The sequence below is a fragment of the Eucalyptus grandis genome, chromosome 3 (genome assembly GCF_016545825.1).
Source record: "Eucalyptus grandis isolate ANBG69807.140 chromosome 3, ASM1654582v1, whole genome shotgun sequence".
Lineage (NCBI taxonomy): Eukaryota > Viridiplantae > Streptophyta > Magnoliopsida > Myrtales > Myrtaceae > Eucalyptus > Eucalyptus grandis.
The window spans coordinates 53,205,379-53,276,789 of NC_052614.1; the positions used below are offsets into that span (position 1 = coordinate 53,205,379).

General features: G+C 38.6%; 4 protein-coding genes and 1 pseudogene across 23 annotated transcripts; 4 read left to right on the plus strand and 1 right to left on the minus strand.

Annotated features, from left to right (window-relative positions):
- Positions 1-10,460: 10,460 nt before the first annotated feature.
- LOC104437715 (coiled-coil domain-containing protein 93) lies at positions 10,461-18,947 on the plus strand. 7 transcript variants are annotated; one of them, XM_018871168.2, is made up of 11 exons: positions 10,461-10,715; positions 10,887-11,068; positions 11,241-11,324; positions 11,491-11,604; positions 11,855-12,034; positions 13,122-13,201; positions 15,849-15,888; positions 16,003-16,110; positions 16,530-16,610; positions 17,457-17,579; positions 18,474-18,947. In XM_018871168.2, the coding sequence occupies exons 2-11, from the start codon at positions 11,057-11,059 to the stop codon at positions 18,564-18,566; spliced, it is 915 nt and encodes a 304-aa protein (XP_018726713.2). In that variant the 5' UTR covers positions 10,461-10,715; positions 10,887-11,056; the 3' UTR covers positions 18,567-18,947. The 7 variants fall into 7 exon arrangements, with proteins under 7 accessions (XP_018726713.2, XP_018726714.2, XP_039166161.1 ...); XM_018871169.2 differs by having other exon boundaries at positions 10,462-10,715; positions 11,259-11,324; XM_039310227.1 differs by having other exon boundaries at positions 10,469-10,715; positions 11,236-11,324; positions 11,516-11,604.
- A 4,036-nt stretch (positions 18,948-22,983) lies between these two features.
- Positions 22,984-24,866, minus strand: LOC104439898 (gibberellin 3-beta-dioxygenase 1). The gene is made up of 2 exons (XM_010052901.3): positions 24,342-24,866; positions 22,984-23,589 (listed from the first exon to the last, which is right to left on the minus strand). The coding sequence occupies exons 1-2, from the start codon at positions 24,827-24,829 to the stop codon at positions 23,010-23,012; spliced, it is 1,068 nt and encodes a 355-aa protein (XP_010051203.2). The 5' UTR covers positions 24,830-24,866; the 3' UTR covers positions 22,984-23,009.
- A 10,158-nt stretch (positions 24,867-35,024) lies between these two features.
- On the plus strand, positions 35,025-37,307 carry LOC104430345 (photosynthetic NDH subunit of subcomplex B 3, chloroplastic). 2 transcript variants are annotated; one of them, XM_010043085.3, is made up of 6 exons: positions 35,025-35,352; positions 35,520-35,633; positions 35,832-35,885; positions 36,349-36,411; positions 36,505-36,567; positions 36,998-37,307. In XM_010043085.3, the coding sequence occupies exons 1-6, from the start codon at positions 35,155-35,157 to the stop codon at positions 37,031-37,033; spliced, it is 528 nt and encodes a 175-aa protein (XP_010041387.2). In that variant the 5' UTR covers positions 35,025-35,154; the 3' UTR covers positions 37,034-37,307. The 2 variants fall into 2 exon arrangements, with proteins under 2 accessions (XP_010041387.2, XP_039166165.1); XM_039310231.1 differs by lacking the exon at positions 36,349-36,411.
- A 10,239-nt stretch (positions 37,308-47,546) lies between these two features.
- On the plus strand, positions 47,547-52,827 carry LOC104439902 (annotated as a pseudogene).
- Positions 52,828-60,962: 8,135 nt separating this feature from the next.
- On the plus strand, positions 60,963-69,684 carry LOC104437716 (coiled-coil domain-containing protein 93). Of its 13 annotated transcripts, XM_039310233.1 has the most exons (10): positions 60,963-61,893; positions 62,066-62,150; positions 62,320-62,430; positions 62,683-62,862; positions 63,979-64,058; positions 66,586-66,625; positions 66,740-66,847; positions 67,262-67,342; positions 68,193-68,315; positions 69,212-69,684. In XM_039310233.1, exons 1-10 carry the CDS (start codon positions 61,859-61,861, stop codon positions 69,302-69,304), a joined length of 936 nt encoding a protein of 311 aa, XP_039166167.1. In that variant the 5' UTR covers positions 60,963-61,858; the 3' UTR covers positions 69,305-69,684. The 13 variants fall into 13 exon arrangements, 1 of the variants encoding a protein (XP_039166167.1); XR_005549908.1 differs by lacking the exon at positions 66,586-66,625 and having other exon boundaries at positions 62,061-62,150; positions 62,342-62,430; XR_005549910.1 differs by lacking the exon at positions 66,586-66,625 and having other exon boundaries at positions 62,061-62,150; positions 62,345-62,430.
- The last annotated feature ends 1,727 nt before the right edge of the window (positions 69,685-71,411 follow it).

Below are 71,411 nucleotides of genomic sequence, written 5' to 3' on the forward strand. Positions count from 1 at the left end.
CAATAAAAATCCTTGACTTATATAATTGGTGTCTCTCTTATAGAGTTTTGACAGGTTCCGATAATGCTTCCTTAGGTTCCTTTTCTTATACAAATCTATTTTTCAGCAGCATGCCCTATCCTACCTTAGTTCCATAATAGTCCATGATGATGCCCACGGTTTTAAAACTATACCAAACGAATAATAGCGAATTAATCTTTCTTTAGTTTTTGTCTCCATAACTTCAACCAGCTTGCAACATTACTAAGTGATATTGATGATATGATCTCCTACGGTTTTGACAAACTAGATTGACTTCGCTTTGCAAGAAAGAGTTGACGCTTTGAAAGAGAGCAGAGCATCGTCGAAGAAGGTTTTAGAGAGAGAAAGATGGAGAAGGAGAGATAAGCGGCGATTTGGTGATGGCGGAAGCAACAGAGGCGGAGGCGACGGCGTGGTTTGTCGGACAAGAGAGAGCAGAGCTCGGCCGTAAGTCGGGAGGAAACGAAAGAGCAGATAATAGAGAGGGGTGAGAGAGTCTTTCAGGGGGACTTTTAGATTTCTGACATTGAGCCTGCGGATGACATGTGTACAATAGTCACATCGAATTTAGATCTAAATATTTGTTAGCTTTGGTAGATTAGATTCTTCCTACATTGACAAAGATTTGTGTTCACTTTTCTCAATGGACCAACTCTACAACCATATATTCTCAACATATTATTTTGACAAATTTTATTACATTCATTTTCACAAGCAAAGCGTTAGCTCTAGAGCTAGCAATAAATAAAGGTCATACAAGTGAGTAATGAGTGCTCCGAAAGTACATTTTGAGGATCCTTAATGAAGATATGTTTAACCAATGATTACATATGAGGCAAAAAAGGCATTGCATTTGATAAAACCTACAAAGCTTCTTTGGAATGACTACATATAAAGCAAAAAAGTCATTGCATCTGATAAAACCTACAAAGCTTCTCTGGTTTCTTAATAAGTGTCCTATGACACTCATCAATAAAATTCTAAGAATTAAATGAAGAAATGAGGTTGGTTGCAAAACATTTTACAAAAAAAGAAAGAGGATTCTAGATCTGCATCAACGTGACTTATATGTAAATCTCTTTCAAATAGGTAGATAAGGCTTAAAATCAATCGGTCATATGGTAACTTTGAGAGTAGATGCCATTATGCGCTATATATATTTCATATCAACATTATACCAGCTTTAATTTGTTGCAACTCATTCATTCCAAGTCTAGGTTCTTTGCACGTCTTCTATATCTCACAGGCACATTCCAGCTCAATATTACAAGCTCTCTTTTGATTGCGGTTTTACTAGATTGTGAGACATAAAACCTTAAAAGTCTCTTGAGGAGTCTTTTCCTCTACGGTACTTATGTGGCGTGTTCTATTCTATATGCTTTAGATTTTCTAGGGAAACATTGTCATATAAATTGCAACATATATATTTGTTCACATTGTTGTTTTCTGCTCCAAATTTAGATCTATTGTGTGTATAGCAGGGAAAGAAATCTGTTAGTCTCATATATCTTGTAGACTTCAATAATCTATTGATTCCTATAGATGTTATTGGGATTTTCTTTTGTCCTTCAGTCTGAACGACTATTGCCAATTCATGCACTCTGGTGCGTCTCGAGCCTTTTTTTTTTTCCTTTATGAGGATATGTAAGATTTCGTCCACCATGAGCTCAGAGTTTGACTGGTCGAAACAGAAGGGAACCTTACAGAAAGAACTACTTAAGAGTTTCAGAAGGACTAACCTTTGAGCGACAACGGAGAAACGTAAGTGGTATGAGCAGAAAAAGGACCAAAACTCAATAATCTAAGTTACAACGAAGGACAAGACTTTCACGACAAGCCTTTGACTAATGAACAGACAAGATAATTTTGTCATTTCTCACTATCACTCCTATCTATTAAGAAGCAAATGAACCCGATGTCACCAGTTATCGCATGATGATAACTAGCCCACCGTTGGAATCAAGTGTGACTTTCCTCGAGGTAAATTTTATCAACCATAAAAGCCTGATAAATATTTTTAGTTAATTAATGGAAGAACTTTGCCTTTAGATGGTCTTCTTCGTTATTAATTTAGACTACCATTCTCAGGTCCTTCTAATTGAGGTTTGATTCAGAATCATTTCCCTAGTAGGCTGAATGATGAAGTGTCTTTCACAGGTTTCACTCGTAGTGTTCAAATTGGGTGCTACAGAATTCTCGTTTACTGAAGTGAGCACTATTCGAGCAAGCACCGGCAAGGTTGTCTGTTGCCACTTTTCATCAGATGGGAAACTGCTTGCTACTGGTGGACATGATAAGAAGGTAAGTGCGGGCATATACGTAGACATGATGATATGTTGTTGTCTGCCATAGTCTGATTTGGGATGGTTAAATTTCTGGATTATGCAGGCTGTACTCTGGACCTCTGGTATGCAGATACTTTAAAGCCAAAAACAAGTCTGGAAGAACATTCTTCTTTGATCACAGATGTTCGATTTAGTCCAACCAGGCATCGCGTGGCAACGTCTTCTTTTGACAAAACCGTCAGATTCTGGGATGCTGATCATGTTGGTGAATATAATATCTCATCGACACTGGTGTTTTCTAGATTTTTCAATTACTTTTGTTTTTGAAGTGTCTGACTATAGGTACTGATGTATTTCAAAACTTTTTGCCACTTTGATAAAAGAAGTTTTTTTTTTTTTTTTTTTTTTCGGAAAGAACAATCTAATGAAAGATATTTTTACTCGTACCCTGGAAAGTTAACGTAGAACATGATCTCCACTTGTAGCTCCAAGCAAGCTGATGTACTGGCATGGGTTAATTGACAGGACTCTGAATTTATAGTTACTGCATGATGGTGAAGGGTGAAGAAGTAGGTAATCTGTCCCTTAGAGCTGACCACAGAAGATTTTGGTCTTTTAGAGGAATGGAGCAAGACTTTAAATTAAAGCTGGTCACCTGTTTTTTTTTTTTTTTTTTTTTTTTTTTTTTTTTTTTTTGTGAACGGTATTAAATATATTGAGCTGAGACCAAATGTACAAAATATCATGGTATCAAAACTTACACTCAATACGACATATCATAATGAGTGGAAGGATGCCGGGATATAAAAGCCACCGCCGTGGCAACCAAAATAGAATAACACAAAGGAAAAGCATGGCATGAACAACCGGCGTCCAGAGCAAAACACCCACAGTTAGGGAAGAGAACAACCACAGCAACCATCAAACGCCGCTGCTCCCAAGTCCAAAGCCAACAAGCACCAGCTGAATGGAAGGCAACTAGGGATCCTCAGAGGAGATGACTGGGTCAATGCCCCAGCTTTGCTATAGTCTTCTATTCAGTTATCTTCAACGTTTCTAAAAGTGATCGCCTTGTCTCTGATCACTTTAAGAAGATGGTTCTTCATAGCCGGGACAGCAAGAGGCTATTCTCTAAAAAGAATGTTGTTCATGTTTTTCCAAATAATATGACATAGTGCTCCAAAGGAAAAACGAGCTATGCACTTATAAAATTCCTTTCCCATCAGCAAGGTGGTGACCCAACGAAGTTCTCCTCTCAAGACCTGTTATGTCAAGGAAGATTGCATTTAGCCGCCCAAAAGAAGGCAACCCCAGCCACAACACGACGACCAAAAAATAAATGGTCGATAGAATCCGGCACATCATTGCAGAAGGCACAAGCACCACTATCAATTCTTCCATGAGACAATAAAAGCGTCTGGGTGGGTAGCCCGCGCTTGGCCATAAGCCAAAGGTTTACTTGATACCGTGGTGTAATTGCATTTTTCCAGACAAACGCATGCCAATGGACTTGAGTCCTCTTCCACCTGAAGGTCTCCCAAGCCAATGCAACAGTGAACCGGCCTGATGAACTCTCCCTCTAACAAAAGCAATCTGAGTTCTAAGAGAGGCTCGGGAGTGGGTGATCCCACGATTGAAGCACCAACCTGAGAGGCTGCCTAGCAAAAGAGAAAAGATCAACCACTATTGCTTGCCTAGAAAGCCCGGAACTATAGATGATGAAATCTGAAAAGATTAAGTTCAGGGACCCCTAGGGTGCTAGTTGGCAAACCAAAGAGAAGGAGAGAGGCCATCCCCAATCCTTCAATAGAAATGAGTTTGTGATCGCTTTTAGGCTCATAGCCCTAATAGGAGTTGCCATTGTTTTAAAATCTGAACATTGAAAATTTGGGAACATATATTATATTGAGTCGATATTATGAATATATCGCTTAAATGTCCATGTGAAGGGTTATGCAATCCGACTCTTGTTTACAACCTAGAGAGTTGCTTCAAAATGTCAAGTCCTCTGAATTCCAACACTTGCTTACATGAGATGATTGTCTCCTCTTATTACCCTTGAAGCCGGAATTCCAGAGCCTGCTGGTATTGATAAATTCTGCCATGGGCACTCTCTTGTGATAATGATCAAGTGTAGATTTGGCTACTTCCTTCATAGATCATTTTGAAAGCATTCTCTTCGGAGCTCAATGAATTGCTGTTTTTCGAGTGCAGCCTTTTGTGGCATTTGTTGTGTGGCTTTTATATGAAATGATGTCTGTAACTATTAGGATTGTATTTATCCTTCTTGGCTTTTATGCATTCTTTTGGAAGCTCAATGTCGAGGTTCCTTCATTTTACCCTGATAATGTTCATGTTTTAAGAGTTTCCTGTGTCGGTAGTTGTTGGTCAATGTAGAGGGCAAATTCGCATGTGACCTTGCTAAGATTTATTTAACTGTCTCCATTTTGTTCCCTAGTGGTAGTATGCATTTAGCTTCACTTTTGTTGGCTTTATGTTTAATGTCAGTGTGCATGTGGTATCATCAATGGATCATTTGTTCATTTCAGGCTTGTTATTCTCTTTGGACTTTTATGGGGCGTTCTTCTGGTGTTATGTCTCTGGATTTCCACTCAAATAAAGATGATCATATCTGCTCTTGCGATGGGGATGGTGAGATGAGATACTGGAGCATTAATAACAGCAGCTGTTTGAGGGTATTCAGGATACAAATCAATATGAATTACCATGCTAATCGTGTTGTTCCTTGTGGGTTTTAATGAGATGGTGCATCAAGTGCATCTCGGTTCTGTAAAAACATATAACTTATGTTGCTTGTGAATCAGGGTGGCACAGACCATTTGAGATTCCAACCATGCCTCGGAAGGTATCTTGCTGCAGCTGCAGATAATGTTGTATCTATGTTGGATGTAGAGACACAAGCGTGCAGGCAAACTTTGCAGGTTGAATTTTTAGTAACTTCTTCCTTTTTATTCGGTCTAGTCAAAAGGGGATATTGTTGCTGAGTGAATGAGTGTCTTACTCTAGTAGGAATGATTGAATGTTGTCATTCCTCTTGGATCTGCAACTACCTTTCCAGATTTTGTGCCATTGAACAGCTTGCTACTGATGGCTGTAGCTCATGCTCTGTTATTGTGTTGAAATTTGAAATGACAATATGTTTTGTTTCTCTTAGCATTAGAAGAAAAGCTATTATTTCATGTCTCTGCCAAAATCTTACTGTTGCGATGGGAGATATTTTGTTTTTTATGCTAGGGTGTATTGGTGAACCTATTGGCTTGCTGGATATATCTGAGTCAACTTGCCTTAATAAAGTAGCATTTTCCCAGGTCTAGGTTTGAGGCTCAATCCAGTTGACAAATGACATTAGGAAAAAAGTTGGTCATCTAAGCTTGTCATCTTTTTATCTGCTGTGTCTAAGTATATAACATTCATGCGTGTCAACATTTACGGATGCTATTTTAATGAGGCGATTAGTTTCAAGGTGTATGTCATCTTTCAGAGCATTTTATCCTTATTGAAATTGGTACTCATTCAATTGCATGGCCTTTTAATTCAAGTTGGCCTTTCTAGCCTTTGGGATAGTAACAATTAGTACCTTTATTCTTTTTGGTTCCTGCTTTTCGTAACGTGTTGATGGTTCCTGCATGAATCTGAATTTTGATAACAGGGGCATACTAAGTCAATTTATTATGTGTGCTGGGATTCTACCGGCGAGTTACTTGCATCTGTCAGTTGGGTCTGGTAGTGAATGGGACTGTGTACGTGAATTGAGCTGCAATGGAAACAAGTTCTACTCCTGCGTGTTCCACCCAACTTCTCCTTCACTTTTGGTGATTGGCTGCTACGAGGTAAGTGGCATGTTTGAATTATTTATTTTAGCATTTTAATGTGAATTCTAGCTCCATACCTAGGGGAAGTACGATATAAGTCCATGTTTAGATGTTCCCAAATCTTGTGAATTCTTAGGATTATATAAGAAATTTCTAGCAAGCTTCTTGGGATGCTAATCCGGCTCATGAGTTTCTAAAATATTAATTGATTGTCTAATACAAATCAGGCGGCTTTCTCACTATCCTTTGAAGTAGCGAAGGCTGGTTAATTGGCAATTTCAGAACCATAGCTTCTGAAGCAGGCTCTACAAGAGCCATGGAACAGAAAAAGCTATGTGCCATGACTAAAAGTACAAGTCATGTGAATAGACTCTTTAGACTTCTATTGCCCCATAAGATCTTGGGTTAACTGTGCTTTGGTCTAAGCTAATCGAAAATTCTCTGCAGACCCTGGAGGTTTGGAATATGGCCGAGAACAAGACAATGGCTTTACCGGCTCATGAGGGACTAATTTCAGCATTGGCAGTATCAAATGTGACAGGCTTGGTTGCTTCAGCTAGTCTCGACAAGACACTGAAGCTGTGGAAGTGATACTTTGGCATCCCTAGGTATTTGTCCTATGCACTCAGATTGTAAGACTGAATTCGCCGTTCCCATCAAAGTGCATGCATCTTGTCCCGTATCAGTTGCGTCAGTACACCCGGTTGGTGTCGTCTCCCTGATACTAATTTAGAGCTTATCACGAGCGATGGGATTTAACTTTGTGACATTTATTGTTGTTGTACATCGGGTGATGACTTCTTTTGTCAAGTTGAATCTTTGTGCGAATGCTGCAGTGACATGTAATGTTTGGCCTTTCCTTGGAGAAGGAAATGTTCTCAGGTAGGACGCTACATCAATAATTGCCGTCTTCTTTCCTTTGGTACTTATGCCATGTCTCTCTTACTCGAACTTTGATGTCATTTAATTTTTTGGTCAGATTGAAATTCTCATTGTCGGTTTCATTCTCATTCTCATCAACTTAGAGTGCACATGACAATATTTCTATTTCGATATTTCTCTATTCTCCAGAACATGTTTGGAACATAAATCAATTTGATAATACAATTTCATTTTTCTATTTCTGGAACAGATTTCTATTTCAGAAATAGATTTGGAGTAGAAATTAAAAGTTAAAACTTTTAGCTTTTTTATTTCTTGAACAGAAATGAGAAATCAAAAATTTATTCATTGTTTACTCTCATCATCGCTCATCACCCACCCACCGCTCGTGGGATGCCGAACGCCCGCCGCTAGTTGTAGGCCACTCGCCACCGACCTCGGCAATTAGCTGCTCACCACTGACCGCTAGCCATTGAAGGCCGGTTGTTAGCCACCGGACTCCAACCACCCATCGTTGACCATCGGCTGCTGAATGTTGGACACCCATCGGTCGTTGGCCACTCATCGCCAACCATTGGACACCGGAGGCCCACCATTGACCACCAAATGTCCCCCGCCGTCACCATCGGCCATCGGACTTCCGCCGTTGGCCACCCTTCGCTAGCTACCGGTCACTGGCTACTGGACTTCGGCTGTTGGCCACCTGCCGTCGGTCTCCGGACTCCGACTGTTGGCCCCCTGCCGTCAGTTGCCGAACTCCGGCTTGGCCACCCGTCGTTGGTCACCAACCTTTGGCTGTTGGCAACCCACCACTGGTCGCTAGACGCCGAATGCCGAGTGCCAGACTCTAGACGTTAGATGCTGGACGCTGGACTTCGGATGTTGGCCATTGGATGCCGGACTCTGACCACCCGTCGTTGATCACTAAATGCCGGACAATGATCGCCAGATGTCACACTCCGGCCATCAAATGCCAGCCGTCGCCACTCTTAGAAATAGAAATTTTGTTCTTTTATTAAACGAATTTTTCCTCTAGAAATAAAAATTCTAAATCTTATCAAACGTATTTTTTTTGCTGAGAAACTCGTCTATGTAAATCAATTTCTAGCAAGAAATTAATTTCTATTCCAGAAATTTTGTTACGAGCATCCTTAGAGGTAAAAAGAAACATATTTCAAGGAACCCTCCCATTTCTTAGCTATTAAGAGATTGACATGGAATGAAATATGTTTTGGTTAGATCCATAGAAAACAAATGGATCCATCAACTCTAGAATGGGTGAAGGAAAGGAAATTGGTTATGAGGTCTACTAAAAAAGTATTCCCCTGCTGTAGCCCTTATTCAGGTATTACCTTCCTTGGATAGATGAATAACCGCACACGGATAATACGGAATCTGAGATTCAGAGATAGTACCTCTCTCTGGTGATTCCATCTTCTGGGTGATTATGATATGGAGGCTTTCATACGAGAGTTATAGCCTTTGAAGTACAGCAACATTTACCGTGCGAAAAATGTGGTTGACATGTTGAGAGGCAAGAACTCTTTTCTTGTAATAACTGTGTATGCATATGTAGCAATTAAGGCGTACTACTAAATTGCTATAGTAAACATGTTTTGCATGATGCGGTGAATGCACCGTCGGCACGCCTCGTATTCATAGATACATAGTGGTACTATGTATTGTATTGCTGTGGAGTGAAAATGCTAGAAGCTGCTGTAGATGTAACTTGTTTTCAGCGGAACTAATGGCAATTTGCAAGTGTGCGTTGCTCGTCTGAAATGCTGTTCTCATGGTGATATCAAATTCTCCCCCAGTTCTATGCTCTTCATGGGGCCAGGACACAGAAACATGATGAAGATAAACATGCCAACCTGGGCTTGAATCTCTCTGTCTCTCTCATTGCGGGCGCACGCCCGCCTGCCTCTGGTTTGGTCGGAACTGTTTATTTTTGTGACTTTCCTGCCATTACATTGCCTTTCGTTGTATCATTTACGGCAACGATCCTTTGCTGCATTACGGTCCTCATCTTGCAAGTTCCATTCTCGCTCCCGCCTAGCGAAGTGCATAATACATCGACCGTCTCCTCAACCCGCTGTGCTGCCCGGAGGTTCTTGAATCTTTACTAACTGTGCCGACCGAGCAGGTTATGCATGTGGTGGGTTGACCGTAGTACATTATCGGAGAGGTCTGGTCCAATGATGTCAAGTCGATCTGCTGTGTTCCTCTATTATTTGTGACAGAGATCATGCGTTTGTGTTGGGCAATGAAGGGTTTTTCTTTGAAACAAAGAGAACACGGAAAACAAAAGCCGAGAATTTTTATCTATCTAAAATGTTAGAAACATATATGTACGAGTATATAGATAAGTTGATATCATTCTTAAATATAGTTATGAAAATACTTAGATAACTCGATACAATTTGAAATGAGGTTTTACTTTTACCACTATACTTATTGTTGAAAAGATATTTTAAAATCCGAATAATAGTGTAATTTTGAATATATGTGAAAAAGTTTTGAAGAATTGATTTGACTTTGTTATGGAAAGTCGACGACGAGGCTCAATAAATGATGAGTTTTGAGAATTAGATTGTGCATTTCGTTGTTAATTAGGGATCTAATTGAATATTTCACAATCATTCAAGGGCTTGTGGTCACTTTCTCATTGTTTGATGGAATTTGTAATCAAATATTTAGAGATAATTCAAGGACCGAATTAAATGAATTAAAAATTATTACACATCATACTAAATTTCATGAACTATTAAGGAATACAAGATTTGATTATTTTCGATATCTCTAGGACTCATTTATAAATTGAAGTAAATAATGGAAATGACATCGATCTTGATTGAGCTTTGATCAAGTATAAATTATTTGATTTTTAGCTTAACCCAAATTTATTTAAGAAATTTGTAGAGATTCAATTTGGTCGATTAATCTCCGAAAACAGATGCCCAAAAAAAAAACGGGATTCCATTTTTATTTGAAGCTTAAAGCTTCATTAACTCAAAAAAATAAAAATCATTTGCGCCGAATTGTTATATAGATTGAAAAATCAGTAGGAAACTATAGCCCAATTTATCCCTTTTTTTTTTTCAGGAATACAATAAAGAGAAGATCTGACGGCAGAAAAGCGGGTCCGACTCTGAGATGGCCGATCCACCGTCCGATTCCCCGAGTCAGCTGACGCCTGTCATCGGTCTCCTCGAATCGATCGATCTCGGCGCGACACGGCGTCGCCACCCGCCGGACGTCGCCGCGCTCGTCGCCGGACTGTCCCGGTGCATCGGCGACGTCGATCCCGAGCTCAGCCTCCCCTCTCCTGAAACTCTAACTCAAGATAACATCAGGCAATCTCTCTCTCTCTCTCTCTCTCTCTCTCTCTACCGTGGGCGCATTGCTTCTTGCATTTCCAGTTTGATTTACAGCTCCCTCTGTTGACATTCATGGCGAGAGATGGAAGAAAGGACGTTTCTTTGTCTGATCCGTTCGTTCGTTTAGTGGGTTGATCATTGATGGCAGTGACACTACATGGGTTGGTGAACCCTCTTGAGTTTCACGTCATATCACTGCTCAGAATGAAGTTTGCGCCCTGTGTTCTGAGGTTGTTTGATTGTTAGAGAGCATGCATTCCTTTCTTTGATATGAGTTCTGAGGAAAGCTCGAGTCTTGACCAATGGCTGCTTGGGTATTTTGCCAAAAATCCTGTCTTTCTTGCTCAAGTAAATTAGTTTCTTTTCGGGGAGTCGCCTCGATGTAGTTTATGTTGCCCTCCGTTTACAATTATGTCACAGGGTAAATGGGTATTCAGATTGAACTTTTTCCAATTGCATTTATGGCTTCTGTTATTGGTATTCAGGGAAGCTAGCCATGGTGTTGAAGAAGCTTTAAAATGGTGTTGAAGAAGCTTTAAAATTGTTAAACTGCCCGCACCCTCTGCAAGCTTCGGACATTTACAGTCTCGAAGTTGGAAGCGTGTATCCTGTTGCACGGTGGCTTGTCAATCATATTTGTACCTGTGTTGGAGTTATGGGGGATGAGGTGAGTTTTGGCTAATTGGTGCGGTGCCATGGTTCTGAACTAGTTTTGCATCTTTACATGCTAATGTGGCTTCTTTTTGTTGTAAATTGAATCACTCTTGCTACTAAGATCATGCCATCTTTGCTCTAGAGACACCCATAATTCTCACATAGGACTTTTTGCTAAAGATCAGGAAAATACTCTTTGGCAGCTTGATGGTGGATTAGGTGCTGCAAGAACTACTTTTGAATCTAGATACAGCGATCCAGAGGACAAGGTTGGTGAGATGATATAACGGTTGGAGCTCATTAATTCGGATTCTTGCAAGAGATTAACACTTATTTAGGAGTACTTTCTTGAAAAGGCAGAAGCTCTTCTCTCTGTTTCCTATGGTAGCTAGATTCATGTAGTGGTAACTTTAGTTTTCTTCTTCTCCTGGCCAGAAGCTGATGAGAATGTATATTTTAGAAGAGATGCAACTCTTACACGAGAAAATCAGGGCAGCAAAAGTCGATTCTGTGGTTCACCGATTAATGTTGCTCATGAAGTCACTGAAGGTGGATATTCTCCCTCTACTATGTGGACATGTCTCTAAACCATTTTTTGATGCTAATGCATTTGTTCCTGGACCAACTGCTAATTTAGCCTCGAATCAATGTCAATTTTTATTTTCTGGGGTTTGGCCAGCATGTGGATGTCCTTCCATATTCTCTCATCATCTATCATGTGTAGATCCTTATTTTTACCTTTTTTCCCCAATAGTCTTTTGCTCCCATTTTTACATTTATGCAATGGGAATGGCTGCAGGTCTTGGAAAAGAAAGAATTGGATTGCCAATCTGATCACACTGCAAAGAAATCAGATTTGGAAGCCAAGATTATTCACTTGGAGGAGAAAATATCCAACAACTGTGATAGCAAGAGTCTCCATGATGATTTAGACCATTGTATTAGCAAATCACTGGAAAAGTTGCACCTTGCGAAGAAGGTATTGGGTCTTATTACTACCCTTGAGGACTTATGTCATTTGATTGTATATTTTGGTCCACGGCCAGAATGTCACCAATCCATAATTTCTGCATAGATCTGATCAACACAATTTTTTTTTGGGTCGCTGATCAACATGTTTGAGTCATGGTGATTAGTCAATGATTGAGCACAATAGAGGCTAGTCAATGGTAATCCATCATGATGGTCCATATATGAATTGAAATGTACTGCAGGTCCGAATCACAATGATAGCAATATAAGGATCTTGTTGAGAACAGGTAGTTTTTGCTGGGATTCTGATGTCCTTTTTTTCTATGTCAGCCAAGGAGTTGTTATATTACTGTGTGTTCATGTTCATATTTTCTGCGAAAGAATTTTGGCTGATGCTTTCTTCTGCCATCCCTTTGTAACTTGTACGGATTATAATGAGCAGAAACATAATGGAAGTTCTCTTCTCTTGGGGGCCCTTTCTTTAGTTCAATGGATGGGACAAATAGTGTTTGAGATGAATTGCTAATTAGCTAGTGCAATTCACTGCTTATCCTCTCTGCTTGTTGTGAACTCAATTTGGTCTACCTTTGGAATTTGACATTGGATGGCTCTAATTGAATCTCATCCTGTCATAAGATTTTGGTCAAGATCTCTTCTTTGATTTTATGTTCATGTTGTTATAACGGTGCATGCAAATTTTCTTACAAGACTGCAATCTTTATGATTAAAGAAAATAATGGTGTATCAATTGGGTAAAATTTGTCTTGGGATTTTAAATCTTTCATGATTTGATTCTGACGTCTATCCAGTAAACTGCTGCCATTGACCAAGGTGTGGCATTTCTCTCTGTGTGCAGTAGAGCAATTTAATATCCTTCGGCCTTGGGCCCAATTTTGGCTGGCAAGCTTTGAGTGCTGAATTTTTTCAAGTGGATATTATTTTTGTTATGATTTCTTTTGCAGAATGCAATACAAATGACTTGCTGCTGCATGCCTGATTTTATTTGGTCTAAAGATATAGCTTAGCTGTCATACCTTTTGAGCATATTTTGTCCTGCAATTCTCATTTATGGTGCAATGTATTCCTGATGGTAGGACCTAGCGGCTAGACTGAGGATGGTATTGTCTGTAAAGCGGCAACTTGAAGATGTGCCTTCCCAATCGGAACTCATTCAGTATGTTCTCTCTCTCCCTTGCCCTAATTTTGTCTTTTAGATTTCTCTAGAATCTATGATGAGCTGGTCTACTTTTATCACCCAGATTTTTCAATTTTCTTTTGGCTCCTGATTTCATTGTCTTGATTCCATAGACTAGTTTTATCATTTCCTAGTCCTTACTCTGGTGCCCGCAACAGGTATTTTCTTTACTGAGCATTTGTAGTCTGTGTCAAAATCATAATATGGGTTATAAATTGATATAGTGAGTGCTGGTGCTCCAACACATCTAGTCTTTTCTCCTTAGTTGTTCTTTTCCTGTCTAATTGAAGATCCAAACTCTAGTTTTCTTCTTGTTCTTCTTCTTGAGTGTAATTAGTAATGCTCTAACATGAAAATGGGAATTAAGCTATGGGATCCTGCACTGATGAGACATGTAGATCAAACTACTGGCAGTGGTGAGATGAAATACTTAAATTGAATCGTCAACAGGCATGCATTGGATTACCAACTATCTAAAGAAAACATTAATCCCAACAAGTTAACTGATCCTACCAGTAAGGGACCTTAAAATTGTGATTTAGACATAATCTAGGGATGAAACTATAGGAGTGATGTGGGTTACAGGAAGTGCTTCATATATATTCACGTTAAAGGATTCTGGAACTTTTATTGACAAACAGGCTTGCCTTATGTCCAATTATTGTCAAGCTAAAAAACTATTTTGCTGACAAAGTAGAAGATGTGAGAGATTTTGTGGAGAGGTTACTCAAATTTTTGAAAATTGTAATATTAGTATCAACTGTTTTAAAAGTTTAAACTATTAAATGAAAACATGATTGGTTTATTATCATAACTCTAACATTACCACTTTTTCATACTCTTAACATTTATGATTTTTTATGTCTACATCTGCACTACAGATGTAGACATAAAAAATCACATACTTATATTGGGGGACAAAAATGGCCCCACTTTTTTAAATGTCCAAAACAAATATCATGAACCCTTACTTGAGGGTATGAAAGGGCCATCGTTGTATTTTCCGTTCACGCAATCATTCATGGCAGCGATGTGGTTAATGATGCTTATGTGTCATGCTGATTCATCACTTTCTAATTTTTTAAAATTAAAGATTAAATATTTTTTAAGCTAAAAAATAATTTTCACTTAACATTAAAAGAAAAAAAACCAGTTAACATAGAAGAGGAGCGAGGGGAAGGGGGAGTGGCCAGTGGCAGTGGCCGATGCCATCCTTGAGGTCGGCATTGGCTGCAACAACGTCTCTCGTTGACATAATTAGTTGACACCATTGTCATTTGGCCATAGGACAGAGTAGTCAAAGGCGACTGCAGAGAGAGGCGCCATTGGTGCTTGGGGTTGGGTGTAGATGGAGGCTGAATATTTGACAGTTCTGCTTGATAAATTTTACAAACAAATTGTAAGTGTCTGTTAATGGAACATTTGGATCATCGAGCTGAGACCACTCTTGATGGAACACTGGGCACCCTAATTGTCACCTCTTTGCTTGCCCTTGTACCCATGGCAACCATTCTGCTCCATCAATTGACTGCTCTCGCGACCTTTTTGCACTCATCTAGAGCCATTATGAACCTCCCGGATTTAGTTATTCAGTATAAAATTAAGCCAAGACATTTTTGCGTGACATGTTGCGGTTGACACTAGCCTCAAGGGTAGTATCGACCACCGCTGCCGGTCCACCCCCTTCCCTATCTCATTCTACATCCGTTTGCCTTTCTTTTCCTTTAATCTTAAATAAATATCATTTTTTTAGTTTAAAAATCTTTAATCTGAAAAAGTGCCATGTTGGCATGTCTTGTAAATGGCATCTTATGTCAACTGCCTCATAGGATCACTGGTGTGGAAAATACAATGGTGACCCTTTTTGTTCCCTGAGTAAGAGCACGGGATTTGTTTTTGAAACATTCAAATTGGGGCCATTTTTGTCCCCTAGGTACAAATACATTATTTTTTTTAATTTTTTTTTTTTTTTGAGACTTGGTCCTTGTCAACCTGCTGAAATTGCTTTTTTATGCTCAAAATTACCAACTTAATTTTGTCTCTCCTTACAATCTCCCCAGCAATGCCAAACATCATAGGTTGTAAAAGATTTTGTGGAACCACTGTCAATAGTTTTAAATGATTAGATTGTTGGATGAAGGTGTGGTATTAATATTTAAAGAATTCAACGCCCCTACTCGCGCATAGGCTGGATTTTGACACAACATTAAAGCATGTAAATATATAGTATGGGAAGTAAATAAAGGCCTGGAAAGATTTGAACTCAAAACTTGATGTTCCGCTGCCATTAAAGATTTTATGGAACTGTTGCTAACTGTTTTAAAAGTTTAAGCTGTTAAATGACGGCATGGTTTTAATGTTTAAGTTCTTACAGGAGGATTTTGGGCCTTCTCTTCTCCTCTTAAGTATTTCTACTACTTGTTAACTTTAGATAGTTGATCCTGTTCACATGATGATTTGCTTCCTAATTCCCTCCTGAAACAAATTTTCTGTGCTGGGCATTGTTAATGCGGTTTAAGTTTTAACTATCAGAGTGGATCAATCTGGGTATGGTTTAAGGGTAAACTTCTTCCCTCAGTATGAGAGTATGTTCTTTAGGGATTGGTAATCAAAGTGCTCTTTGCAGGTATGAACGCCGCTTTTCTGAGTTGAATATGAATATTGAGGTGAGGAGTTCATTTTTTGAGGCTTTGCTTCTATGTATCTTGTACATTATATTGGTATAACTATTCTTAGTGCTGACACTGCAATTACAATTCCTTTTGTTTGTTAATTTACAGGAAATTCATAGACAAACACGTAAATACTATGCAACATATAATGCACTTTTGGAGCTTAAAGAGCTAATGCTGAAGGAAACATCATTATTGAATTCGCTAAATTCCCAGGTATAACATAATCACTTGAAGATCTTGATTAATATTTGTCAGTTCCCCCTCATCTTCTGAAGTGCTCCCCATGTCCTCTCCTGTAATCATTCTATTTTACCAGCTATCTTCTCTTCTTTCTTTGAGTCTCATGAACGTTGCCTCAAGCGAGAAGTATCTAGGTGCAGTGAAATTCATTTTGAAAGGGCTCATGGGCCCCCACAGATTTCTCTTTTAGCAAAGCCCTTAATTAGTATTAGAATTCTAAAGGAAGTTATGACTGCATATACTGTGTTAGAAACTTCCAGTGAAGTTCCTCTTAAACATGGTTTTACTTACTCTTTCTAATGGTTTATATCACGAACATAAGCTTTTGTTGGTCATCAGCTTTTTAACTGTTTTATCTTCCCTGAAACTATTTTGTTTATAATTCCATTCAGTTTCAAGATGCCATAAGTGATACTGCTGGTCGCCTGAAACTTATTGATTCCATGGAAGGAATTCTGAAGGGCATAAAACAGGTAACATTATATACAAACTTTGTGCCTTCTCCTCCTCCGGCTTGGCTTAGAAATAATTTCACTGCATGAAGTTGTAACACGGATTATACAGTCCCATGTGCAATTTTTACGAACTATTCATCATTGTTGTATCTTCAGCTAAGTGACAATTAAACAATCGGTCTTGTGCTGAACGTTCTATGGTTGTGTTTTCAGAAAATAAAAGAGATTGCTGTTGCCATCTTTCAGTTTCATTTTCTTGCTGGTTCATTCTTGTCACCTCTCTTTGAACATCTCTACACGTCTACGTCTTCTCTGTCTCCTGTATAGGGTTGGATGCCTTATTATTTAAAAGAAGATATTTCGGGATGTCAACATGCATAAATAGACAGTTTCTTGGTAGAACTTTTTCCATCTAATCTTTAGTGGGAAGAAAGATAATTGGTGCTAATATGTTTCTTTTTAGTTTTGGTACTCTGTTCATCAATTGATCTTTATCCTTATGTTCGTGTTTGGGTCTCTTAGAGCACCCAGCTAATTGCGATTGTTTGTCAATTGACTTACACATCTACTAATACAACTTTCTCCAGTTACTACTTTTATATATTTTCTGGTGCCCATTGGGAGAGCTCTACAGGCATGATGAAAATTTTGAGAACATTTTTGATATCTTGGGTGTTGGAAGACTTTTGGGTTGGCTGAGCCTGAGATATGTCAGTCTTAGACGCTTTAACTATGTGTTGTAAAATGAGGCCCATGACAAACTTTCTCAAAAGCATGGAGAAAGCTATAAATCAGTTTTATTTCTTTTTGCCTTTAGCAGTTTTTTTGTATTAGGCAGCACAGACAGATTGTGTTGTTATGCAGAAGCTACAGAAAGTGCAAGAGGGGATCCAGGCTGATCAGAGAGTCTGCAATACACTCAGGGAGAAGTATGCGGCAGCAGCAGCTAGTCAGAGGCGCAGTTCTAGTCTGTTAAGAGCTCTTCAGGTAACCACTTGCGCCAGAACAGTTACTAACTAAAGTACACTGTTCTTCCTCATCTTCGTGCCCACACTGAAATGTGTTCTTAAATATAAGGAAGCCAAATGTGTTCTGTTTTCATATGTATAGAGTCGGATCCCGTAGTCAGTGGTTCTTGTGATGATGTTATGGAAGGTTATTACTGCCTTTTAGTATTTATGAGGTCATTGTTTACAGTGGCAGACACTACAAATGAACAATCTTTCTACAGACGTATCCTTTTTTACCATGGTTTTGCCCTATTTTGGGACCTCTCTGTGAAGTTGACATTATAAAATCACTTAGTCCCTTCCTTGTAGTTAATTCACTTCTTTTTGGTGGGTCCGAGTAATATTGTAGCTCCAAATAAAAGAGGAAAAGGTTCTTGGCCTAGTGGCGTTCAGGGATAATTTGATCTGTATAGAAAGAGGGATGCAGATTACCATTTTCTAGGGAGTCTCTTGAGGAACTAATGGTCAGGGTGCAATCAAGTTATATTGCCACTTGTTTTATAATCTTCTATCGACTGGGTAATTGGCGCTGACTAATTTAATTACAATCTGATCTCTCTTCTTTCTTATTGCTTATTTAGAGAAACCATGGAATAAATGGCATATGTTCGAAAAATTAGTAGATCTTTCTGGATGGAGTGATGACAAATAAGCCTACAGCAAAGAGATTTTCTATTCTCGTACGCATTTTTCTTTTTAAATTATTGTCACCAATCAATACCAATCCATTGTGCGTATCTTGTTTATGTTAGTTGTGTTCTGTTCGAGTTTCCTAATCCTTAGCTATACATTAGCTTAGTCTAGTACATTGCTTCAAGATCTTACGATAGTTGGTTCACCCAAAGCCTAAATTGAGACACCTGATTTCCAGGAGGAAATCACGAGAAACCAGAGACTTAAGAGTGAACTTCGGTCCAGAAATGCTGCTACACCATGTGAAGTCGAGGTGATAGGAAGTTTGTGAAGTTGTGGAACTAATATGAGGGTGCAGCTTTGGTCAAGATGATTCACGTGACCTGTGTACCACATGCCTGCGTACGAAACTAGTAGTCTATGCAATGCAGGATTGAGGCTACGTGCATCTGGTCATCCTGAGAATCTTCAATGTGGGGGCATCATGGATTGAGGGTCCCACTTAGCATGTTCAGGTAAATGATTGCAGATTATGTGGAGCGACATAAGTCTTTAGTTACTTTTGATGTTAGGTCAAGGCCTTAAATTGTCGTGTATGGTTTTCAAAGCCAGCACAAAAGCCATTTATCGGGTTCTGAATGATGTAAAATTATCTGGATACAACCTTTCTTACCTTTGATAATTATAACATGATTATTTTAGGACATTTTTTATTTGCTTCTCCTAATCTTTATGCTATAATCCGTCTAAGATGACTATCTTTGGATCGTCATTTTCCTAGTCATCTCTTCAACCATTGGTCAACATGAATCTTCTGGGTCTTTCTAATAGTCATGTCTTTTATTCCAAACCCAGCTAAATTATAAGAATATCTTTACTTGTGACGTCTTTTAGTTTATGGGTTTTAAATCTTTGTGGATTTGCATTGATCTGATATTATATTACATTTTGAAGAGGGTGCTAGCTAGCAATTGAATTTCTCATGTCAAGATGGGGTGATTTGTCCTATTATGAAAGAAATATCTTATTGCAAAAGGGTTAAAGAGATTGTTGTTCACTTGTCTTTGTACTAGAATATTTTAAGCCTGGTACATCTGTTGCCTTTTGGCATCAGGACAATAGGGGCAACACTAACGACAGTTAGCCTGACATCCCATCATATGCATATGTTTTCTTCTGTAGACACACTGTGAATTGTGTTAGGGGACATGCAAGTGCCATGTTGTGCACCCTACATGACAGATGAAAAGAGAGCTTTTTCATTGCATTTTTAATTTTCCTCTTTTGGCTGCATATTCTTTACCTAATTTAGCTCAGAAGAACCGCAATCCATGCCAAGATTCGTTCCTGTATTGCACATCATCCTTTGAAATGGTCCTTGATTTAAGGAGCAAAGTGTTTTGTCTATCATGCACCAATCAAGACCTAGAGCTTCATAAACAACTGTGCTCAACATAATGGAGTAGTTATTAGAGACAATGAAATCATCCATATCTGAGCAATATGCCAATCATGGATGATAAGATGTGCACCTTCTCTAGATGCTGCTTTTTGATGCTCTTGAAATTCCTTTACAAAGGACAAATTATGGGTGGGCCACAGAATTAGGCAAAAATAAATATTTATAGCATTTTCCCCTGACTCAGGGCTGACACATGGGCAAGTGGAGTCCTTTTAATGACATGTCATTTTTTAAGGTCTCCTTAGTTGTCAATAAGTTAAAAGACTTTGGAAATCCTCAGAAAAGGACAACATAGCATCGCCTTTCCCCCACCACCATAAAATAAAGCAGAATATAATAAAGTAAAAGACATGTAGAAGGGAGTCACAGAGCCAGACACTTCCAAACTCCCCAGAAAAGGACAAGAAAGAGGAGAGTACAAAGAAGAGCAAAACCTCTCTGATCTTGGAAGATGGGTTAGTAAGCAAGAACAATACTAAGAAAGGGAAAATGAGGAGACTCAGTCGTCTTTAATTAATAAAAGTTTATCACATCACTTGGTATACCGATTCATGAACCTATGTTAGTATGCTCGGTGTTATTCTTGTCCCTTAACATCACAAGCTCGATTCCACAGTTTCATGAGATATTATCAATTTCGGTATTACTTAATTCAGGGGAAATCTTAAATTTACTTGCATGAGATAGAGCAAAAGGCTTGTTAGAGAAATAAAAACCGAAGCCTTGCAATCATAAGGTGAAGAGAACAATATTATGACTTTAGATCTTCTTTCATTTCTTATTCCACTCGAAAGGAATGCTGAGTCCATCTCCAAAAGGATTAGTTTAATGCAATGGTATTATTAATTAATTTTCTCCTTCATACTCCATTAAAAAGGGAAAAGTGCCAAAAAAGACCTAAATATTTTGTCTTTGTGCTGATTTAGTCTTAAACTTTTTTTAGTGCCAATTTAATCCTAAACATTTTTACGTTGTGCTAATTTAGTTCTTTCTGGCCAATTTTGGTCAGATTTTGCTGATTAGACGCCGACCGGCTGACGTGACGTGGACCGATTGTAAAAGACTAGTCAACTTTTAATAATATTTTAATCTTTTTCCTTTTTAATTTTTTCTTTTTCCTTTTTTTTTCCTCCGCCCATCGCAGCTTGATGACCGTGACTTCTCCTTTAACTCAGCGTACTAGAAAGGCACTTGTCACGTCACTTTGTACCATGATTATCGCAATGAATTCTTGAACTTGCTTGGAATTCGTCCACGAGATAAGCTTGCCATAGCATGGAATTCAATATTAAAGGGAGAACTTTGTTTTTATCAAGATTCTTTTGGACTGATGCTAAAATTGGCCTGTTTTGGAGGTATTCTACTTTCTGATTCGAGCCTTCTAGATGCTCACAGAACCCTCAATCTGATTACTGGTGTTTAGCTTGCAAGGACATGTCGAGAAAGATAAGGTCATAAAAAAAACAACTATTATTTTTATCATTACATCCTAAAGAAAATTGGACTGCCTTACTGTTTAATGAACTTTATGCAAACCCTCGTACATGAATTTATAGTAAGACTCACTTTCATCCGCTAATTCGATCATTAGAAGAGAGCGTTTAGAATGAAATTGAATCAAATTAATTTGATTTATTTTGTATAATTTTTTGATACTAGAAAGTAAATCGAACATGGATTTGAGATTTATCTTTTTCATTAGCTTTTTACGTTATTAATTGTTATAACCATCAAAGGTTAAATCATATACATTAACTTGAAGTGTATATTTAATCTTTTGTTTGATTACCTAAGTAACTACTTATTAGAATGTTAGGTAGATTTCAAATTGAAATTTTGGTTGTTTATTGCATGCGTAATTTATTTGACGAAAAAAAAAAGTTATAGCTTGCGTAAGTTGACCCATTATCTTCTTTCTTTGCCCCTCGTATATCGTCCCTCTTTTTTAAAAAATAAATAAATTAAAAAGCAGTTTGCCCACAAAATTTGAAGGTTAATAAATAATTTGTTATCATGACATTTGAATTTTGGACCTTAATTAGCCTAGACTAGTTCTAACAAAATATAGGCAAACCATTTAGTCACCATCATTGATTGGGGTTCACTAATAAAAAAAGTGATTATGGATCCAAAATTCCTCCGACTGAGAAATGCTTCAATTTGAATATGGCATTACCGCTTTCAAACAAAATGTAGCCAATCAATTTGTGGAGGCTCTGTTGATGCACCAAGGCTTTTAGTTATTTGCCATTCTTAATGTTAGTTACCTATGGTGTCTTTCTTGCATAAGATCAAGAAAAGATGGCTGTGATAAGGGTGAGAATCAGATCCAATTCAACTCAGGAGCTAGACGAAACTGGCATGAAACCACTGGTTCGAGGCCTAGTATAGGAATAGCTGGTTTGGTTTCCTAGAACCAGTCTAGGACCGGCTCAATCACCAATTCCGAGGTGAGAACCACTAGTTCTACTTGGGAATCAATTCAACTAGTTCAGTTCCTGAATTGGATGAATTCTAAACCAGTTTTTAAGTTTCGTTTAGAAAAAAAAAAATTGGAACGCATCAATAATTGAGTCATGGTTTTTAACATGAGCAAAGATGATAATCACTTGACCAACGAATGCTACTGAAGTAAAATGGTACAACTTGTGTGTGTATGTATATATTTGCCCTTTTAATTAAAATATGACGGTACCAAACCTTAAAAGGCGGTTCAATCTGATTGGAACGAGCACACATCTGTCCGAAAATCTCTTAAAGCGTGGCAATCCCATCTTGTCATCATTCGCTGATGCTTGACAAAATAAAAATGTGCTGACTACGGTGGCGGTGGAGAAATTCCAATCGCTGAACAAGAGGCTCTCTTTTTCTCATCGTCACATGGGTTAAGAAAGATCCGAGCCCCAGCATGATATCAAAACGTGTCCGACTGTTTCTTCTTTGTCCTGATCTTTTCCTTTTGATTTGTAAACATGAGGCGGACGCAGTTGACAAAAAGTTTTCTTGCGGATTGTTTATATAATTAGGATTCCAACCAGCAGGTTCAGGACAATAATTCACACCTCAAATGCTTCATTTAGGTTACAGTGACTTCGATTTCCACCCGCTGAAGCCTCGCAAATTAACTTTCATATGCACAAACGTGGACCTTTTGTCTTTTTCACGAGCGGCTATCCATCGAGAGGCGTGCGCGTTTATATTATTTATGAAATAATCATGCGTCATGCGTCTGACTAGGAACTAATAACAAAGATCATACTTTATAGAGAAAATGATGGGAGGGGCAAAACAAAGACAATAATTGATTCTTCATCATCTAATCCTAATCATAGAGAGTGCCTTGTCAAGATTCTTGGCCTTCATCTGAATGTAATCCTTCACCGTGACGGACCGGAACTGGGCAGCGTCCTCTCGGCCTGAGGCCTGTGTGAGTCGATGAATAGGGCCGACGTGAAAATCCGTCGGGGGTCCGTAAAAGTAACCGACGGTTAGCCGGTGCGTATTCTCACTTGGGATCGCCCGGTGAACGACACTAGGGAACATGGCATTGGACATGATGTGGAGCATGTCACCCACGTTCACCACAAGTGCACCGTTCATGGGAAACACGGGAACCCAGCCTCGGCCTTCCATGTGGACTTGGAGCCCATGTGCGCTGTGGTTTTGGTGAAGAATTGTCAAGAGGAAGGTATCGGTGTGCGGTGCGAGCCCCATGGCCTGGCGCGGATCGGGACACCGCGGGTACGAGTTCAGCTGCAGCGCAGTGCAGGCGTTGCTCCGGAGTCGCGGCCAGTCGACATCGTGCTCGGACATGCCGAGGTACTTCAGGATCATGGCGAGTAGTCTCTCTGAGAGCGCCTTCATTTTGTCCTGATAGTCTTCCATTACTTCACTGTTGTACGTGACCCCAAGAAAACACGAGAGGACAAAAACATAATGATGCCCAGTACAAGTAAGATCAATAATGCTAACGATACCAAGACAAGTCTATTAGATCTGCATAAAACCAAGTTTTGTAAATACATTTTTGTATTTATAGCATTATTCATAATGGAAATCACTCCTTCACTAAAATAAGAAATTAGTGTGGAGCATATTACAAGCTTTCGCTGGAAGTGTCGCTGGAAATGGCTTATTAGATCTGCAAAAGCGATAAAAACCTAAGAATTTTTCAGCATCACTCCGTAGTAAGCTTGAATAACAAGTTCTCTAATCTTTGATAAATATGCAGCTCCCTCCCCTCTTTTAGCTCTTTGATTTTCAGGTTCACTAGAATCACAAAGTCGACTACTTTCTGGAGGAGTATCTGAATATCTAGAAAGAAGGAAAGAAGACTATTCAATTTAGTCATCATGCAAGTAAGTATATAGGGAAAAATAGGTAGCTAATCTTTTTAATTTGCCTTTGGTGCTAGAATGGTATTGAACTAGGTTCAGGAGTGAAGTGAACACCATATTCCTCGCACTCAAAGAGTAATTATCTACTTATTGATTTATAAAGACTTTTTAAATTATCACCAAAATTTAATGAAAGATTTCTCCAGCCAAACCCTGGTTCTTCCTAGTCATGCCTAAATAAACCATCTACCCACTCATCACCTTCTCCACGTGCATGAACTGACCATGCATGGAAGTTACCACTCACCAAAACTTGCGATACCCATGAGGCCAAACCTCCCTAGCATGCTCCAATGGCGATCCCATCATGGTAAACCCTTCATGCCACATGAACTTGTTGAAGAACGGTGCGATCCGAGCGACGCCATAGCCTGTAGCTCCACTGGGGGACCTGAGGGCCTTTACCTTGGCTCTCGCGGGGAGCGTGAAAAACCGCCAGGCTTGCGACTCAACCTCCCTCAGAAGACTTGAAGGGATTCCGTGGTTAGTGACCTGGAATATGCCCATAATTTTGCATGCATGACCGGCCATTTCGATCGCATCCGGGCTATCAAGATCGATGGCTGGAATTGAGAAGTGATCGCCATCTAAATTGAACATCCTCCTTGGAGACTCATCGTCCGATTGAGGCCATGAATGCGATTGCGGCACTTCTTCAACAGAATCAAAGTCTATGGGGATGATGTGCTGAAGATGGAGAGGTGTCTCTGTGTAGGCTTCAGAAAGAGTAGCCATGAAAAGCTGGAATTTGAAAGGAAAATAGAAGCTAACAAGGAATGATAGGGTTATTTGTATGGTCTTCTTTCATAAAATAGAAGGTTATATATATGCACGCCTACTAATGGAGTGAGTATATTAATGTAAACATCTGGTTCAAATGTTAATAGGGTTAAAATGGGGCCGGCTGGTGGACAGAAGTGGTGTCTGGATGTGGTTTTGGAAGGATGTTGGGGAAGGTGGAATAAGACAAAATAGTGGACAGAAAAAATTTGAAGAAATTGTGGCGTCTCAATAAGACTCCAAGCAGTTTTTTCCTTTCCTTCCTTTCTTCTTTCTTTGCACTCTCGTGTGGACAATAAACACATGCTTTGTCCACTAGGGGAAAGAGAAAAATGGACCCACTTAAAGGGACTAATTGGTGAGGAATACAGCGTGAACTTGTTATCTGTATGATATGTAGTGGAAATTGGGCAAAACTAATCATACTACATAAACTAATGTATTGGACCATGCACTTTTTCTAACAAAATCCAACATGGTCTTAATTACTATATATTGGGATTGGAGTTAATTTAGTGAAAGTATTTTGGAATTTTTTTTTTTCATATGTAGTTACATAAAGTTCACATAAGATTATAATCACGACGGGTCGAGAGTGGTGTCGAGGTACTTGTATTAGGGGGATAGTTATCATTTTAGAGGAAATTTCAAGGTGGAATTGGTCGCTATGCCAAACTAGTCAAGAGTTTATGTTGCTTCCCGATGATAGTTATAGTAGGTTGAAACCAGTTATTATGCTTAAGTGATTTGTATATCTTGTTCGAGAAAATGAATACCGAAGCTAAATTGGGCATGGTATGATCAATTATGAGGATGTTATTTGACATGTTGTACTTGAAAAGAATCTATTGAGGGAAGGTTGGTTTGGTAATTTGACTCACCAAGCACTATAGGGCTTGTCCTTGACGAGGAAACTTTGGGCCTGACAAATGGTATGAGAGTGGGTTTCCCAAACTGTATGGTGAGTGTCAAGAAGAGATCTATTGTCATGTTTCCTACAAGAAGAGAAATCTCCATTGGTTTTCTAAGATCAGGAGAAGCCTAGTAGGCGAAAGAAAGTTTTGCTGAGGGAGCATAGTTGGCTTGAGATGCCACACTTTTCAAGGAGAGCACAAGTGACTAAAGATTTAGAAATAACTTTCATCAAGGGAAGCAATTGATGGAGTGGAATAGCCTATTCTATTGCGCAAGCATTTGCCGTTCATGTGAGTTTCAAGGGAGTGGCAGTGATGGTTAAAGAACATAAGGAAGTGATTGAATAGCTTGCAATGAAGGTGTTTTAGAAATTGAGTGGGGAAAAGTGTCATGGCCCGAATTCTCTCATACTGATGTGAGTTGGAAGTGGGTTTAGTGGCATTGGGTTGAAGCATGAGAAATGCAAGAGGTACAACTTGTTTGTGGGAGTAGCATTAAATTGTTTGTGCTATGAATCTAAAGAGAGGATGACCATCATCTTGAAGGATCTTTGCAGATGGGTTGGCCTCTCATTTGCAACTGGTCATGAGCTAATGTCATGCTTCTAATGATGGCCACTACAAGCTAAAATCAATTATTGTACCAAAGTGTTCTATATCTTACTTGAGAGATTGGATGTACAAGTTAAATTGGATGTGGTACTATCAATTGTGAGCTTAGGATTTGCCAAATTGTCTAGGTTGACTTGGTGTTTTGACTCATCAAGTGCTATAGGGGCTTGTGCTCAGCCAAGAAACTTTCGACCCGTGACACAAATGTGAGAAAATGACGACTGGCCATGGATTAGGAGTACTCCCTTGGTCTTATGTGAATGGACCGGTAGCTCAATTAGTTCCTAGAGGCACTACACTAGGGCAACATATTCATGTGCATACAAATTTCATATTAATTCGAGACCAACGTTTAACTTTTACAGTCAATCGTCAACGAAATTGCGTGAGTAGTACTAGGAGTGGTTTGATTATATTTTGTAACGTGCAAAAACAAATTGTAAGTTCTAAAAATATACAAGGCCAATTTTATAGGGTTAATATAAAAAGTACTCTTCAGTTTTCAACTAAATTTTTCAAAATTGTACACTTATTTATTTATTTATTTTCCATTAGTTTCGGCCCACCCAATTTTACTTGTGCTATATTGAAATTAGTGAAATATGGGGAAAGTTTACTAATTTAATGATTTATTCTCTTTGTTGAAGGCACATAAAGTATTTGGGAGAATTTTGATTTTATGACTTTTAGTATCTGAACAAAATTCTTGGATTTGTTACAAAAAAAAAAAAAAAAAATCAAATAGTGTTTGAATAGTTTTTGGTACATTCAAAATCAATTTTTTTTTTTTCTGATGATATAAAATTACAGGAAAAGGAATTTGGGTATTTCATTATATTAAAAAAAACATGGTATATTATGAACAACCCTATGAAACTAATTTTGTAATCATTAAAAACCCCAAATTGGTATACATGTGATAAATTTAATGCTAGTTAGTTTTTGTTAAATTTTAGCATCGGATTACTAAGTTGGATAACACTTGATAACTGACAGGTGTATCAATTTGGGGTTTTACCCTTTGTTTGTCATTTATTTTTATGATTTTTTTTTTTTTTTGTATTTTTTAGTTTAACATATTATTTGTCATAAATTTATCAATTTGAGATTTTTTTTTGTCGAATAAATTAATTTGGAGTAAATTTGTCATAAATGTACAAGTTTATGATTTTTCTTTGTGGTAAAAAAATTAATCTTTGGTAAATTTATTATAGGTGTACCACTTTGGGATTTTTCGTAGTATTAACCCAATTGATACAAAATGTTGATTTTTGTACATTTTGAATGATTTTAGATGTTTCGCCTTAGATTAAAGTCAAATTGCGTGAGTAGTACTAGGAGTTGTTCAATTAAGCAACGTGCATAAAGCGGTAATTTGCACAGTTCTATACGCTGGCTGATTTATGTCGGTATAACAAGTACTCTTCAGTTTTCAACTAAATTTTTCATACTTGTACATATATATTTATTTATTTATTCCATTACCGACCCACCCAATTTTACTTGTGCTATATTGAAATTAGGTGAAATATGGGGAAAGTGTAACTGAAACCAAATGATTCATTCTCTTATGCTGAAGGCACATAGAGTGCGTTTTGGAGAATTTTAGGTTTATGACTTTTAGTATACCAACAAAATTCTTGGATTCAAGGTGTTCCCCAAAAAAAAGAAAAACAAATAGTGTTTGAATAGTTGGCTCTTGGTACATTCTAGTAAATCAGTTTTTTTTTTTCAATGATCTAAAATTACAGGAAAAGGAATAAAAAAAAAAAAAAAAAAAGAGGACAACAATTATTGCAACTTACGAATGTTGTCCAAAGGCCATGAGACCTGGGCAAGGCTCGTTGGGGTTCTGCAACCTCAGCCAAGGAGGCGCCAGGGTCGCTTGAACCATGGTAAGATAGATCTCGTTTAGGTAAAGTTTGTCGGTGTCGAGCAACCCTTGGCAAAGCTTGCTAGTGTTGCTTTTGGTGGCATCATGCAACCCTTGTGCGAGGGGCTAATAAAGGTCGCTAGACCTTGGTAAGGCACGTTGAGGTTGTGCGACTTTAGACAAGGCTGCTATGTTGATCAAATCAAGGTGAGACAGATCTTGCTTGGTGAAGCTTGTTGGCGTTGTGTGTCCATTGGCAAGCTAGATCTGGAGCCCAACAAGCTAGATTAGAGACCGGGAGACCTCGGGATGGCTCGATAGGGGTGGGCAAACCCAGGCAAGGCAGCATTGAGGTCGCTTGACCCAAGGTGAGGCGGATCTCGTCTAAGCGAAGCTTGTCGGCATGAAGCAACCGTTGATGAAGCTATTTGACGAAGCTACGTCAGCATCTCTCTACCTCCTCTAGAAAGCTTCCCAGCTATGATTGTCTTTGTCTCCATCTGAGAAACACGAGTAAAATAAGAATATCAATATATTAGTTAGGGTAAAATTGAAAGAAGAAAAGTCGATTCAACCCATATAGTAGCATTCCAAAAATGATAAAGTCCAAAGCTGGGGAAAGGTGGGCTTTTGCCGTGAGCCTTGAGCATATTCAAAGCTCGACTTTGTACGATTGTGTCACCTAACACAAAAATTTAGATTCGATGGCCTCGAGAGGTCCAAAGTCACACTTGTAAATGCTGCCCCAAATGCGTCCACAAAAATTGACTTTTTATTTCTTGAGGTGTGAATAAAGAAGAAGTGGAATTTTGAGGCTCATTGCCTTCTTTTGAAATTCAGAGATGCCGAAGGCCAAGTATCGAGTCGGCACATCATGATCTGACAAAGCGTTTTCCACTCCCATTTGTAGGGCATTAGAAATTTCGTCAGCTTACCTAGATATTGCCCACGTCGCGGAAGATTTTGCTTTTCTCCAAGCCTTTTTTTTTCCTTTCGTGATACATCGGAAGATTTGATTATTCTATGCAGATTGGGGGATCACCGTCAAGGGTAGAGTTTTGTCTTTTTAGATTACTTAAGAGGTCTCCTAATTATGATGATTATTCGATTGTGGTAGGACGAAGAAACTACCGTGACACAATAAGATTCGTTGGGTGCTCTAAAAGAACTCAACAATTGACGTAAGGAATAAAAAATAGAAAGAAAGGTGGAGAAAATTTTCCTTTCACTGACAGTCATGATAGAATTTGTTTCTCTTTTTATCTCATTTCGAGAGGTCTATAGACTCTAGTAATTATCAAATTTCAATATGACAAAAGAACTTATCGTTCCCAAAAAAGATTAGTCGCAATCTCCAAAAAAAAAAAAAAAAAAAGCCAACAATCAAGGTTATAAAAAACAAAGTAGGGTAATTTTCATTTGCCGACATTAAATCTGATGCAGATCCTCTAGTTGGAGCTTTCCAACCCAAGTTATAGAACTTGAACCACAAAGTTTTGAAGCATAGACCGATCCACATGCTTCCTCCCTACATCAGAAATTCTTTTCCACGCGGGTCGCGATGACCAAGCAATTCCTTTACGCTCACAGTAAGCCCACATTGACCAAATTGCATTATTGTGTATTCATCCCGAGATTCTTTCTTCCCTCATAACTCAATCTAGCATTGTCATTGAATCGATTTTGTAAGATTTGATGGGACCACGTCCTATGATATAATTTAATATATATATATTCCATCACTTCCCTTCACGCTTAGTCTGATGTTTTGCTTAATACTAAGTGAGGAAATATTTTGTTGAGGAGACAAATGAGGCCTTGAAAAGATTCAAACTCGGGACCTCTTGCTTTGATATCATGTAAAATTTTATGAGAGCACTATCAAGTATTCTAAAAAATTTAAGTTATAGTGTGGTTTAATATTTAAATATTCGATCAAATTTTATTAATTCCGAGAAATAGAAAAACTTTGAGTTATAGAGACAATAAATTATTGAAATTTCTAAGACTTCCAATTGCATCAAGTGGATAATAACATTTCATAGGCTCATTTTGATTGACTATATCAATTACACTTGGAGATATAAGACTTCAAGATATAGGTAGGATGATGTGGCCAAAGGCTTTGTATTAAAAATTGGACTTCAAAGTAATAGAGCAAGAAAGGCGCTGAGATAACAGTGCGATATTCGACTTCAATACAGAACTGAATTTGACCTCATTATAGAAGTCGGTAAAGGAGTGGCAAAAGACATCAAGGAAACATTGATAGTTCATGTTGCTTTGTCGGTCAAGTTGCCCATATTCTAACAACCCCATTCAACAAGTGTGAGGAGTGATTGCTGGAATAAGAGAGCTCAGATAAAAGAGCATCTCCTGGCAATCTTTTAGCAAGACTGAATTGAATTTCGTACTGAACATGAGGAGAGCATTCTTGAAATATATATGTGAAATTCAAATTAACTTAAAAAAGACGCATTTTAATGTTATGAAACTTTTAGCATCAAACTCTAATGTTAATAGTGCTGAGGTGAGAATACTATGAGGGGAAAGTACTATTGAGATGGGTAACCTCCTAGAAAAGTGCCTACTGTTAGATTATTAAATCATGCATTTAAAAATAGTATAAGCTTTTTAAATAATTTGTAATGGTTCCACAAAATCAGACATAATACTAGAGTAGAAAATCCCAAGTTCAACGCTACAATACTTCTATTTGTGATGTTTAGGCCAAAATAGAAGCATATGAGTGAGTGTTAGAATATGTAAATATCAAATCTCACATTCATCTAATAGTTTAAGTTTTTAAAATAATTTCTAATGGTTTAACAAAATCTCACACCTACGTACAAAACCATGAGGCTTGATATGGGATGGACTAGAGTGAACAATATCTTAAGTGAGTGAATCTAAAGGTGCCACGCAAATCGATAAAACAGTACACTGATTAAAAGGCATATTGAGCAAATGCAACATAAGCACATGCTCATAAGGTTGTCAGAGGCACCTAGCGGTCAACAACCTATCATAATGGAGTGGTTACGACACTTGGCCCCACTTCCAGCCAATGGCAATCAAACAATTGACTATAAAATTAAATAGAGAAGAACTCGGGTAAATTCTCGAAGCCTCGCATAATCTCACCAACTCAAAATAAAATTATCTCTTTTATTATGGTGGATTGACTTAAGTATCGGAAGGCCTTTAGGTCATTGACAATTCTTTAAATGAGCAAGAAGCTCTAGAGGACCGAAATTTAATCTCCAATATCATCAAATGAAAATTGCGGAATTCACATTGAATTACCAATTAAAGATAGAGGCAACATATTATAGTATAGTAATTAAATTTATATATTACCTCAACAATGAATTTAGCCTAAACAATAGCTTCTATTACTCACTATCAAGGCAGATGATGGTAAAAATGTTCTTGGGTGGCAATTCTCAATTGTCGGCATAAACCCAACTAGTGGAAAAGCCTCAAGGAAAGGCGGGGCGGATGCGCTCTTTAGTCACAAATCAGCTTGACTTTAAGGACAATTGACCTTTGCCCCAGACGAGCTCTAGCATCATAGACCTAATGAGGAGCTAGTCCTTGATTTTTATACGCAAGAGTTGGATCTACATCCCCCCTTTTTTATTCTTTTTTATTTTGGTAAAATTCAAATATTGGACATTTAGTTTCAAATTCTTTCTTGAAAAAGTTGGTCAACGCCACTTCTATCACATCTTCTATTCTTTCATCATTTTACTTAACCCCACCCAGCAAAAGCGAAGGAAGACGAGACTGAGGAATGAGTGGTTCTTGAATGTGCTCGACACTGAGAGATTGATAAAGTTTAAGAATCGGAGAGCCTGGGAAAGCATTCAAGTTGGGCTTCTCTTGCTCTGGCTACTTATTAAATTTTGTTTTTATGCAGATTTCAAGCTGCTTAGATAAATTTAGAGTGCGAATGATAACTATTCTAGTCAGAAATTGATTTCTAGAAGAGAAATAGATTTTTTTTAGATGAATTTCTAAGCAAAAATATCCGTTTAATAACGACACAAAATTTCTACTCTAAAATAAAAATTCGTTTGATAACGACACAAAATTTCTTCCTTTCAGACGGCAGCAACCTGCGGCCGACAACGGCGGTGGCAGCCGGCCGACGGTGACCGGCGACGGCGGACCAACAGACAGCGGCAACAACCGGTGGACATTGGATGACAGTCGGGGACCAGGCAAACGGTGGTCACTAGCAATGGATGGACAACCGGTTCATAGCAATGACAAACGATAAGAAGAATTTTTATTTCTTATTTATATTCCAGAAATAGAAAAGTAGAAAATTTTTACTTCTGATTTCTATTCCAAACTTATTTCGGAACAAAAATCTATTTTAAAAATAGAAAAATGGAATAATTTTATCAAACGGATTTCTACTCCAGAAACAAGTTTGGAATAAAAAAATTACTTATGGAACAGAAATTGTAGTTTGTCATGCATCCCCTTAGTGACTGGGCCGCTTTAATGTGGCTTGAAGTCCAACAAATGTGAAGGTGGTTTCCAGGAAGAATGACTTGAGAAAATATTTTGGAGTTAGACGATGAATTTGACTTTAAGTACTTGCCACCTTTTTTTTTCCTTTCCTTCCTCGTTTGGGTGCAGTTGGTTAGGTGGTGCGTGTGTCGGCTTTCGTGCACCTCAATTGGTCTAGGTCCCATAAATTTTGATCTGTCGAATGGTTGAGTTTCGCATGCTGCACGCACAGTCGACATTTCATAAGCTACATATTCGTATTCAAAGCATAGTGGCAGAGACGTCATGCTCAGATTTGAGACGACCTTACCCAGATCTTACTTATGATGTTTTCATGTATTATGCCGACGCTTACTCTTGTTTTGATGGTGTAAGGAGTAGCATTTCTAACATTAAGATGTTCATGCTTGATATGAGTCTCTCTCATCATCATATTCATGTACCACACACATTCTATCCCATGTTACACAATTTAGTCGGGCGAGATTTGGAGCATCCTTATAGGAATTGTGAGACAGAGAAAAGTTCAATGAGAAATTGTGTTCTATTTTATGGTTAGGTCATGCATTATTATATGTAATGAACATTATTTCAAATTTCTACAGCAAACTAAACTAGAGGGAGATTCATGTAATGTTAGACTTAGCTGAAGATTGTGCTCTTAAGAAAATGAACAGTAAATGAGGAAATGGAAGGAGATGAACATTAACCACAAAAAAAAAAAAAGAAAAAAAAAAAAAAAAGTTAAGAAGATTAGCACAATACATGAAATGGCCTGTTTTGCTTGAGATCTTTCAAGTCAAATACTAGATGTGTCACATAAAATGGTTAGTGACGGCTAGATTCTTGCTATATAGGTATTTTTATATAAAAATTGATTAGAATAATCATATTGAAATTTCACGAAAATCTTCACAATTACATCCGTAGGTTTAGTAATTTTTTTCCCCTGTAATGGTGGGCCTGTAAGTATAACACCGCCTTCCTACAATGATGTCGTGTCAAATAGGGGCAACCTAAAATCTTGACTGCCCCAGCGATGTAGATGCGATCATTTTTTAGCAACTTGGAAATGTTTTGACGAGGAAGCTTCGTAAAGACAAGTTTATTGAAACCGGCTTTCAATAGTTGTAGAAAGTAACGATACGATTCGGTCCCCATTCCAGAAATAGCTCGGCCGCATGAAGGTTTTAGCACTAACTTTTCTCCATCTACGGACAGTATACACCGAGAAGGAGAGGAGGGGTGATTGAAGGGGCCAAGATAGATAGGAAAGCGATCTCGCTGATCCCCAACATTTGGTCCATCACCGCAATTTAATGCGAACAACTTTGGAGGAGATATATGTGAAAAGAAAAGTAGATGTCAAGAAGCCAAATGTGATAGGGAAGCTACGTCAAGATTAACATTGAGGCCCTGTTCGTACAAATTGGGCCTAGTATGGTGGAAATAGGTCAATTTGGGCTGGATTTTTTTTTTTTCCGACCCGACCCAACACACCCATTTTAATAGGCTCATTGTTTGTATAGTTTGGTATCCGTTTCAAATACCTATAGAATACAGTGATTAACTCTTATTGCAAGTCGCCTGATGGATGGCATTGATGAAGTTATAGCACCAGAAATAAAAAGCAACCCCAGAAAAAGAGAGAGAGAAAGTCTCCTTGAGCAAATGAATACAAATCCCTCAGGATATCAGGGCACTAGCCATGACAACTGTGAAGATGGGCAAATCCACCGAGTCTCAACGTCTCAGAAGGAAAAGAGAGAGCAGTGCGGTAAATTAGGTAAAAATTAATTAGGCGTGGAAGGATCATCATCATCGAACACATGATTAAGCATTCAGAAAGCGGCGAGCTTATCTCTGCGTGTACAACCGATGCGCGTGCTCTCGTGTGTGAATTTTCGACAATATCACAAATTAACACACCAATTTGAGCTTCTTTTAAGGATCAAAAACAGAGAAAGTTTTCTTAGTAAAAAGCTTAACTCAATCGGGTCTGACAATTCTGGGATCTTACATTGGCACACTATCGGACGGGAGAATCTTAGCACCAGCGACGAGCTGGGGGGATGGGGTGGTCAAATTGAAACGCGGTGTTTCAGTTCGGCGTCCATCTGGAAAAACGAAGTACCATTTCAGGGGTTACTTCGAGAAAAGCCGTCAAATTGGGGGCTCTTTTGAAAATCTCTCACTCTCACTCTCCCCGGTCTGCAGTGACTTCGGTTCGGGGTCCGTCGCGGCCGAGCCTCAGCCACGAACCGAGCGGAAGCAACGTGAGCCAGAAAATCTTCCACGCACAAAAACTTCACCGGAAACCGAAGGAGGCCGGAAGCGAGGAAGGATCGGCGGCGACAATGGCTTCCCTGAACTTTGCCGCAGCCGCCGCCGTGCACCTCCGGCGACGGGACGTGGCCTCCAACTTCGGAATCCGCCAGAAAACCTCGAAGCTCGTCCGCGGGAAGCGACTCGCTCTGTCGCTGAACGCGGCGGGTTCGACGGAACCTTCGTCGGCCGCGCCAGAAAAGCCGGAGATCGAGCTCGAGTTCATCGGGGTAATCACTCCGCGCCCCGGCTGATTATCGTCATGCGTTTCCGCCGGATTCTGTGGTTTCGTAAATGTAACTTGCTGCGAGTACTCGCCATGTTAGCCAGACAAAATCCTGATCTCCTGCGTGAAGAATTTTGCATTGCTGATGATGAAACGCGGTTTCGATGGCAGCCGAAGCCGGGGGCTGACGGTTCGTATCCGGGGGATAAGGCTAAGGCCGTAAGTGGAGAGAAGCTACTGAGGAACATCATGAACGAGAACAAGATCGAGCTCTATGCCACGTATGTAAGTTCGTTCTTCGAGCAAATTTCTCGCCGATTGATGAGCTTTGTATATAAATTAAGATTCGGCATCACTTATCATCAATGTGATAGTATGATTGGTTTCTCAATGCATTGTGAATTTGCCTACTTTTTCTGGTTAAATGTGGTGGTGAGTTTTGGCATGCATTGGAAGTGTTTGATGATATTCTCTTTTCTGCAGGGGAAAGTGATGAATTGTGGAGGTGGTGGAAGCTGTGGAACTTGCATTGTGGAGGTATGTATGTATGGCTCACGAGTTTGCTGTGCAGCTCTCGTATTTTAGACAGGGAATTAGGATGCCATAATTTATCGTCATTGGAGGGATAGTGAAGCTCGTGTGAGGAAGTGCACAGATGTTTCCAGTTTCTCGACATGGAAAAAAAAATCCAATGTAGTTTTTGAGCTGAGAGTTCTCGATTGTATGCTTCGAATAATCCCATGTCTAGAGCAACTTAACGAGATGAAACAATGAAGGACTGAGGGTTCGCGAGGTCTGAGTAATATAGATGTGCATTCTTAGAGCAAGAACTTTCAGGGGAAGATGTTAAGAGTGCTTTCTTCATGTGCATGATTCTCTTCCTATTGCTGAGGCTTGCAGTCACGTGTAGAGCTTAGAGACTGACATCAGCTCCCTAGGGAGCCTACAATTTGAGGATTGTGTCTATTATCGGATGATCGAAACTTGTCCTGTTGGGCAGATTATTGATGGGAAGGATCTTCTAAATGAGAGAACCAACACTGAACTGCGATATTTGAAGAAAGTAAGCTCTCTTTCTCTGTTCTGTTGTTGGTCTAACGGATGCGGGTTATAACCTTGATAATCAAGTTGTTCTAACAATAGCTTTAACTGCCAGAAACCTGAATCCTGGAGGCTTGCTTGTCAAACTATTGTGGGGAATAAAGAAAACTCTGGAAAGGTAAAGCTCCATGGATCTTTACTGTCCTTTAGTTGCTAGAAAGCATTTTTGCAATTTAATTGAAATCTGGAAGAAAGTAAGCTGTGCCTGTCACGAATTAGGGTCCCTTTATTTGAAGGAAAACTGTTTCCAAGAAATTGTTTTCCAATTTTCTGGTGTTTGGATGATGAAAAACTAATCGATGTATAGAATACATTATCTATAGACTAAAAACGAGAAGCTTAGATTGGGAGAAAATGCCTTCGTCTTTTAGTAAGAAAGAAGTCACTTTTCCTAAACCACCAAGCATATGAAAACTAACTATTTTTGTTCAAAATGATTTTCCTTTATAATGAAGTTTTAAATGCAACAAACGCAATATGAGAATTTCTTTGTTTCTTGGGGACATACAGGTCTAACAAACATCTCTGCTCGTGCGTTTCAATTGCAGGTTGCGGTACAAAGATTGCCCCAGTGGAAGAAGTGATGGAGAACCAGACCTCGTAAAGGAGATGGGTCGTGACAGGTGGTAGACACTCCGTTGCACTTGTATTCCCATTATTTTTCATGTCGATAGTGACCTTGATTGTGCACGTGTAGTTTTGTTACTGGTGCGAACTTTTAGTTTTCTATGGAGATAGATGCATGAATAGAGAAGCATGTAGATGATCGTTCCGATGAATCCTGAATGGTTGATGGGGCATCAAAGGAAACTCCAATTGGCTATTATATCGGATACCCTGTTCAGAAGCCTCAACTCTGATATCAAACTTGCCCGTCTACATAAAACTGTTTTCCCTGAGATGCAAATCTTGCTCTTGGGACTTCTCTTGTCCACTTGAGTATTGGATTCCCGGTCATAAGTACACGCGTAATATAGCAATTCCAATACTGGCTATCTCTCATGATCCATCTGTTTTTTTTTTTTTCCTCTCTTTTTGATATTACCTATTTAAATTCTGAGCTTTCTTCTTCTTCTATTTTTTTTTTTCAGTCAAAAAATTCCGAGCTTTCATCTTCAATACAAATTTGCAGGTTAGATCAGTCAAAAAATTACAAGATCGTGGCTTCTCTTCCTAAAATGCCCTTGTCTCGGTTCTAAACTTTTCCCGACCGGAAACACAAACCTCCCTACTAACTTAGCCACTCTTAATGTCTTGACCATTTGCCCAAAACGTCGAGTCAGCTGACGTCTCGGCCTCCTCATTGCTCACTACCACAGGCATTCGCTGATGTCAATTCCGAGCCAGCCTTCATCTGTTTCTTTCCTTGTTATTTGCAACATCATTGCTCCACCATGCTTGACGGCTCAAATCCCTGACGCCATAGATCAACGGTCAAGCCTGGATCTGGAGGCTCGCCGCCTCCTTTGGAGAACGCGGAGAAAGGGAGCTGCAAGACGAAAGACCTAGATAATCAACTAGAGCTCTGGGGTTGATGCGGTGGCCGGAAGTGGCGGGAGGGCGTCCAAAGATGGTGGAAAATAGCAATATAGTCTTTTTGTCCATAAGGTTTTATCTGAGGATGTAAATGGGTACGTTGAAAAATAGATGAAAGAAAGTGGTAATGGAGTAAGAAGTGAGAAAGATATTGGTATGTTTCCTCCTCCTCCTTGTTTTTCTTTTGTTTTTGGGCCAGACTGTATTTTAGTGTTTGGTTATATTATTTATTCTTGTGAACTATATTTGATGAATAAAGACCTTTTTTGGGATGGTTCAAGAAAAATTAGCTCCTCTTGATTTCTCGATATAGGTCCAATAATTTCAGCCATATTTTTTAGTTATATAATACACTCGACATATTTGAAAAGAAAACTCTTTTAGAATATATTTTCTCTCAAAAAGTATGAAGTGTTTCATATTTGAAAATTGGAATTTTGATGTCTACTATCATTTCTTCGTACTTCAATGTGTTTGATATAGCTTTTCCAAGAGGCTTTCAACCTCCAAAACCTTTTAGGAAAATGCCGCGGTGTTTAGCAAGCCTTTCAAAATAACTTTCAGCCAAATGTTGACATTGGGAATGCTAAAATCCCAAGGCAAGTAGGGATTAGCCTTTTGAAATAGCATTGGTGAAATGCTGAAACTAGATTTAAACATCCCTTTTTTCCAAATCTAGCCTCACCAATTCTTTAGTTTTCTGGTTTTGCCCCCCATTGCTACTACTCATCTTCTTTGCGAGGACAGTTGGCAAGGGCCAATAAGGTCAAATCTAACTAGTGAGGGGCCAGTGAGGTTGCGTGACCCATGTGATGGCTACTTGGGATTGTGCGACCTAGGCAAGGGATGATTGGGTTGAGAGACCCTAGGCAATGGTTGTCTAGGTCGCACAAACTCAAGGCTTGTTGCCTAGGGGTTGTGAGACCCTAGGCAATGGTCACCTTGGTCACATGACCTCAAGCCTTGTCATCCGAGGTCGCACTACCCTAGGTAGCCCTCCTCGAGGTCATGTGACCCAACCTATGGCCGCCTGAGTTTGCATGACTCCAAGTGGCCCTCGTTGAGGGCGCATGACCCAAGTGATGGCTGCCTAATGCCTGAGCTTGCGTGACCCTAGGCAGCCCTCACTTGGGTCATGGGACCCTCGCCTGACCTCGATCGTTAGCCTTTGTTGGTGCTAGATCTAACTTGCCGATGGCCTAAACCTTCCTTAGAGTTGGCAAAGGGTTAGATTTCTTTAAGAAGAAAAATTGTAGCTAGAGTGCTTTGCAATTTTTTTTTAATCAAACACTACTTCGCTCAAAGTTGCAATGCAAATGAGTTTTTATCAAAAGTAATTTGCATTTCCCCACGGGATTTTGTCTTTTAGCATCTGCGTTACACCCAAAACCCATTTTTAAGGTTGAACCTCACCCATTTGCACCTCATGGGCTATGGTGTTGGGCTACTTAGTTGTTCACCTCGTAGAATGTTGCAACTGATAATAAGAAGATTTATCTTACAATCTCATTGCCTACATTGGACACAAGCACAAATAAATTAGATGAATTCTTCAACCACCAGTGTTTACTAAAAATTTGTAAGAGTTCCCTTTAATTTTTAAGATAAATTATAATAAGTGGTGATCATGTTTACATTATTTACTAGGATAAATTATGTTTGTGGCTTTTAATTCCTAACAAGTCTAGGTTTGCCTTATTCTCATTGATTTTTTTTTTCATATTTTGTATTAAGCACGTTCATAATCACAAGGCCAGCTGTAAAGCTGGTTTTGGTCTATGATGACATACAAAAAGTAAAACCATGCGACAACAAATTTGATGGAAATTTCGAGAGAGATATCGGTGACTTTTCTTCTAATAAATTGTTCTAGTTAGAGGCCTTTGGCAACTAATGATCCATCAGTTTTACCTAGAAAATTGTTGATTGGAAAATTAGAACCGCCATACCGTGTGGTGAAAAGTTGAGAAGACATAGATGAGGTATTCTTACTTCTTCGGTGTCTTGTGAGATAGATCCTTTATACTTGCAAATGAAAACGTTAATGTGGGGAGGGCTGAAGAGAGAGATGAGACTCCTGTTGTGCATTTAACCGTCTCCTCTATTGTAAATCTCAAATCCACTTCATAGGATTTTCAGCACTCATTTAGACCTGTGATCCTGAGGAGCTATTAAGATAATGTGGTCCATAACTTTTGGGATGGTATTGCCTTTTAAAGGGATGGGGAACTAGTTTTGGTGGCACGAGAGACTCTTCTCTTCATTGAAATTCTAGGATGACAGGATGCCTATGGTTTGCCTTGCTTGTGTCTTCAACAGTCTCAAACTATAACTGCTTGCTCCGATTCATCTTTTAGTTCCAGTCATCTAACGATAAACTTAATCTTCAGGATGACGAGTGTAGAGAGGAGCCATTTAATTTGATGACAGGTATTTCCCTCTGGGAGGAATGCAAATATGAGCAAAGAAAATGCAACCCGGACATAACTGAAGAATCCACTGCTTGAATTATCTGGGAAAGAGCTAAAGCATTAGACATGTCGACAGGGATACTCCCATCCCTAAGGCTCTCTTTTAAACAGGAACAAAAGCGTACTGTTCGTGAAAATGCCAAGAAATCAATACTGGTAGGAAAAGAAGCAAAAGCAATTTACTATTTTTGATATTGTTACCATAAAACATGGTTGGTTTAAGGTGAGATAGAATGTTTCTTAATTAGTCTAATATGAGACTGGCTAATGTGGGCCGAATTGAGCCTGGCCCGTAATGAGGGGGCTTGGCTGGAAACTCTATAAATAGTACTCAAATCTCTCCTCTAACCCTAATTCTCACATGTATCCTCACCTAAGGAGCGTTTACCTAACGCTAAACATGAGGGGGGCACTTCATTGAGCCAATGATAAGGAGGACAATAGAGGAGAAGGACTTGATGCGTGGATCCTCTTGATATGTGGGTAATCTCTTTTCTGCTTCCGCTTTATGTTCGATGGATCCCAAAACAAGTGCATTAATCTTTCTACTCAATTATGCATGTTCTTGTTCTAGTTATGGAGATCTTGGGATGGTGTAATTTGTGTCCAATATGTGGTATCAGAGCCTCCATAACCCTAGAACACAAACGCAAAGGATTTTGCCATAATTTGAGATTTTCGAGATTTTTCGTTCAATAAAAATTAAATTAAATTATATATTCGAACTAGGCTCGACGAGACGAAGAGAACCGTAGGCGGCGCATCGCTGCAGGAGGCCGCACGCGCCCCCATGCGCTGCCAAGTGCCTCCTGGGCGTCGAACACGCGCCGCGCGTGAGATCCACGTGTCGAGCACTCAGGCGGCGCGTGTAGGCGCGTGGAGCATCCGTTCGACGCATGGTTTGTGGCGTTGGATTCGTATTGCCATGTTCCATCTTGTGGTGTATTTATTTTACATGTTTGATGATTTTATGGATGTGAAAATACATACAAAGCCCTAAATACGTGTATTTTTAGTGTATTTTTGCGTATTTTTCTTGTATTTTCTGTGTTTTTTGAAATACATGTGTTGGGTTACTGGTATATTATCACATAAGCATTATAATGGTGTGATTCATTAATAAAAATTAAACTTTATTGTGAACTGAAGCTAATTTAATGAGATACAACCATTATAAAATAGTAATTGAGCTATGTATTGATTATAAATTTTTTGTTGTTTAAGCATACTCATTTACACACTAATACTCTTTGAATGATGGACGTCTTAAGAACTCGTGACCAAACTGATTGTACTGATTAACACATCTGCTAAATGTGGGTAATGCATGTCAATTAAGTTACTGCATATTGTACATAAACTCATCCGGTCACTTGTTAATGTCTATCAAGTTGAATATTTTTTATGGTTAAGGAGTATGACAACATTTACGCAGAGCAATAGTATCTACTGTTAAATTTTAGATATTTGGTTCTTTGGTTTGACTCAATTAATATGTCATTGGTTGATTACAATGATAATTTATTACTTAAAAATTGGCTAATAAATCAATTGTTGGCCTTAGAGCTATTTTTTGCCTTATGAACTCATGAGTGATAATGGATCAGCTGCCAAGCTTGTCGATTTGATATACCATGTATTACTATTGATGTTAATTTGTGATAGATATTCTAGATCAACATTCTTTAATGTATTTTATATATATATATGATTACTTATATGTTAACAAAATTGGAATCTGTCTTTCATGTAATTAGCATAATATGTGATTTTGGTGATATGCTGATCCATATCACTAAAGTTAAAATCACATGTATATAGTGTATGTGATAAGAAAGTTTATATCCTTGGTATGAGAGAGTTTCAAGGATTCAATTGAGTAGTGACCGCCAAAGTGGCATGCTTGATTGGGTTTTAGAAATTTCGGTCTCGTATGATGATTGTGATGTCTCCTGATCTAATGCGTAGTCATACTCCCAAATGAGGTGATTGTGTATTAGTTCATGGAGGATACATGATAGTATGATGAAGGAGTGACTGATTCTAGTGATTCATATGCCAAAAGGTGATGAATTCACGAAAATTGGAATATATTCTCATAATCGCTATCATGTGGGGAGTGTACAACTGCATGTCATGTATTCTCAAAGGTAATTATATGATTATGCATGTAACTCTCTGGATGTATACTTGTACGTCAAGTTACACGGTGCTCACATGATGCTAATTATATACATTACTTGTTTTTTCAGTCACATTTTCTGTAATTAATAACTCAACTATTATTGAGGTTTTTACTGTTTCAAATTTTAAGTTGTGAACATATAATTTGTTGTTTGAGAAAAGAGCAATTGAATTTGCTTACTGTCCATGAAGCGTTCCATTCTGGAACACTTGAAAAGAGGTTTGTCTGCAGACTGCACTGCTATAAGATGATAGAAGCCTTAGTTTCTTGAAATTATGTCTTTATCTGATATTGAAATTAGGACACATCTGCAAAGATTGTGTTTAAATTCTAATGACATATACATCTCGTATTTGGTTAAAAGGTTGTTTCCGAAAGTTTTCTATTTAAGGAAAATGACCGAGATAAAGAATAAAACAATTACAATTAGTCTTAAAAGGTTGTCAGGCTTAATAGTGGCCGTGAGTATTTTGACAAGTATGACAATGCAAAATAGCTTAAAAGATCATTTGTCAAATACTTAGTAGATTCTGGGGGGTAACTTAATTACTATGCTTGAAAATCCTGACAAAAAGATTTGGCTGAAAGGCATAAATGCACCATATTGAATATGGTGATGAGCATGATTAGTGAGACTAATTTATCCGGTCTTCTGTAGGCTGATATTTTGAAAGTAACATTTTCACATATAAAAGTTGCTTCATAAACTTCTTTTGAGTTATAGATTGAATATAAATTACTTGAATCATATTAAATTTAGAGGTGTCATGCAAAAGTGAGGTTATCTAATTCAATATTAAGTGTGTTGGAATTTAGATCCACTTGGAATTATTTTGTATCTTACTCAGATTGTGCAAACATGTATCAATTTTATGACCCTAAAAAATGTACAAGTATTATGGAATCACATACTGTAAAGTTTCTACAGTTCAACGTAATTGTAGAGGATAGCTGCTCTCAGACTATTAAGGATAATAGTAAGATGGAAAATCATTGTGTCTTTGTCTTTGCTTATACAGATAATTGTGGTACAGACAATTATTGAATCTCTTATACCGTAGACTAAACTTGTTGAGATTTAATGTACTATTTTTAATATAGTTTATGATGAAATTTATTCAAACCTTTCAAGTATAGAATGAAGTGGTGGTAACTTTACTTGGGAGATTTGTTAGGGAAAGACGATCGGTTATTCCATTAAACTATATAGTCTATTTGTGAGAGTATGATTATAATATCCACTATATGGTTGATGTAATGACATATTTATAAATGTCGTTTCTTATTCTCAATCAAGTATGTGATTAGATGCCATAAAAAGCGATAAATAATCTATGAAATATCATAGTGTTTGGAAACTTACTGACTTGTCTAAAGATCACAAGTTCATTAGTTGCAAATTGGCGTACAAAACTAAAAAGATTTCAAATAAAGATTGTGGAGTTTAAAACTAAACTTGTAGCTAAATTTTTCACTCTGAAAGAGAGGTGGATAGTTTATAGTGAAAAAATAATTATTTCTTTATAGTATTTTTAAAGATTGTTTCAGAGTGAATGTGACTTTAATAATTTATTTTGACATGGAGTTACGCCAAATAAACAGATACAAAATCTATAAGTGCAATTGGAGGATTTTTATAGCAGATTCAAGTAAACTTGTGTGTAGACTGAAAAGTCTTATTCATGATTTTAAGAAAGTTTCCAGACAATATTATTAAAGTTTCATAGTATTATTATTTTGTTCAATTGGGAACAATGTAATTCAATATATATACTGCAAGGTTAGTAGGAGGAAATTTATTTTTCTCATATACTATGTACATGATATTTTGTTTACAAGTAGTGACCTTGAGGCATCTTTTGTCTTTTGTACTTAGGTCCGTAAGGATTGTTCTCGCCATATAAATATTGGATTTTATTAGATTTATTTCAGAGGACATTTGCTGATTGTATTTTGGAAATATTCAATATACATCATTGTAAGCCAGGAATTGCTTCTGTTGTTAATGGTGATTGACTGAATCCATTACATTGTTCTTATGTAGATATTGAGAAAATCTAATTAAATGGTGTACCTTGTGTCAATGCACTTAAAAGTATAATGTATACTTGAATTTGCACTAGACTAAATATCATCTTTGTAACGGGATTCCTAGGAAGATATTAGTCAAATCCAGGCACGGGGTTGTTGTCAAGAAGGTTTTAAGGTACTTAAATAAGACGAGATTATATACTAATTTACAAACATGTTCAATTCTTGCAGCTAGTAGGGTATTCAATTGTAAACTTTGCTAGCTGTTAGGATGACATGAAATCAATAATGGAATACATATTTATATTAGCAGGAAGTGCAGTAAATAAAGTTTTATGTTATCTTATATTATGTAAGCAATGTTAGTAACATTCTTTTAAGCTGTTACTTGGGCTATTAGGCTCTAGAACCTCATGACGGAGTTGATCGTTTTAACTTTATGGATAGACCCATACGGTTGTATTGAGACAATAAATTTGTAGTATTATTTATTTACTACAGAGATCTCAAGGGATCTAAATAAATGGCGATCAAGATTTTTACCATAAAGAAACGGTACAAAAATGTGACGTAATAATATAACATATTTTCACAGATGATATAGTTGCAGATCCACTAATTAAAAGCCTATGCCCATGTGTATTTGAGTGACATGTCATTAGCATGGGCCTGAGAGCATCATGAGATGCTGTTGTTTAGTGGGAGCTATTTTGGCTTTACTCTGATAAATGTTTCATTTGTGTTCGTTACATTTAGTAACGGTTTGATATGTATCAACTTTTGCATTTAATAAGATATTTTTGAATATGTTGTTATTATGTTGAATACATATTGATAAAGTCTCAAGGTACTGTATAAACCTTGAGTGAAGGTTAGGGGCATCCGGTTATTAGCATTGTCCATATGTCTTGTTATACATAAATAAATGTTAACCGTAAGGATAAGACATATGTGGGTTCATGGAACCATAAAGTATTCTCTAGTGGCACAAGTTTTTGTGTCGCCTAAGGTAAGAGAATGGTGACTGACAAATGGAATCTCTCTATGAGAGATGTTATCCATTTGCCACACTACTATATTGAATCCATATCAATAAAGTTGAGAGCACTCATGATCATGGAAGGCTCTGTGTGTATACATGCAGTTACCGCCATGATTCGGTGTTTAAGACTTTATGGGATATGATTGACTATTAAGAATTATCTCTGGATCAAATGTGCGTACATACAGTACGATTTCAATTAATATAGTCCAAGTGGGAGAATGTAAGAGTTTTCTTAATGTGGACTAAATTAATTGATATTGTAATTTACTGTTTTTATGGTTACCGTAAAACATGATTGGTCTAAGGTGAGATAGAAGGTTTCTTAATTAGTCTAATATGGGACTGGCTAGTATGAGTCGAATTGAGCCTGGCCCATAATGAAGGGGCCTGACTGGAAACTCTATAAATAATGCTCAAGTCTCTCTTCTAACCCTAATTCTCACATATATCCTCACCTAAGGAGCGTTTACCTAACGCTAAACGTGAGGAGGCCACCTCATTGAGCCAGTGATACGGAGGGCAATAGAGGAGAATGACTTGATGCGTGGATCCCCTTGATATGTAGGTAATCCCTTTTCTGCTCCCGCTTTATGTTCAATGGATCCCAAAACATGTGCATTAATCTTTCTACTCAATTATGCATGTTCTTGTTCTAATTATGGAGATCTTGGGATGGTGCAATTTGCGTCCAACAAGCAATACTCAAAGATGTCGCTAACATCTTTTGTGAGAATTCATACTTGAACCGTGTCGATACTACCAAAGCTCAGGTTAGTGCAAGGCATTCTTCTTAAGTGACTCTGTTCTTCATATAGGGAGTCCGTATTTGTCATGAGGTCTTGGCTGGTTATCTGTTTATATTCCCAGCAATTTAGAGAAGTGGAGCATTTTACAAGATGGACCTGAGGATGCTTTGTCTGTTCTTCAAAAGCTGTCTGTTTTGAGTTGATTCAATGGCTCATTTTATGTCCAGCATATACACTTTCAGCTAGCTATATCTTCAAAGTCTGTTGACTGTGGTTGCTGATTGGCAGACCAGCAAGCAAGGTAGAAAGCTGTCTTTGAAGGACACAAATGTGCATCAAAGAGGAGCTGTCCTAATAATTCAGTAGGATGCCACAGCGGAATATGTAGAAGAGCTGTCAAAAATAAAAGCGGCAGAGTCTATACAAATTGCCATCCCAGACAAATGGGCAAAATGAGAAAATTCTGGGTATAGTATCTGTTTGAGGGATGCGGTAGCAGAGTATTCAAGAATACCACCAGATAATTCTCTAAGAACTCAGGAAGAAGGTTGATTCTTGTTTGGGGTAACCTATGAGAATTATTTGTTCGATGATAAGATGTTTCCTCATTCTAACAATGAAGTACAACTTTTCTAGCCTAATTCAATTTGCTGGATATGCAGAATATATATATAGTCGGCAGCTTTCAATAAAAATCCTTGACTTATATAATTGGTATTTCTCTTACTATAGAGTTTTGACAGGTTCCGATAATGCTTCCATAGGTTCCTTTTCTTATACAAATCTATTTTTCAGCAGCATGCATAATCTACCTTATTTCCATAATAGTCCATGATGATGCCCGCGGTTTTAAAGCTATATCAAACAAATGATAGGAAATTAATCTTTCTTTAGGTTTTTTCTCCATAACTTCAACCAGCTTGCAACATTACTAAGTGATATTGATGATATGATCTCCTATGGTTTTGACAAACTAGATTGACATCACTTTGCAGGAGAGAGTTGACGCTCGGAGAGAGAGTAGAGCGTCGTCGAAGAAGGTTTTAGAGAGAAAAAAGAGGAGAGATGAGCAGCGATTTGGCGATGGAGGAAGCAATGAACGAGGCAGAGGCGGAGGCAGCAGTGGCGGTGGCGACGGCGTGGTTTGTCGGAGAAGGGAGAGCAAAGCTCGGCCGTGTGTCGGGAGGAAACGAAAGAGCAAAGCATAGAGAAGGGGAGAGAGTCTTGTAGAGGAACTTTCAAATTTTTCACAGTGGGCCCACGGATGACATGTGTACAATAGTCACCTCGAACTTATATCTAAATATTTGTTTGCTTTGTAAATTAGATTCTTCCTACATTGACAAAGATTTGCGTTCACTTTTCTCAATGGACCAACTCTACAACCATATATTCTCAACATATTATTTTGACAAATTTTATTACATTCATTTTCACAAGCAAAGCGTTAGCTCTAGAGCTAGCAATAAATAAAGGTCATACAAGTGAGTAATGAGTCCTCCGGAAGTACATTTTGAGGATCCTTAATGAAGATATGTTTATCCAATGCTTACATATGAGGCAAAAAAGGCATTGCATTTGATAAAACCTACAAAGCTTCTTTGGAACGACTACATATAAAGCAAAAAAGTCATTGCATCTGATAAAACCTACCAAGCTTCTCTGGTTTCTTAATAAGTGTCCTATGACACTCATCAATAAAATTCTAAGAATTAAATGAAAAAATGAGGTTGGTTGCAAAACATTTTACAAAAAATAAAAAAAAAATAAAAAAATAGAGAAGTATTTGAGATTTGCATCAACGTGACTTATATGTAAATCTCTTTCAAATAGGTAGATAAGGCTTAAAATCAATCGGTCATATGGTAACTTTGAGAGTAGATGCCATTATGCGCTATATATATTTCATATCAACATTATACCAGCTTTAATTTGTTGCGACTCATTCATTCCAAGTCTAGGTTCTTTGCACGTCTTCTATATCTCACAGGGACTTTCCAGCTCAATATTACAAGCTCTCTTTTGATTGCGGTTTTACTAGATTGTGAGACATAAAACCTTAAAAGTCTCTTGAGGAGTCTTTTCCTCTACTGTACTTATGTGGCTGTTCTATTCTATATGCTTTAGATTTTCTAGGGAAATATTGTCATATAATTTGCAACATATATATTTGTTCACATTGTTGTTTTCTGCTCCAAATTTAGATCTATTGTGTGTATAGCAGGGAAAGAAATCTGTTAGTCTCATATATCTTGTAGACTTCAATAATCTATTGATTCCTATAGATGTTATTCGGATTTTCTTTTGTCCTTCAGTCTGAACGACTATTGCCAATTCATGCACTCTGGTGCGTCCTGAGCCTTTTTTTTTTTTCCTTTCTGAGGATATGTAAGATTTCGTCCACCATGAGCTCAGAGTTTGACTGGTCGAAACAGAAGGGAAACATACAGAAAAAACTACTTAAAGAGTTTCAGAAGGACTAACCTTTGAGCGACAACGGAGAAACGTAAGTGGTATGAGCAGAAAAAGGACCAAAACTCAATAAACAAAGTTACAACGAAGGACAAGACTTTCACGACAAGCCTTTGAATAATGAACAGACAAGATAATTTTGTCATTTCTCGCTGTCACTCCTATCTATTAAGAAGGAAATGAACCCGATGTCACCAGTTATCAAATGATGATAACTAGCCCGCCTTTGGAATCAAGTGTGACTTTCCTCGAGGTAAATTTTATCAACCATAAAAGCCTGATGAATATTTATAGTTAATTATTGGAAGAACTTTGCCTTTAGATGGTCTTCTTCGTTATTAATTTAGACTACCATTCTCAGGTCCTTCTAATTGAGGTTTGATTCAGAACCATTTCCCTAGTAGGCTGAATGATGAAGTGTCTTTCACAGTTTCACTCATAGTGTTCAAATTGGGTGCTACAGAATTCTCGTTTACTGAAGTGAGCACTCTTCGAGCAAGCACCGGCAAGGTTGTCTGTTGCCACTTTTCATCAGATGGGAAACTGCTTGCTACTGGTGGACATGATAAGAAAGTAAGTGCGGGCAGATATGTAGACATGATGAGATGTTGTTGTCTGCCATAGTCTGATTTGGGATGGTTAAATTTCTGGATTATGCAGGCTGTACTCTGGTATGCAGATACTTTAAAGCCAAAAGCAACTCTGGAAGAACATTCTTCTTTGATCACAGATGTTCGATTTAGTCCAACCATGCCTCGCCTGGCAACATCTTCTTTTGACAAAACCGTCAGATTCTGGGATGCTGACTATGTTGATGAACATAATATCTCATTGACACTGGTGTTTTCTAGATTTTTCAATTACTTTGTGTTTGAAGTGTGTGACTATAAGTACTGATGAATTTCAAAACTTTTTGCCACTTTGATATAAGAAGTTTGTTTTTTTCTGGAAAGAACAATCTAATGAAAGCTATTTTTACTCATACCCTGGAAAGTTACGTAGAACATGATCTACGCTTGTAGCTCCAAGCAAACTGATGTACTGGCATGGGTTAATTGACAGGACTCTGAATTTCTAGTTACCGCATGATGGTGAAGGGTGAAGAAGTAGGTAATCTGTCCCTTAGAGCTGACCACAGAAGATTTTGGTCTTTTAGAGGAATGGAGCAAGACTTTTAATTAAAGCTTGGTCACCTGTTATTATTCAGATACTTAAATATTCCTGTCTTTGGCTTGTTGCCATTTGCTACATCAATGAGAAATAAGTTTGTGGTCGATTTTAGGCTCGTAGCCCTAATAGGAGTTGCCATTGTTTTAAAATCTGAACATTGAAAATTTGGGAACATATATTATATTGAGTCGATATTATGAATTTATCGCTTAAATGTCCACGTGAATGGTTATGCAATCCAACTCTTGTTTACAACCTAGAGAGTTGCTTCAAAATGTCAAGTTCTCTGAATTTCCACGCTTACATGAGATGATTGTCTCCTCTTATTACCCTTGAAGCCGGAATTCCGGAGTCTGCTGGTATTGATAAATTCTGCCATGGGTACTCTCTTGTGATAATGATCAAGTGAAGATTTGGCTACTTCCTTCATAGATCATTTTGAAAGCATTCTCTTCGGAGCTCAATGAATTGCTGTTTTTCGAGTGCAGACTTCTATGGCATTTGTTGTGTGGCTTTTATATGAAATGATGTCTGTAACTATTAGGATTGCATTTATCCTTCTTGGCTTTTGTGCATCTTTTGGAAGCTCAATGTCGAGGTTCCTTCATTTTACCCTGATAATGATCATGTTTTAAGAGTTTCCTGTGTTGGTAGTTGTTGGTCAATGTAGAGGGGAAATTCGCATGTGACCTTGCTAAGATTTATTTGACTGTCTCCGTTTTGTTCCCTTGTGGTAGTATGCATTTAGCTTCACTTTTGTTGGCTTTATGTTTAATGTCAGTGTGCATATCGTATCATCAATGGATCATTTGTTCATTTCAGCCTCGTTATTCTCTTCGGACTTTTATGGGGCATTCTTTTGGTGTTATGTCTCTGGATTTCCACCCAAATAAAGATGATCTTATTTGCTCTTGCGATGGGGATGGTGAGATAAGATACTGGAGCATTAATAACGGCAGCTGTTCAAGGGTATTCAGGGTGTTCCTTATGGGTTTTAATGAGATGGTGCATCAAGTGCATCTCGGTTCTGTAAAAACATTTAACTTATGTTGCTTGTGAATCAGGGTGGCATAGCCCATTTGAGATTCCAACCACGTCACGGAAGGTATCTTGCTGCAGCTGCAGATAATGTCGTATTTATATTGGATGTAGAGACACAAGCGTGCAGGCAAACTTTGCAGGTTGAATTTTTAGTAACTTTTTCCTTTTTATTCGGTGTAGTCAAATGGGAATTGTTATTGGTTGGAAAAAGGGGATATTGTTGCTGAGTGATTGAGTGTCTTGCCTATAGTAGTAATGATTGAATATCGTCATTCCTCTTGGATCTGCAACTACCTTTCCAGATTCTATGCCATTGAATTGTATGCTTGCTACTGATGGCTGTAGCTCATGCTCTGTTATTGTGTTGAAACTTGAAATGACAATATGTTTTGTTTCTCTTAGCATTAGAAGAAAAGCTATTATTTCATCTCTCTGCCAAAATCTTACCATGGCAATGGGAGATATTTTGTTTTTTATGCTAGGGTGTATTGGTGAACCTTGCTGGATATATCTGAGTCAACTTGCCTTAATAAAGTAGCATTTTCCCAGGTCTAGGTTTGAGGCTCGATCCAGTTGACAAATGACATTAGGAAAAAAGTTCGTCATCTAAGCTTGTCATCTTTTTATCTGCTGTGTCTAAGTATAAGACGTTCATGTTTGTCAACATTTACAGATGCTATTTTAATGAGGCGATTAGTTTCAAGGCGTATGTCATCTTTCAGAGCATTTTATGGTTTGCATCTATCTTATCCTTATTGAAATTGTTACTCATTCAATTGCATGGCCTTTTAATTCAAGTTGGCCTATCTAGCCTTTGGGATAGTAACAATTAGTACCTTTATTCTTTTCGTTTCCTGCTTTTCGTAACGTGTCGATGGTTCCTGCATGAATCTGAATTTTGATAACAGGGGCATACTAAGTCAATTTATTGTGTGCTGGGATTCTACCGGCGAGTTACATGCATCTGTTAGTGAGGACTCTTTGAGAGTTTGGGCAGTTGGGTCTGGTAGTGAATGGGACTGTGTACATGAATTGAGCTGCAATGGAAACAAGTTCTACTCCTACGTGTTCCACCCAACTTATCCTTCACTTTTGGTGATTGGCTGCTACGAGGTAAGTCGCATGTTTGAATTATTTATTTTAGCATTTTAATGTGAATTCTAGCTCCATACATAGGGGAAGTACGATATAAGTCCATGTTTAGATGTTCCCAAATCTTGTGAATTCTTAGGATTATATAAGAAATTTCTAGCAAGCTTCTTGGGATGCTAATCCGGCTCATGAGTTTCTAAAATATTAATTGATTGTCTAATACAGATCAGGCGGCTTTCTCACTATCCTTTGAAGTAGTGAAGGCTGGTTAATTGGCAATTTCAGAACCATAACTTCTGGAGCAGGCTCTACAAGAGCCATGGAACAGCAAAAGTTATGTGCCTTGACTAAAAGTACAAGTCACGTAAATAGACTCTTTAGACTTCTATTGCCCCCACAAGATCTTGGGATAACTGTGCTTTGGTCTATGCTAATCGAAAATTCTCTCCAGACCCTGAAGGTTTGGAATATGGCCGAGAACAAGACAATGGCTTTCCCAGCTCATGAGGGACTAATTTCAGCATTGGTAGAATCAAATGTGACAGGCTTGGTTGCTTCAGCTAGTCACGACAAGACACTGAAGCCGTGAAAATGATACTTTGGCATCTCTAGGTATTTGTCCTATGCACTCAGATTGTAAGACTGAATTCGCCGTTCCCATCAAAGTGCATGCATCTTGTCCTCGTATCAGTTGCGTCAGTACACCCGGTTGGTGTCATCTCACTTATACTAATTTAGAGCTTATCATGAGCAATGGGATTTAACTTTGTGACATTTATTGCTGTTGTGCATCGGGTGATTATTGAATATCATAATCGCACAGCTTTGATAACACTCTCACAAGAGAAGCTCTTTAAGGAAGGAGGTGAATATACTACTTGCTGAAAAAAAATTTCACTCTCTATTATTTGAAACGATTACAAGATTCATTTATATATAGACTTAAAACACGTCTCTTGACATACCTTAGATATATGAAAAGACATGTCTAAATAAATAGTAATAAAGACACTTTAATACGTGTGTCGAAAAGACTTCTGTCGGAAATTGAACAGCCTTTCGATCAAAACACGAAGAATCACGAGAGATAGGCGGTGATATATTCAATACTCCCCCTCACTGACTACTCTCTCTAAGGATAGTCCTCGCGACCATACCAAGCTGAGCTCGAAACTCTTCAAACTTTGCAGCTCCAAGACCTTTGGTGAAGATATCAGCAACTTGATCACTAGTCTTGATGTACTTCATCTTGATCTCGCCCTCCAACACTTTCTCTCGCAGAAAGTGATAATGGACTTTCACATGCTTAGTCCTAGCATGAAAAACTGGATTCTCTGCCAAGCTTATAGTGGATAGATTATCACAATACAATATTGTTGAATAACCTATTGACTTATGAAGATCATCCAATAACTACACTAGCCACGTGCTCTCCTAAGCTGCCATTGCTGTTGCTCTATAATTAGCTTCTGTTATAGACAAATACGCAATCAGCTATCTTTTACTGCATCAGGATACTATTGTTGATCCAATATTAAACGAGTATCCAGTAGTCGATCGTCGTGTGTGTTGATCTCCAGCATAGTCGACATCACAATGACCGACCAACTTACTCGATGATCCCTTTTTATACAAAAGCCCAAAATCAAAAGTCTTCTTTACATACCTCGGAATACGCTTGGCTGCATCCAAGTGAGGCTTCCTTGGCTTCTCCATGAATCGACTCACTACTCCCACTACAAAAGAGATGTCAGGCCGAGTTATGGTAAGGTAAATTAGACTACCTACCAATTGCCTATACACAGTCGAATCTTCTAGCTCTCAACCTTCTTCGGCACATAGCTTTGCGTTCCCATCCAATGGAGTAGATATAGGTTTGCAATCAAGCATTCCGAATTTTTTCAAGAGATCTCGTGCATACTTTTGTTGACATAGGAATAATCCTTCATTTGTCCTATCAATCTCAAGCCCCATAGTGTTTTAGTTCTCCAAGCTCCTTCATCTGGAACCACATAGAGAGGTTGGCTTTAATTCGACATATTTCATCTTCATCATCTCCAATGATGATGAGATCATCCACATAAACCAGCACAGCTGCAACCTTTCCATCTTATGCCTTCACAAACAAGCTCGAGTCTGCTGGAGCTACATTATAATCGTTCTTCAACAAGAATTCTGCAATTTTTCCATACGACACTCTCAGGGCTTGCTTCAAGCCATACAATGCTTTCTTTAGCTTGCAGACATATTCTGGATGAATTTTGCTCTTGAAGCCATCCGATTGCTCCATGTATATCTCTCGCTCGAGTTCTCCATGCAGGAAATCTTCACATCCATCTGCCACACATTCCACAACTTGCTTGCTGCAAGTGCTAATAGAACTCGAACAGTGTAACCTTTGCCACCAGGCTAAAGGTCTCTTCATAATCAACCCTATATTTTTGTGAAAATCCTCAAGCCACTAGACGTGCTTTATACCTCTCAATTGACTTGTCTAGTCGAGTTTTAAGTTTATAAACCCATTTGTAAGAAATAGGACGTACCTCTTCAGGTTTCGGTACCAAGTCCCATGTCTCATTCTTCTTTAGTGCAAGGATTTCTTCTTCTATGGCCTTCCTCCATTCTGTACTCTTCGAGGCTTCTTCATATGTCGAAGGCTCGACCATGCCAACATCTTCAGTCAATGTTGCATTGGCATACTTGAGGTTTGGCTTCCTTTGCCTCGTTGATCTTCGAAGTTGAGGCTCCTCCTCTTCAAGTTCTTCGACCGAACTTGGTCAAAGTTCTTCTATCGACCTTGGATGCTCACTAGATGAACTTGTCAATCCAGGTGATTGTGCTTTGACATCTTTTTCGACATCTTTTTCAACAGGCTGATTCTCATCGAATTCTTTCAGCCTTTCTTCGAACTCTTCGTCGAAATGCTATGAATTTGGCAATTCGACTGCTTGAGGTGACCACCAAGACGACATTTCGTTGAACACCACATTCCTTGAAGTATTAGCACCTCCCTATTGTAGGGTCACAGCACTTTCACCCCTTTCGTTGATCATCATATCCCACAAATATGCAGCGGACTGCCTTCTTGTCGAATTTGCTACGAAGATGATTAGGCACAAATGCATAACATACACATCCGAAAACTCTAAAGTGACTTACCACAAGCTTGCGATTCCATAGCTTCTCATATGGTGACATAAAACCAAGCCTTGCTTGCGGCAGCCTATTAGTCACGTGAGCCACCGTCTTCATACATTCGGCCCAAATTTGGTGGAACATTCTTTGCATGCAACATGCTCCTGCATGTCTCAGCTAGATGTCAATTCTTTCTTTTGGCAACACCATTCTGCTGCGGCGTATACGGACAAGTATACTGTCAATATATCTTGTACTCTTGCAAATACTTCGTAAACTCGTAGGAAGTGTACTTTCCCCCATTATCAGTGCGTAGGCAACGAATTTTTCTACCTACTTCACTTTCAACTTTCTCCTTTGATAAACGCCTCAGATTTTTCCTTCATGAAATCAACCCAGACGTACCTGGAGAAGTTGTTGATGAAAGTGATCATATACTTGAATCCGCTAACAAATTGCTGCTTCACAGGACCAAACACATCCGAGTGAACGAGCTCGAGAGGCATCTGAGCTTTGAACAACGATTCCTCATACGGAAGTTGATGTGCCTTCCCGTACTAGCACCCAACACAAACCACATTTTCTTGCACTTCCAACTGGGGAAGACTCCTCAACATGTTCTTTTGCATCATCACCTTCAACTTGTGATAACTTACATACGCAAGCCGCGCATGCCATAAATCGAGTGTATCATTCCTTCGGGTTTTATTTACGTATGCCGTTTGACAGATATCCCATAAACGGACTCCAGCCGACATCCTTTCATGATTGGTTGACCATCGGGCTTCAAACTTCGGTACACCTTAACATCCCGTGGACCGAACACCACATAATTACCCGAGTTTGTGAGCTATGACACAGACAATAAATTCTTCTTCATTCCTGACACGTGATACACACTTTTCAATCCAACTTGCTGTGAATTGAACCGAGGAGTTATCATCATCTCGCCGATATGAGTAATTAGCAACCTCGAGCCGTCTGCAGTAATAACAACACGTCCTCCGGTATAACTACACATGTTCAACAGCTTGCCTTGATCTCCAGTCATATGACTCAAACACCTTGAATCAACAATCCAGTCATAATCATAGTTAATCGACTTTTCACTTACAGAGATTAATGCCATCACATCATTTAACTCGACTGCGGAAGAGGCAGCGAAACTCGTCTGACACCTGCAATAGATGTTTGGAAATCCCATTCCTTATCTTCATCGAAATCATTCCTCTTCAATGATGCTGAGACATTTCCTTTAACTTTCTTCGCTCGACAATCTCTGGCAAAGTGGCCCTCCTTGCCGTAGACGTAACATCGTCCACTACGTCTTTGGCCATCGTGTCGCCTGGCTCCCCCAGGTCGAAGACTCGACTCTCCCGGACGCTTTTGCCATCCTTCACGAGTTGGTTGCTTTTTCCATTCGACATGACTTTTCCTGGACTTGCCATCTTTATTGTCAACACCGGTTTGCCTCTGGCCCTTGAACCCTCTTTTATCACTGAAGAGGGTACTTTCTTCTTCCTTAACCGAAACCTTAGGCATTTGACTATCTAAAGTCTCTTGGTTAGCCAGAATATTCTCCAGATCGGTCAATGTTGGTTGAGTCGCCCATCCACAACTAGCCGTAATAATACCATTATACTTCGGGTTTAACCCATGAATAATAATTCTTCTTATTCTTGTTTTTGAGATGGCATTAGCGGGATTCAACTTTGAAATTTCGTCACAAATAGACTTAACTTTGGAGAAATACTGACTCACCATCATATTTTGTTGTGACATCGACGATAGCTCGTTCTCTAGCCTTTGTAGCTTGGCATCATTCGACCTTGCGAATAATGCTGCCAAGTTATCCCATGCCTCCCTGGGAGTCTACGCGCTCCTAATGTGCGGCAATAAATCATCTTCGACAATTACAGCAAAAGCGTAAAGAGCCTTACCTGCTTTTTTTTTTCCATCTCCTCTGTGCATCATTGTCTTTGGGTGCCATGGTGTTGCTGCCACCAACAATATCCCACAAATCCTGACCCGGCAAATAAAACTGCATCCGGACACTCCAATTATCGTAATTGGAGTTGTTGAGTTTCTCAATGCCATTCGCCGAATTTGAAATATCCGCCATCTGACTTGAAATAATGCCCAACACTACTCCAAGAAACCTTGACCCTCGACCAATCCCTAACTATACATCGGCAGAACTTCGACGTATTCCGGTCCTCGACCGCCTACGCACGAACAATGGTCCTTGACCATCATCTTCACGAACCACGCTCCGGAAGACTTGACTCACGGTCCTTGACAACCATGCTCTCGGTCCCAGATAACCTTGCTCTGATACCAATTATTGAATATCAAAATCGCACAGCTCTGATAACACTCTCACAAAAGAAGCTCTTTAAGGAAGGAGATGAATATACTACTTGCTGAAAAAAAAAAAAAAAAATTCACTCTCTATTATTTGAAACGATTACAAGACTCGTTTATATGCTCTTGACATACCTTAGATATATGAAAAGACATGTCTAAATAAATAGTAATAAAGACACTTTAATACGTGTGTCGAAAAGACTTCTGTCGGAAACTGAACAGCCTTTCGACCAAAACATGAAGAGTCACGAGAGATAGGCGATGATATATTCAATAGTGATGACTTCTTTGTCAAGTTGAATCTTTCTACGAATGCTTCAGTGACATGTAATGTTTGGCCTTTCCTTCGAGAAGGAAATGTTCTCAGGTAGGACGCTACATCAATAATTGCCGTCTTCTTTCCTTTGGTACTTATGCCATGTCTCTCTTACTCGAACTTCGATGTCATTTACTTTTCTGGTCAGATTGAAATTCTCATTGTCGGTTTCATTCTCATTCTCATCAACTTAAAGGGCCAAAAGAAACAGCTTTCGAGGAACCCTCCCATTTCTTAGCTATTAAGAGATTGACATGGAATGAAATATGTTTTGGTTAGATCCCTAGGAAACAAGTGGATCCATCAACCCTAGAATGGGTGAAGGAAAGGAAAAAGGATATAAGGTCTACTAAAAAAGTATTTTCCTGCTATAGCCTTTATTTGGGTATTACCTTTCTTGTATTGATGAATAACCGCACACGAATAATACGGAATCTGAGACTCAGAGATAATACCTCCCTTCGGTGATTCCATCTACTGGGTGATTGTAGAGTTATAGCCTTCAAAGTAAAGCAACATTTACCATGCAAAAAATGTGGTAGACATGTTGAGAGGCCAGAACTCTTTTCTTGTAATAACTGTGTGTATGCATATGTAGCAATTAAGGCGTTCTACTAAATCGCTATAGTAAACATGTTTTGCATGATGCGGTGAATGCACCATCGGCACGCCTCGTATTCATAGATATATAGTGGTACTATGCCCCATTTGGTTTAACATTTCCGAGGGGCTTTTAGCCTCGGAAAGCCCCTTGAGAAAAAATTTAGGCGTTTGGTTCAGCATTTGGAAGTATCATTGACCAAATGCTAGCATTTGGAATGCTATGGAATGTTGAAAAGGGGTTTAATGAAAAAAAAATTTCTTCCAATATTGCTCTCACTGATAATTGTGTTTTCCTGTTTTACCCTAAAAAATTACTGTTCATCATCTTCCTCGTTGGACTTGTTTCTTCAAGAGTGAAGCTCAGCCGGCGGAGCTCAGCCGACCAAAGTCGCCCACGCACCGCCGTCGCCACACACCACCGTCGCGTGGGTCGCAGCCTCAGGCAACGTCGCCTGGGTTGCGCAACCCACGTGATGGGCTGAGTAGTGCTCAGCCGACCAGATCTAGTCGTCCATGCACCGTTGTTGCCACGCACCGCCGTCGCGTGGGTTGCGCGCCCTCAAGCGACGCCGCCTAAGGCCGCACGACCCACAGGATGGCGGTGCGTGGCCTCCCCACCACCACTGCCACCAACCGCCTTCCCCACCACAACCACCAGCCGCCTCCCCCACCAGCTCCGGCTGCCTCCCAATCGTTCCCCTCTGCTTCAACATCTCCTCCTCCTTTTTCCTTTTCTTTTTTTTCTTTTTCTTTTCACCTCAAAGCTACTTTGCAAAATACACCAAAATAACAGTACCCAAACACTTCAGCATTCACCAAATGCCCATTCTTCTAAAGATACTTGGGAAATGCAAAGCCATTTCCCCAAAATTGTACCAAACGGGCCCATTATGTATTGTATTGCTGCTGAGTGAAAAAGCTAGAAGCTGCTGTAGATGTTACTTGTTTTCAGCGGAACTGATGGTAATTTCCGAGTATACGTTGCTCTCTGAAATGCTGGTGTCATGGTGATATCAAATTCTCCCCTAGTTCTATACTCTTCATGGGGCTATACTCTTCATGGGGCCAGAACACAGAAACATCATGAAGATAAACATGCCAACTTGGGCTTGAATCTCTCTCTCTCTCTCTCTCATTGAGGGCGCACGCCCGCCTGCCTCTGGTTTGGTCAGAACTGTTTATTTTTGTGACTTTCTTGCCATCACATTGCCTTTTGTTGTATCATTTACAGCAACGATCCTTTGCTGCATTACGGGCCTCATCTTGCAAGTTCCGTTCTCGCTCCCGCCCGGCGAAATGCATAATACCATCGACCGTCTCCTCAACCCGCTGTGCCGCCCGGAGGTTCTTGAATCTTTGCTAATTGTGCCGACCGAGCAGGTTATGCATGTGGTGGGTTGACTAAAAATTCCTACATTATAGGAGGGTTCTGGTCCAATGATGTCAAGTTGATCTGCTGTGTTCCTCTATTATTTGTGACAGAGATCATGCGTTTGTGTTGGGCAATAAAGGGTTTTCCTTTTAAATAGAGAGAACACGGACATTTTTGTTTATCTAAAATGTTAGAAATATATATGTACGATAAGTTGATATCGTTCTTAGATATAGTTATGAAAATACTTAGATAACTCAATACAATTCGAAATGAGGTTTTATTTTTACTATCATACTTATTGTTGAAAAGATATTTCAAAATCCAGATAATATTGTAATTTTTAATATTTGTGAAAAAGTTTCGAAGAATCGATTTGACTTTGTTATAGAAAGTTGACAATGAGACTTAATAAATGGAGAGTTTTGAGGATTAGATTGTGCATTTCGCTGTAAATTAGGGATCGGATTGAATATTTCACAATTGTTCAAGGGCTTGTGGTGACTTTCTCCTTGTTTGATGAAATTTGTAATCAAATATTTAGAAATAATTCAAGGACCAAATTAAATAAACTAAAAATTATTACACATCATACTAAATTTCATGAACTATTGAGGAATATAGGATTTGATTATTTGCAGTATCTCTAGGACTCATTTATAAATTGAAGCAAATAATGAATATAACATCGATCTTGATTGAGCTTCGATCAAGTATAAATTATTTGATTTTTAGCTTAATCCAAATTTATTTATGAAATTTGTAGAGATTCAATTTGGTCGACTAATCTCCGAAAACAGATGCCCCCCAAAGGGATTCCATTTTTATTTAAAGCTTAAAGCTTCGTTAACTAAAAATGTAAAAATCATTTGCGCCGAATTGTTATATAGATTCAAAAATCAGTAGGAATCTATAGCCTAATTTATCCTCTCTTCTTCTTTTTTTTTCAGGAATCCGCTCTAAACAATAAAGAGAAGATCTGACGGCAGAAAAGTGGGTCCGACCCTGGGGATGGCCGAGCCACCGTCCGATTCCCCGAGTCAGCTGACGGCCGTCATCGGTCTCCTCGAATAGATCGATCTCGGCCCGACACGGCGTCGCCACCCGCCGGACGCCGCCGCGCTCGTCGCCGGACTGTCCCAGTGCATCGGTGCCGTCGATTACGAGCTCAGCCTCCCCTCGCCTGAAACTCTAACTCAAGACAACATCAGGCAATCTCTCTCTCTCTCTCTCTCTCTCTCTATCGTGGGCGTATTGCTTCTTGCTTTTCCAGTTTGATTTACAGCTCCCTCTGTCGACATTCATGGCGAGAGATGGAAGAAAGGACGTTTCTTTGTTTGATCCGTGCGTTCGTTTAGTGGGTTGATCATTGATGGCAGTGACGCTACATGGGTTGGTGAACCCTCTTGAGTTTCACGTCATATCACTGCTCAGAATGAAGTTTCTTTGTTTGCGCCCTGTGTTCTGAGGTTGTTTGATTGTTAGAGAGCATGCATTCCTTTCTTTGATATGAGTTGTGAGGAAAGCTCGAGTCTTGACCAATGGCTGCTTGGGGTATTTTGCCAAAAATCCTGTCTTTCTTGCTCAAGTAAATTAGTTTCTTTTCAGGGAGTCGCCTCGATGTAGTTTATGTTGCCCTCCGTTTACAATTATGTCACAGGGTAAATGGGTATTCAGATTGAACTTTTTCCAATTGCATTTATGGCTTCTGTTATGGTGTCGAAGAAGCTTTAAAATTGTTAAACTGCCCGCACCCTCTGCAACCTTCGGACATTCACAGTCTCAAAGTCGAAAGCGTGTATCCTGTTGCACGGTGGCTTGTCAATCATGTTCGGACCCGTGTTGGAGTTACAGGGGATGAGGTGAGTTTGGCTAATTGGTGCGGTGCCATGGTTCTGAACTAGTTTTGCGTCTTTACATACTAATGTGGTTTCTTTTCTGTTGTAAATTGAATCACTCTTGCTACTAAGATCATGCCATCTTTGCTCTAGAGACACCCGTAATTCTCACACAGGACTTTTTGCTAAAGATCAGGAAAATACTCTTTGGCAGCTTGATGGGTGGATTAGGTGCTGCAAGAACTACTTTTGCGTCTAGATACAGCGATCCAGAGGAAAAGGTTAGTGAGATGATATAACGGTTGGAGCTCATTAATTCGGATTCATGCAAGAGATTAACACTTATTTAGGAGTACTTTCTTCAAAAGGCAGAAGCTCTTTTCTCTGTTTCCTATGGTAGCTAGATTCATGTAGTGGTAACTTTAGTTTTCTTCTTCTCCTGGCCCGAAGCTGATGAGAATGTGTATTTTAGAAGAGATGCAACTCTTACACGAGAAAATCAGGGCAGCAAAAGTCGATTCTGTGGTTCACCGATTAATGTTGCTCATGAAGTCACTGAAGGTGGATATTCTCCCTCTACTATGTGGACATGTCTCTAAACCATTTTTTGATGCTAATGCATTTGTTCCTGGACCAACTGCTAATTTAGCCTCAAATCAATGTCAATTTTCATTTTCTGGGGTTTGGCCAGCATGTGGATGTCCTTTCATATTCTCTCATCATCTGTCATGTGTAGATCCATATTTTTACCTTTTTTTTCCCCAATAGTCTTATGCTCCCATTTTTACATTTATGTAATGGGAATGGCTGCAGGCCTTGGAAAAGAAAGAATTGGATTGCCAATATGATCACACTGCAAAGAAATCAGATTTGGAAGCCAAGATTATTCACTTGGAGGAGAAAATATCCAACAACTGTGATAGCAAGAGTCTCCATGATGATTTAGACCATTGTATTAGCATATCACTGGAAAAGTTGCACCTTGCGAAGAAGGTATTGGGTCTTATTACTACCCTTGAGGACTTATGTCATCTGATTGTATATTTCGGTCCACTGCCAGAATGTCACCAATCCATAATTTCTGCATATATCTGATCAACACATTTTTTTTTTTTCGGGTCGCTGATCAACATGTTTGAGTCATGGTGATTAGTCAATGATTGAGCACAATAGAGGCTAGTCAACAGTAATCCATCATGATGGTCCATATATGAATTGAAATGTACTGCAGGGTCCGAATCACAATGATAGCAATATAAGGATCTTGTTGAGAACTGGTAGTTTTTGCTGGGATTCTGATGTCCTTTTTTTCTATGTCAGCCAAGGAGTTGTTATATTACTGTGTGTTCATGTTCATATTTTCTGCGAAAGAATTTTGGCTGATGCTTTCTTCTGCCATCCCTTTGTAACTTGTACGGATTATAATGAGCAGAAACTTAATGGAAGTTCTCTTCTCTTGGGGGCCCTTTCTTTAGTTCAATGGATGGGACAAATAGTGTTTGAGATGAATTGCTAATTAGCTAGTGCAATTCACTGCTTATCCTCTCTGCTTGTTGTGAACTCAATTTGGTCTACCTTTGGAATTTGACATTGGATGGCTCTAATCAAATCTTGTTCTCTCATAAGATTTTGGTCAAGATCTCTTCATTGATTTCATGTTCCAGTTTTTATAATGGTGCATGCAAATTTTCTTACAAGACTGCAATCTTTATGATTAAAGAAGACTGCAATCTTTATGATTAAAGAAAATAATGGTGTATCAATTGGGTAAAATTTGTCTTGGGATTTTAAATCTTTCATGTTTTGATTCTGATGTCTATCCAGTAAACTGCTGCCATTGACCAAGGCGTAGCATTTCTCTGTGTGTGCAGTAGAGCAATTTAATATCTTTGGCCTTGGGCCCAATTTTGGCAGGCAACCTTTTAGTGCTGGATTTTTCAAGCGGATATTTTTTTTGTTATGATTTCTTTTGCAGAATGCAATACAAATGACTTGCTGTTGCATGCCTGATTTTATTTGGTCCAAAGATATAGCTTAGCTGTCATACCTTTTGAGCATATTTTGTCCTGCAATTCTCATTTATGGTGCATAATGTATTCCTGATGGTAGGACCTAGCAGCTAGACTGAGGATGGTATTGTCTGTAAAGCAGCAACTTGGAGATGTGCCTTCCCAATCGGAACTTATTCAGTATGTTCTCTCTCTCCCTTGCCCTAATTCTGTCTTTTAGATTTCTCTAGAATCTATGATGAGCTGGTCTATTTTTATCACCCAGATTTTTCAATTTTCTTTTGGCTCCTGATTCCATTGTCTTGATTCCATAGACTAGTTTTATCATTTCCTAGTCCTTACTCTGGTCCCGCAACAGGTATTTTCTTTACTGAGCATTTGTAGCCTGTGTCAAAATCATAATATGGTTTATAAATTGATATAGTGTGTGCTGGTGCTCCAACACATCTAGCCTTTTTCTCCTTAGTCGTTCTTTTCCTGTCTAATTGAAGATCCAAACTCTAGTTTTCTCCTTGTTCTTCTTCTTGAGTGTAGTTAGTAATGCTCTAACATGAAAATGGGAATTAAGCTATGGGATCCTGCACTGATGAGACATGTAGATCAAACTACTCGCAGTGGTGAGATGAAATACTTAAATTGAATCGTCAACAGGCATGCATTGGATTGCCAACTATCTAAAGAAAACATTAATCCCAACAAGTTAACTGATCCTACCAGTAAGGGACCTTAAAATTATGATTTAGACATAATCTAGAGATGAAACTATAGGAGTGATGTGGGTTACAGGAAGTACTTTATATATATTCACGTTAAAGCATTCTGGAACTTTTATTGACAAACAGGCTTGCCTTATGTCCAATTATTGTCAAGCTAAAAAACTATTTTGCTGACAAAGTAGAAGATGTGAGAGATTTTGTGGAGAGGTTGCTCAAATTTTGGAAATTTTGTAATATCACTATTAACTGTTTTAAAAGTTTAAACTATTAGATGAAAGCTTGATTGGTTTATTATCGTAACTCTAACATTACCACTTTTTCATACTTTTAACATTTATGATTTTTTATGTCTACATCTGCACTATGGATGTAGACATGAAAAATCACGTACTTATATCGGGGGACAAAAATGGCCCCACTTTTTTTAATGTCCAAAACAAATATCATGAACCCTTACTTGAGGGTATAAAAGGGCCATCGTTGTATTTTCCGTTCAAGCAATCATTCATGGCAGCAATTTGGTTAATGATGCTTACGTGTCATGCTGACTCGTCACTTTCTAATATTTTAAAATTAAATATTAAATATTTTTTAAGCTAAAAAATAATTTTCACTTAACATTAAAAGAAAAAAACCAGTTAACATAGAAGAGGAGTGAGGGGAAGGGGGAGTGGCTGGTGGCAGTGGCCGACGCCATCCTTGAGGTCGGCATTGGCTGCAACAACGTCTCTCGTTGACATAATTAGTTGACACCATTGTCATTTGGCCATAGGACAGAGTAGTCAAAGGCGACTGCAGAGAGAGGCGCCATTGGTGCTTGGGGTTGGGTGTAGATGGAGGCTGAATATTTGACAGTTCTGCTTGATAAAATTTACAAACAAATTGTAAGTGTCTGTTAATGGAACATTTGGATCATCGAGCTGAGACCACTCTTAATGGAGCACTGGCACCCTAATTGTCACCTCTTTGCTTGCCCTTGTACCCATGGCAACCATTCTGCTCCATCAATTGACTGCTCTCGCGGCCTTTTTGCACTCATCTAGAGCCATTATGAACCTCCCGGATTTAGTTATTCAGTATAAAATTAAGCCAAGTCATTTTTGCGTGACATGTTGCGGTTGACACTAGCCTCAAGGGTAGTATTGACCACCGCTGCCAGCCCACCCCCTTCCCCTATCTCATTCTACATCCATTTGCCTTTCTTTTTCCTTTAATCTTAAATAAATATCATTGTTTTAGTTTAAAAATCTTTAGTCTGAAAAAGTGCCATGTTGGCATGTCTTGTAAATGGCATCTTATGTCAACTGCCTCATAGGATCACTGGTGTGGAAAATACTTGGTTCTTGTCAACCTGCTGAAATTGCACTGCATCTTTTATCCTCAAAATTACCAACTTAATTTTGTCTCTCCTTACTATCTCCCCAGCAATGCCAAACATCATAGGTTGTAAAAGATTTTGTGGGACCACTGTCAATAGTTCTAAATGATTAGATTGTTGGATGAAGGTGTGGTATTAATATTTAAAGACTTCAACACCCCTACTCGCGCATAGGCTGGATTTTGACACAACATTAAAGCATGTAAATATATAGTATGGGAAGTAAATAAAGGCCTGGAAAGATTTGAACTCAGAACTTGATGTTCCGCTGCCATTAAAGATTTTATGGAACCATTGCTAACTGTTTTAAAAGTTTAAGTTGTTAGATGACGGCGTGGTTTTAATGTTTAAGTTCTTACAGGAGGATTTTCGGCCTTCTCTTCTCCTTTTAAGTATTTCTACTACTTGTTAACTTTAGATAGTTGATCCTGTTCACATGATGATTTGCTTCCTAATTCTCTCCTGAATCAAATTTGCTGTGCTGGGCATTGTTGATGCGGTTTAAGTTTTAACTATCAGAGTGGATCAATCTGGGTATGGTTTAAGGGTAAACTTCTTCCTTCAGTATGAGAGTGTGTTCTTTAGGGATTGGTAATCAAAGTGCTCTTTGCAGGTATGAACACCGCTTTTCTGAGTTGAATATGAATATTGAAGTGAGGAGTTCATTTTTTGAGGCTTTGCTTCTATGTATCTTGTACATTATATTGCTATAACTATTCTTAGTGCTGACACTGCAATTACAATTCCTTTTGCTTGTTAATTTACAGGAAATTCATAGACAAACACGTAAATACTATGCAACATATAATGCACTTTTGGAGCTTAAAGAGCTAATGCTGAAGGAAACATCATTATTGAATTCGCTAAATTCCCAGGTATAGCATAATCAATTGAAGATCTTGATTAATATTTGTCGGTTCCCCCTCATCTTCTGAGGTGCTCCCAATGTCCTCTCCTGTAATCATTCTATTTTACCAGCTATCTTCTTTCTTTGAGTCTCATGAACATTGCCTCAAGCGAGAAGTATCTAGCTGCAGTAAAATTCATTTTGAAAGGGCTCATGGGCCCCACAGTTTTCTCTTTGAGCGAAGCCCTTAATTAGTATTAGAATTCTAAAGGAAGTTATGACTGCATATACTGTGTTAGAAACTTCCAGTGAAGTTCCTCTTAAACATGGTTTTACGTACTCTTTCTAATGGTTTATATCACAAACATAAGCTTTTGGTTGGTCATCAGCTTTTTAACAGTTTTATCTTCCCTGAAACTATTTTGTTTATAATTCCATTCAGTTTCAAGAGGCCATAAGTGATACTGCTGGTCGCCTGAAACTTATTGATTCCATGGAAGGAATTCTGAAGGGCATAAAACAGGTAACATTATATACAAACTTTGTGCCTTCTCCTCCTCTGGCTTGGCTTAGAGTTAATTTCACTGCATGAAGTTGTAACACGGATTATACGGTCCTATGTGCAATTTTTACGAACTATTCATCATTGCTGTATCTTCAGCTAAGTGACAATTGAACAATCGGTCTTGTGCTGAACGTTCTATGGTTGTGTTTTCAGAAAATAAAAGAGATTGCTGTTGCCATCTTTCAGTTGCATTTTCTTGCTGGTTCATTCTTGTCACCTCTCTTTGAACATCTCTACACGTCTACGTCTTCTCTGTCTCCTGTATAGGGTTGGATGCCTTATTATTTAAAAGAACATATTTGGGGATGTCAACATGCATAAATAGACAGTTTCTTTGTAGAACTTTTTCCATCTATTCTTTAGTGGGAAGAAAGATAATTGGTGCTAATATGTTTCTTTTTAGTTTTGGTACTCTGTTCATCAATTGATTTTTATCCTTATGTTCGTGTTTGGGTCTCTCAGAGCACCCAGCTAATTGCGATTGTTTGTCAATTGACTTACACATCTACTAATACCACTTTCTCCAGTTACTACTTTTATATATTTTCTGATGCCCATTGGGAGAGCTCTACAGGCGTGATGAAAATTTTGAGAACATTTTCGATATCTTGGGTGTTGGAAGACTTTTGGGTTGGCTGAGCCTGAGATATGTCAGTCTTAGACGCTTAAACTATGTGTTGTAAAATGAGGCCCATGACAAACTTTCTCAAAAGCATGGAGAAAGCTATAAATCAGTTTTATTTCTTTTTTTCCTTTAGCAGTTTTTTTTTTGTATTAGGCAGCACAGACAGATTGTGTTGTTATGCAGAAGCTACAGAAAGTGCAAGAGGGGATCCAGGCTGATCAGAGAGTCTGCAATACACTCAGGGAGAAGTATGCGGCAGCAGCAGCTAGTCAGAGACGCGGTTCTAGTCTGTTAAGAGCTCTTCAGGTAACCACTTGCACCAGAACAGTAACTAACTGTAGTACACTGTTCTTCCTCATCTTTGTGCCCACACTGAAATGTGTTCTTAAATATAAGGAAGCCAAATGTGTTCTGTTTTCATATGTATAGAGTCGGATCCCGTAGTCAGTGGTTCTTGTGATGATGCTATGGAAGGTTATTACTGCCTTTTGGTTTTTATGAGGTCATTGTCTACAGTGGCAGACACTACAAATGAACAATCTTTCTACAGACATATCCTTTTTTACCATGGTTTTGCCCTATCTTGGGACCTCTCTGTGAAGTTGACATTATAAAATCACTTAGTCCCTTCCTTGTAGTTAATTCACCTTTTTTTAGTGGGTCCAAGTAATATTGTAGCTCCAAATAAAAGAGGAAAAGGTTCTTGGCCTAGTGGCATTCAGGGATAATTTGATCTGTATAGAAAGAGGGATGCAGATCATCCATTTTTCTAGGGAGTCTCTTGAGGAACTAATGGTCAGGGTGCAATCAAGTTATATTGCCACTTGTTTTATAATCTTCTATCGACTGGGTAATTGGCACTGACTAATTTAATTACAATCTGATCTCTCTTCTTTCTTACTGCTTATTTAGAGAAACCATGGAATAAATGGCATATGTTTGAAAAATTAGTTGATCTTTTGGGAGGGAGTGATGACAAATAACTTTACGGCAAAGAGAAAATTTCTATTCTCGCACACATTTTTCTTTTTAAATTTGTCACCAATCAATACCAATTCATTGTGCGTATCTTGTTTATGTTAGTTGTGTTCTGTTCGAGTTTCCTAATCCTTAGCTATACATTAGCTTAGTCTAGTACATTGCTTCAAGATCTTACGATAGTTAATTCACCCAAAGCCTAAATTAAGACACCTGATTTCCAGGAGGAAATCGAGAGAAACCAGAGACTTAAGAGTGAACTTCGGTCCAGAAATGCTGCTACACCATGTGAAGTCGAGGTGATAGGAAGTTTGTGAAGTTGTGGAACTAATATGAGGGTGCAGCTTTGGTCAAGATGATTCACGTGACCTGTGTACCACATGCCTGCGTACGAAACTAGTAGTCTATGCAATGCAGGATTGAGGCTACGTGCATCTGGTCATCCTGAGAATCTTCAATGTGGGGGCATCATGGATTGAGGGTCCCACTTAGCATGTTCAGGTAAATGATTGCAGATTATGTGGAGCGACATAAGTCTTTAGTTACTTTTGATGTTAGGTCAAGGCCTTAAATTGTCGTGTATGGTTTTCAAAGCCAGCACAAAAGCCAATTATCGGGTTCTGAATGATGTAAAATTATCTGGATACAACCTTTCTTACCTTTGATAATTATAACATGATTATTTTAGGACATTTTTCTTGGCTTCTCCTAATCTTTATGCTATAATCCGTCTAAGATGACTATCTTTAGATTGTCATTTTCCTAGTCATCTCTTCAACCATTGGTCAACATGAATCTTCTGGGTCTTTCTGATAGTCATGTCTTTTATTCCAAACCGAGCTAAATGATAAGAATATCTTTACTTGTGACGTCTTTTAGTTTATGGGTTTTAAATCTTTGTGGATTTGCATTGATCTGATATTATATTACATGATTGAAGAGGGTGCTAGCTAGCGATTGAATTTCTCATGTCAAGATGGGGTGATTTGTCCTATTCTGAAAGAAATATCTTATTGCAAAAGGGTTAAAGAGATTGTTGTTCACTTGTCTTTGTACTAGAATATTTTAAGCCTGGTACATCTGTTGCCTTTTGGCATCAGGACAATAGGGGCAACACTAACGACACTTAGCCTGACATCCCATCATATGCATATGTTTTCTTCTGTAGACACACTGTGAATTGTGTGAGGGGACATGCAAGTGCCATGTTGTGCACCCTACATGACAGATGAAAAGAGAGCTTTTTCATTGCATTTTTAATTTTCCTCTTTTGGCTGCATATTCTTTACCTAATTTAGCTCAGAAGAACCGCAATCCATGCCAAGATTCATTCCTGTATTGCACATCATCCTTTGAAATGATCCTTGATTTAAGGAGCAAAGTGTTTTGTCCATCATGCACCAATCAAGACCTACAGCTTCATAAACAACTGTGCTCAACATAATGGAGTAGTTATTAGAGACAATGAAATCATCTATATCTGAGCAATATGCCAATCATGGATGATAAGAAGTGCACCTTCTGTAGATGCTGCTTTTTTATGCTCTTGAAATTCCTTTACAAAGGACAAATTATGGGCGGGCCACAGAATTAGGCAAAAAGAAATATTTATAGTATTTTCCCCTGACTCAGGGCTGACACATGGACAAGTGGAGTCCTTTTAATGGCATGTCATTTTTTTAAGCTCTCCTTAGTTGTCAATAAGTTAAAAGACTTAGGAAATCCTCAGAAGAGGACAACATAGCATCACCTTTCCCCCACCAGCATAAAATAAAGCAGAATATAATAGAATAAAAGACATGTAGAAGGGGGCACAGAGCCAGACACTTCCAAACTCCCCAGAAAAGGACAAGAAAGAGGAGAGTACAAAAATGAGCAAAACCTCTCTAATCTTGGAAGATGGGTTAGTAAGCAAGAACAATACTAAGAAAGGGAAAATGAGAAGACTCAATCGTCTTTAATTAATAAAAGTATATCACATCACTTGGTATACCGATTCACGAACCTATGTTAGTATGCTCGGTATTATTCTTGTCCCTTAACATCACAAGCTTGATTCTACGGTTTCATGAGATATTATCAATTTCGGTATTACTTAATTCGGGGGAAATTTTAAATTTCCTTGCATGAGATAGAGCAAAAGGCTTGTTAGAGAAATAAAAATAGAAGCCATGCAATCATAAGGTGAAGAGAACAATATTATGACTTTAAATCTTCTTTCATTTCTTATTCCACTCGAAAGGAATGTTGAGTCCATCTCCAAAAGGATTAGATTAATGCAATGGTATTATTAATTAATTTTCTCTGTCATACTCCATTAAAAACACAGTTTCAAAAGCTTTGGTCTAGGTTCCAAACTCTTCCATGGTTTAAATACGATCAAGACAGAACGTAAAAGACTAGTCATTTTAGTCGCCCATCGCA

Excerpts from the sequence above, each read along its gene's own strand:
- LOC104437715 (XM_018871168.2), top strand. Across the intron at positions 11,605-11,854 it reads TGCTCATGAAGTCACTGAAG|GTCTTGGAAAAGAAAGAATT; the intron begins GTGGATATTCTC and ends GAATGGCTGCAG. Across the intron at positions 15,889-16,002 it reads AGTTGAATATGAATATTGAG|GAAATTCATAGACAAACACG; the intron begins GTGAGGAGTTCA and ends GTTAATTTACAG.
- LOC104430345 (XM_010043085.3), top strand. The coding sequence starts at position 35,155 with ATGGCTTCCCTGAACTTTGCCGCAGCCGCCGCCGTGCACCTCCGGCGA. Across the intron at positions 35,353-35,519 it reads TCGAGCTCGAGTTCATCGGG|CCGAAGCCGGGGGCTGACGG; the intron begins GTAATCACTCCG and ends TTTCGATGGCAG. Across the intron at positions 36,568-36,997 it reads ATAAAGAAAACTCTGGAAAG|GTTGCGGTACAAAGATTGCC; the intron begins GTAAAGCTCCAT and ends TTTCAATTGCAG.
- LOC104437716 (XM_039310233.1), top strand. The coding sequence starts at position 61,859 with ATGTTCGGACCCGTGTTGGAGTTACAGGGGATGAG. Across the intron at positions 62,863-63,978 it reads AGTTGCACCTTGCGAAGAAG|GACCTAGCAGCTAGACTGAG; the intron begins GTATTGGGTCTT and ends TCCTGATGGTAG. Across the intron at positions 64,059-66,585 it reads TCCCAATCGGAACTTATTCA|GTATGAACACCGCTTTTCTG; the intron begins GTATGTTCTCTC and ends TGCTCTTTGCAG.
- LOC104439898 (XM_010052901.3), bottom strand. The coding sequence starts at position 24,829 with ATGGCTACTCTTTCTGAAGCCTACACAGAGACACCTCTCCATCTTCAG. Across the intron at positions 23,590-24,341 it reads CATGGGTATCGCAAGTTTTG|TGAAGTAATGGAAGACTATC; the intron begins GTGAGTGGTAAC and ends CACGTACAACAG.